The sequence below is a fragment of the Giraffa tippelskirchi genome, chromosome 14, assembly GCF_054371585.1.
Source record: "Giraffa tippelskirchi isolate mGirTip1 chromosome 14, T2T-mGirTip1v1.2.pri, whole genome shotgun sequence".
Classification (NCBI taxonomy): Eukaryota; Metazoa; Chordata; class Mammalia; order Artiodactyla; family Giraffidae; genus Giraffa; species Giraffa tippelskirchi.
The window spans coordinates 8492535-8561938 of NC_137288.1; the positions used below are offsets into that span (position 1 = coordinate 8492535).

The 69404-nt window shown below is 55.0% G+C and overlaps 2 long non-coding RNA genes across 2 annotated transcripts in view; both read left to right on the plus strand.

The window, feature by feature from the left end:
* Positions 1 to 290: 290 nt before the first annotated feature.
* LOC145534172 (uncharacterized) lies at positions 291 to 33021 on the plus strand. Its single transcript, XR_014074306.1, has 5 exons — positions 291 to 402; positions 7922 to 8033; positions 15548 to 15659; positions 23180 to 23291; positions 30815 to 33021. It is a non-coding gene; the product is annotated as an uncharacterized LOC145534172 (long non-coding RNA).
* A 12963-nt stretch (positions 33022 to 45984) lies between these two features.
* Positions 45985 to 69404, plus strand: part of LOC145534162 (uncharacterized) — a 40444-nt gene continuing 17024 nt past the window's right edge. Inside the window, exons 1-4 of the long non-coding RNA XR_014074293.1 lie at positions 45985 to 46195; positions 53717 to 53828; positions 61345 to 61456; positions 68973 to 69084. This is a non-coding gene — a long non-coding RNA (uncharacterized LOC145534162). The remainder of the gene's footprint in view (positions 46196 to 53716; positions 53829 to 61344; positions 61457 to 68972; positions 69085 to 69404) is intronic.

A 69404-nucleotide genomic window follows, 5' to 3' on the forward strand; every position in this document is an offset into this window, starting at 1 on the left:
TGGTTTCTTAGGGAACCTTGGTAATATTTGAGTTTCCTGGGGAGTATGGTCACATGACCTGGCCCTGGCCAATCGGTGCGTTCCACCTCCCTGGCCACTGTGATTAGCTCCGGGCTGGGGCAGTGCCCAATCGGGGCCCAGGGCCGGGCCTGACGTTGGAAGCCAGGGGAAGACGAGCTGTCGTCCTGCTGGGGTAGGGGAAGGGGTGGGGCCGGGGGAGGTCAGGCTCCAGCAGTGGGAGGGGCGTGAGGTCCGCCTGCGGCAGTTGGTGACCTTCCCGCTCCCCTCAGGGCAGAGCCGCGGGCCTGAGAATGAGGGCGCTGCTGAGCCCAGGGGCTGGGATGGCCCGTTGCTGCTGTGGTCCCAGAGCTCCACCCGAGACCTGAGGGAAACCTTCTGCCCGTGAGTCCTCTCCCGCTTGTCTGTCAGCTTGTTTGAAGCATGCTGGGTTTTCTGCCCAGCTGGCTAAGGGGAGTCCCTGGAAATGCAAGGGTGTGGGTTTTGGCAGACTTCAGGGAAGACATGCCAGATGAGCCTGGGAGACTCCAGCTTAATCTGGATTCAGGAGATATCTCTTCGGGCCAGCTAGTAATTGTAGGATAAGCCTAATGAGTCTTCACAGGATGAAGAGAGTAACGTGCCAAGGTAGCATTCGATGTCCTCATTCGAGAGGATGAAGCTGGTGCTCAGAGAAGGGGGGAACTTGGCCACAGCAAGGAGGTGTGCACCCAGACAGAACCCCCAGATCCGGCCATTGGAGCTCAGGGAGGCCACTGGTGTGGCTTGTCCCTGTGGCAGGGGCCGAGGCACGCAGCCCACCCTGATTCCTGTGGGGGCCTGACTTGGGAAGTGCCATCTGGTAGCTTTGAGACTCACCAAACCAAATTGCACTGGAGAGAGGAGGGACACCTTCCTTCATCCACCCCCCACCCCCGCCGGCTTCCCACATACCCTGACCCCTTTCTCTCGATTTCGGAGCCATTTCCAGAGTCCCGCTCATATGACCTCATTCGAAGTGCACTGTGGACGAGCTGCCATCTGCAGCTGCTACCACAGCAGCCAAGGGCTTTAGCTCCCGAGTACCTCCCTTCCTTTGGAACTTGGGGGCCCTCTACTCCCCACTTGCACACCACAGACCTTTGCTGAGGATTGTGGGGACCCTCACTCAGTTTGCAGCACGTTGTAGCCATCCCTGTCCTCCCTTGAAACTCAGCTTGTGAGCTCCTTTGGAGCAGCGTGGCCCACCTGGCTGCAACGGAAGAGACACAGCTGACAGTGAAACAACAGCTTAGATCTGAGAGCCGGAAAGCTCTGTCAAAAGGGACCTCCCTCTTCACGCCGTAGAGGCTGTAGGAGCCGCCAGGGTTTCGGAACCAGTGCTGGGGCCAAAATGACTCCACAGCTGTTTTCCTTCCTGGGGAGGGTTCTGGCTTGAGTGGGAATGGCTCAAGTCTAAGGTTCTGAAAGCCCACTGTGTGCAGATGCACGGTACACAGAGAGGAGAAGGTGGAGTCCTGCCCTGGAGGTGGTCACAGCTCACGGATGAGCCAGGCAGGCAGGCAGGCAGGGCATGAGAACACCTGAGCTGCCTTCATGAGTGAATGGTGTGGGGGCAGAGGAAGAGAAGCCGGTCTGCTCCCTCATGTGGTGCCCAGGGCAGGTTGTCCCCAGAGGAAACCCTTACGACGGTGAGGAGAATCCCTGCTGTTTCCCAAGGGGTTCCGTCGGTGCGTGTCTTCCCCGGAGCGCTCAGGCCGTCTCTAAAGTACACTGGCCATGGGCATTGCCTCTCCTTGGAACTTCCCATGTGTTTCTCTTTTTTATGGAACAGTGATTTTCTAGAGGGGTTCTGGGCCACAAGGATGTTGGGTCATTTTCTAGCCTTCTGTCATGAAGAACGCTTTCCTGGGCGTTGGGGTGGTTTGTTGTTCCAGCTCCCTTTCTTGGCTTCTTTTGGGAGCTGGTGCAACAAGACGAGCTCAGCCTCTGCCTTCTGGCTGAGATGTCACCCTTGAAACAGCAATGCCTGCCTGGAGATAATGATGGCAGTGGCCAAAAGGGCTTCGTTTGGCACATGGTATCTTGAAAGGACGTACACCGTCCTTTCAGATATCAAAGGCTAGTTCAAATGACATAAAAATGAGAACTCTCCAATGGAGTCTTACAGTAGGTGGAGAGTCCGAAAAACACTGCTTCAGTCATTTCACGGAGAGTCATTGATTGGGGACACCAAGAATATAGGAAGGAATGCACAAAGAAAAGATGAAATTGTGTTCAGGATCGGGGGAAGGGATGAACAGGGCGTGCTTGCCTTGAATCCAGGCTTTGTTGGGGGGTGGGGCATAAAGATCAAACGGGTCTGAAACTACCAAGTGGTGATGGTAACACAGTATCACCAGAGTTACACAACAGTGTTCCCAAATTGCAACAATGATGAGAAAGTTTACGAATCCCAACTTAACCAACAAAAATACAGGAAACCATACAAAAAAGAAAACATCACCAGAAAGGTGGAAACAAACCAAATGCAAAGCAGTTCAGGGGAAAGGAACTCCATGTCCCCTGGGGGCAGACCGAGTTGCCGGCGTCCACGGTGAGCAGACAGGGATGGAGGCTGCAGAGCCGACCGCTCCCCTGGACGTGGTGTTTCCGGCAAGGGCTCTGGGTGTCTGTCCAGAGCGGGGGCTCGTTCTCCCTGCAGGGGTGGGTGAGTCATCGTGGGCGTCTGGGTGTTGCGCGGGAGCCAGGGCAGGCTCTCCCTGCCGAGGCGGTGACTCCTCCTCTGCCTCGGGTTCTCCTGCCAGAGCCCGAGCAGGTACAGGTGCACGTGGAGGTGGAGGTTCTGGCTGAGGGGGTGGGACATCAGTGCCTGGGGCTGGGGGTCCTGCAGGCACGGAGATCCGATCTGCCCGGTGTGCTGGCCAGTACCCAGCTGGCCTGGTGTCTCTGCGAGGGCAAGTCTCGGTTCTCCATCTGCCCTCGGTGGATCCCTGGGTCCTGCACCTGGAGCCACCACCTCTGTAGGGACAGGTCTGGGAAGTGGAGCCTGGTTCCAGTTGGAGGTCAGTGCTAGAGCTGGGGGAGAAGCAAAGTTTGCCCACAGGCCAGCCTTGGCATGTGCGTATCCCGGGACAGAAAGCTTCCAAGAGATTCCCAAAGAATACCCAGCGTCGGATGTCTTTTGGGACTGAAGTGTGCAAGACGGGGGGCGGGGGGTGTGAGGCCAGTGCTTGCTGCAGGCCCAGCAGCAGCTTTCGGGGACTCGTCCCTGTGTAGCTCAGCACCCCGTCCCCACACACTCCCGTGCAGCAGCCCCAGCGTCCTCACCTCTGTGCTCTGGCGTGCTGGGCTCCAGGTCCTCCTGCTGCCTCAGAGGCCGGGGTTCTCGGGACTCTGGGTCGGAGCCGGGTGTGCTGAGCTCCGTGGCAGCCTCAGACTGGGCCGGCGGGTGTATCCTAGGCGGTGTCTCTGCAGCAGGCCTTCCCCGCCTCCTCTTCTCCCCCGGTGGGGCTGATGCCTCCGTGGGCACGCTCACCTGGAGCCTGCACTGGGCCTCACGGGCGGGGGGGTGGTGCTCCGACCCCTCCCTCCGGGAGGTGGATGGGGTGTCCCCGTCCTCGGCCTCATCACGTGGGAAGCTCTGCAACGACAGTGACCGTCAGCCAGCCATGCTGGGAGTTTTCCAAGCTGGGCCTGGCCAGTGGAACCGCTGCTTCTGCCTGCTCGAACTTCTCTTCCCAGAAGGGTCAGAGACGTGTGTCTGCTCAGATCCCCACCCGGGAGGAAAGAGACCCACCTGTGGGTGTGAGGTCAGCCTGGGCGGCCGCCGCTGCCCGCACACTCCCCATCGGGCCCAGCCTGCTCTCCCCTGGGGTGTGGACACAACTTGTCCGCAGGCTTCTGACCCCACATCCGCCTGGGCTTCCTTGAGGGAGACACACCCCGAGAAACCCGCATCCACACACACAGGCAAAGGACCCGGTGTTTCCGGGTGGCATGGGCGAGGTGGCCTGGCCCGGCCTGGGGCTCCCCGTGTTACCTTTCTGTTTCTCCGGGCAAACGGCCAGAGGCCTCTCGGGGGTGTCCTGAGCCAACGTCGACAGGGTGCCCACGCACACTGCCTGTGAGCTCTCCTGAGGCCCCGGCCTCTGGGCATGGGCAAACAGCAGAACATCCTGGCAGCAAGTGATCTGGCTGGGGGCTCCTCTCCGCTCTGGAGGCCTGGATACCCGGGTTGCGGGTTCTGTTGGGTTCTGTTGCCGGCAGGTGACATCATCGCCTGGGGTTCGTGCTGAGGTCCCTTCCCCAAAACTTCCCAAGGGAATCTCTGGGTTTCTGACTGCTCGACCACCCCCCTTAGGCCATGTGCAGGCACAGAGACGCCCACACAGCCCAGCCCACAGCCCTGGGGAGGCCTGGGTGCAGCCAGGGCCTGAGCTCCGAGGGCCCTGCTGCTCTCAGACCAGGCTCCTTCTTCTCATAAGTGGTGTGGCCCTGGACAAGCATATGCCCCTCAGGGTTTCCCCAGTCTCTCCATCTGCAGAGTGGGGGTCATTCTCCCATCTGCTTCCTAGGTCTGTCGGCCTACGAGCAGCTCCATGCCTTTCCACCTGGGGCCGATATCACGTGGAGCTCGTGCGCTGAGACTTCAGAAAGAAAGATTCCATCCAGGGCTGACATAGCACAGAATGGGGCAGAACGAGGCCTGGATGTGCCGTGGTACCCAGGAAAAGGCACTCCCCCTCCTGACTGTTTTGAGACCCCGCATCCAAGCTGGAGGACAGAAAGGAAGACTCGAAGGTCTCCCTCTCTTGTAGAAAAGAGTAGCCAACTTTCTGGTCCTGTTTCCATTGAGATTCTGTTCAAGTGTCCCAGCTCGGCTTCTGCGGGTGGCTGAGCTTCTAATGGCTCCCTGCGTTCTTGTCTTTTCCTCTGCAAACCTTCCGTCCTTTTCCCCCTTCTGGGGTGGATGGGCGCTGTCATTGCTTCTACCTTCGAGACAGATTGAGGAAAAGTCTGGACCATCGACTCCTTTCCTCTCTTTGGTTCCGTGTCTCTCTCTGGCTGTGTCCCTCTCTTTTCCTTTCTCAATTCCCTCTGTGTCTTCCTCTTTCTCTCTCGTGTGTGAATGGATGGATGCTAGGAATTCCACATGTATATGATTAGATGAGGGTTATGTTTTAGGGATAGGTTAGAGGGAGAGAAAGGCTTCAGGTCGGAGTTGGTCATAGGGGAAGGGTCAAGGGTGGTGGTGGTGGTGTTTCTTGGAATCTGAGTGCTGTGCATTCTTCGTCTCTTTCCATATGAACCCCTTCTCAGATACACCACTTGGAAGGAGTCTCTCGTGTTCCGTTTCCTATCTTTTGCATTTGTGAATGCTTAGCTTCTCTGTTGTGAAGAGGTTCCATTGGATGGAAACCCATTGGTGTACTTCGTGTACCTCTTTCCCTTAATTGAAGAGACCCATTTCTACCTCCGCCCAGCAAATGGCAAGGAGACTCTGATGTTAAGGAGCCTTTGACCTACGCTTCTTTCTAGCTATCTCATGACATCAGTCTTTAGGGTGAGGTTTTTCCCCAATATTGAGGTGGTCTGAGATCCAAACCAATAGCGTTCTTCAGATGTAGCTGTCTGGGTTTCCCATGGACATTGATTGAAGAGGCTTTCTTGTTCCCATTTGGATAATCTCCCCTTCTGTGTCAGAGATGAGTTGACGATGGATGCTGGGGTTTGTTTCTGGACCCTCAACTTTATTCCATCGATCTGGATCTGTGTGTGTTGTTGTATTCCCAATAGCATACTGTCCTGCCGCTGCTGCTGCTGCTGCTAAGTCACTTCAGTCGTGTCAGACTCTGCGCGACCCCATGGCCTGCAGCCTACCAGGCTCCTCCGTCCAGGGCATTTTCCAGGCAAGAGTACTGGAGTGGGTCGCCATTGCCTTCTCCGATACTCTCCTGAGGATCCTAGTTTGGTCGTCTAATTTCCTTTCACACAACCTTGGATGTCCGTATCGGGGCCTTTTCGTCGGATTGTATTGACAATTTAGGCTCTTTTCTGTTTCCGTAACCCCTTTTGCAATTCTTTGTTCGGTGCGAAAATGCATTGGCATTTTGGGAGGAATAGCATCGAAGCTGTGGATTGCCTTGTGGGGCTGTGACATCATTTTACCAATAGGAATTTTTCAAGCCCTGAGCACAGCTTCTCTCTCCAGTGATTGGTGTGGGCTTGATCTTCCTTCTTCCATCTCTCGCCGTTTTGTGAGAACAGGTGCATCCTTCCCTTCTGGGTTAGATGGACTCGTGGATATCACTTCAGTGCATGGCATTGTCAGTGGGGGTGATAATTCCCTTCTCATTGGAAGACTTTGCTGTGAGTATTAGAAATGCAAGTGACTTCTCTTCCCCTTCCTCCCTGTCCATCTCTCAGAGCCACCGGGAAACAGAGGCCTCATCCACGGTCACACAGGCCTGAGGGGGTGCAACTAGACTGTTGTTTCTTCAGGCCCTCAGTGCTGGACATCATCCGGGATCCTCTGTGTGTGTCTTCCTCAGTCTGGTGTCCCTTCAGACCTTTCCCTAGTTTTCACAGGCTTGTTGTGTTGGTGTTCTTTGTCTGTTTGGAGACGCATCCTTGATAAGCTTTGTGTTTCCACTCATTCGTCTGGCGATGTATGACCTGTCTTTTGCTTTTGTCATGAGGTCTTTCCCACAGTAGATATCTTTGATTTTGCCAAGTCCACTGTATTCTCTGGGTTTTTTTGTGGACTGCCTTTTAGTTTTGTGTGTGAAGACTCAAAGCACGTGTCCGGTTTCTGCTCATTGTTCTTCTAGATTGGTGACAAGTTTTCACGGAAAGTTTGTCTAGGGATAAGTGGAAGTGAACTCGGTGTAAGGTGTCAAGTCTCCATCTCCATTCATGTCATCCCCTGCAGTTTCCAATTACCTGTTCCTGAGTGGTTTTGGAGACCTTGTGGGGAGTTTGGTTGCATTGGAGTTTGCATTACCACCTTGATTCGATTCACACTGTTCTGCCGTCAGGGACACTGTCAAGGGGGAGTGAGGAGCAGCCTGCACTTCCAGCAGTGACCACACGGTGGGGCGAGTGCTGCTCTCCCCTCTGGGAGCCCCAGGCCACAGGCATCCCAGTGAGGAGCCAGCTCTGTGCTCAGCTGAAAGGAGTTAGTCTCTCAGGGGCCTCTGAGCCCTTGCCTTTGGATCACCCAGGGTGGGCATTGACTGGGACAGAAAAAATTGCCCTGAATTCCATGGACGGAAGAGCCTGGCTGTGTAGAGTTCGTGGGTTGCCGTGAATCAGACACAACTGAGGACAGAAAAATTCAATACATTAAAACACTTTTGGGGGGTGGGGGTGAGTGAAAGGGGGTGATGTGGGGTTTTTTGTCTTATATAACAGCCAAGGGAAATCTAGTTTAAACCTAAATTCACATAGACGGGAAAGGTATAGCTCTCCGTCACCCTATTAAAAAAAAAAAAAAAAACTACTAAACTTTTCTGAAAGTTTATTTACTAGCTTCCTTGAGCAGTTCATGGTGAAGCTTTTTTTTTTTTTTTTTCTGTGACATTGGCCTCATTAAAAAGTACGGTTTGCCTTTACTGGATAATTTTGTTCATTGGTTTCTTAGGGAACCTTGGTAATATTTGAGTTTCCTGGGGAGTATGGTCACATGACCTGGCCCTGGCCAATCGGTGCGTTCCACCTCCCTGGCCACTGTGATTAGCTCCGGGCTGGGGCAGTGCCCAATCGGGGCCCAGGGCCGGGCCTGACGTTGGAAGCCAGGGGAAGACGAGCTGTCGTCCTGCTGGGGTAGGGGAAGGGGTGGGGCCGGGGGAGGTCAGGCTCCAGCAGTGGGAGGGGCGTGAGGTCCGCCTGCGGCAGTTGGTGACCTTCCCGCTCCCCTCAGGGCAGAGCCGCCGGCCTGAGAATGAGGGCGCTGCTGAGCCCAGGGGCTGGGATGGCCCGTTGCTGCTGTGGTCCCAGAGCTCCACCCGAGACCTGAGGGAAACCTTCTGCCCGTGAGTCCTCTCCCGCTTGTCTGTCAGCTTGTTTGAAGCATGCTGGGTTTTCTGCCCAGCTGGCTAAGGGGAGTCCCTGGAAATGCAATGGTGTGGGTTTTGGCAGACTTCAGGGAAGACATGCCAGATGAGCCTGGGAGACTCCAGCTTAATCTGGATTCAGGAGATATCTCTTCGGGCCAGCTAGTAATTGTAGGATAAGCCTAATGAGTCTTCACAGGATGAAGAGAGTAACGTGCCAAGGTAGCATTCGATGTCCTCATTCGAGAGGATGAAGCTGGTGCTCAGAGAAGGGGGGAACTTGGCCACAGCAAGGAGGTGTGCACCCAGACAGAACCCCCAGATCCGGCCATTGGAGCTCAGGGAGGCCACTGGTGTGGCTTGTCCCTGTGGCAGGGGCCGAGGCACGCAGCCCACCCTGATTCCTGTGGGGGCCTGACTTGGGAAGTGCCATCTGGTAGCTTTGAGACTCACCAAACCAAATTGCACTGGAGAGAGGAGGGACACCTTCCTTCATCCACCCCCCACCCCCGCCGGCTTCCCACATACCCTGACCCCTTTCTCTCGATTTCGGAGCCATTTCCAGAGTCCCGCTCATATGACCTCATTCGAAGTGCACTGTGGACGAGCTGCCATCTGCAGCTGCTACCACAGCAGCCAAGGGCTTTAGCTCCCGAGTACCTCCCTTCCTTTGGAACTTGGGGGCCCTCTACTCCCCACTTGCACACCACAGACCTTTGCTGAGGATTGTGGGGACCCTCACTCAGTTTGCAGCACGTTGTAGCCATCCCTGTCCTCCCTTGAAACTCAGCTTGTGAGCTCCTTTGGAGCAGCGTGGCCCACCTGGCTGCAACGGAAGAGACACAGCTGACAGTGAAACAACAGCTTAGATCTGAGAGCCGGAAAGCTCTGTCAAAAGGGACCTCCCTCTTCACGCCGTAGAGGCTGTAGGAGCCGCCAGGGTTTCGGAACCAGTGCTGGGGCCAAAATGACTCCACAGCTGTTTTCCTTCCTGGGGAGGGTTCTGGCTTGAGTGGGAATGGCTCAAGTCTAAGGTTCTGAAAGCCCACTGTGTGCAGATGCACGGTACACAGAGAGGAGAAGGTGGAGTCCTGCCCTGGAGGTGGTCACAGCTCACGGATGAGCCAGGCAGGCAGGCAGGCAGGGCATGAGAACACCTGAGCTGCCTTCATGAGTGAATGGTGTGGGGGCAGAGGAAGAGAAGCCGGTCTGCTCCCTCATGTGGTGCCCAGGGCAGGTTGTCCCCAGAGGAAACCCTTACGACGGTGAGGAGAATCCCTGCTGTTTCCCAAGGGGTTCCGTCGGTGCGTGTCTTCCCCGGAGCGCTCAGGCCGTCTCTAAAGTACACTGGCCATGGGCATTGCCTCTCCTTGGAACTTCCCATGTGTTTCTCTTTTTTATGGAACAGTGATTTTCTAGAGGGGTTCTGGGCCACAAGGATGTTGGGTCATTTTCTAGCCTTCTGTCATGAAGAACGCTTTCCTGGGCGTTGGGGTGGTTTGTTGTTCCAGCTCCCTTTCTTGGCTTCTTTTGGGAGCTGGTGCAACAAGACGAGCTCAGCCTCTGCCTTCTGGCTGAGATGTCACCCTTGAAACAGCAATGCCTGCCTGGAGATAATGATGGCAGTGGCCAAAAGGGCTTCGTTTGGCACATGGTATCTTGAAAGGACGTACACCGTCCTTTCAGATATCAAAGGCTAGTTCAAATGACATAAAAATGAGAACTCTCCAATGGAGTCTTACAGTAGGTGGAGAGTCCGAAAAACACTGCTTCAGTCATTTCACGGAGAGTCATTGATTGGGGACACCAAGAATATAGGAAGGAATGCACAAAGAAAAGATGAAATTGTGTTCAGGATCGGGGGAAGGGATGAACAGGGCGTGCTTGCCTTGAATCCAGGCTTTGTTGGGGGGTGGGGCATAAAGATCAAACGGGTCTGAAACTACCAAGTGGTGATGGTAACACAGTATCACCAGAGTTACACAACAGTGTTCCCAAATTGCAACAATGATGAGAAAGTTTACGAATCCCAACTTAACCAACAAAAATACAGGAAACCATACAAAAAAGAAAACATCACCAGAAAGGTGGAAACAAACCAAATGCAAAGCAGTTCAGGGGAAAGGAACTCCATGTCCCCTGGGGGCAGACCGAGTTGCCGGCGTCCACGGTGAGCAGACAGGGATGGAGGCTGCAGAGCCGACCGCTCCCCTGGACGTGGTGTTTCCGGCAAGGGCTCTGGGTGTCTGTCCAGAACGGGGGCTCGTTCTCCCTGCAGGGGTGGGTGAGTCATCGTGGGCGTCTGGGTGTTGCGCGGGAGCCAGGGCAGGCTCTCCCTGCCGAGGCGGTGACTCCTCCTCTGCCTCGGGTTGTCCTGCCAGAGCCCGAGCAGGTACAGGTGCACGTGGAGGTGGAGGTTCTGGCTGAGGGGGTGGGACATCAGTGCCTGGGGCTGGGGGTCCTGCAGGCACGGAGATCCGATCTGCCCGGTGTGCTGGCCAGTACCCAGCTGGCCTGGTGTCTCTGCGAGGGCAAGTCTCGGTTCTCCATCTGCCCTCGGTGGATCCCTGGGTCCTGCACCTGGAGCCACCACCTCTGTAGGGACAGGTCTGGGAAGTGGAGCCTGGTTCCAGTTGGAGGTCAGTGCTAGAGCTGGGGGAGAAGCAAAGTTTGCCCACAGGCCAGCCTTGGCATGTGCGTATCCCGGGACAGAAAGCTTCCAAGAGATTCCCAAAGAATACCCAGCGTCGGATGTCTTTTGGGACTGAAGTGTGCAAGACGGGGGGCGGGGGGTGTGAGGCCAGTGCTTGCTGTAGGCCCAGCAGCAGCTTTCGGGGACTCGTCCCTGTGTAGCTCAGCACCCCGTCCCCACACACTCCCGTGCAGCAGCCCCAGCGTCCTCACCTCTGTGCTCTGGCGTGCTGGGCTCCAGGTCCTCCTGCTGCCTCAGAGGCCGGGGTTCTCGGGACTCTGGGTCGGAGCCGGGTGTGCTGAGCTCCGTGGCAGCCTCAGACTGGGCCGGCGGGTGTATCCTAGGCGGTGTCTCTGCAGCAGGCCTTCCCCGCCTCCTCTTCTCCCCCGGTGGGGCTGATGCCTCCGTGGGCACGCTCACCTGGAGCCTGCACTGGGCCTCACGGGCGGGGGGGTGGTGCTCCGACCCCTCCCTCCGGGAGGTGGATGGGGTGTCCCCGTCCTCGGCCTCATCACGTGGGAAGCTCTGCAACGACAGTGACCGTCAGCCAGCCATGCTGGGAGTTTTCCAAGCTGGGCCTGGCCAGTGGAACCGCTGCTTCTGCCTGCTCGAACTTCTCTTCCCAGAAGGGTCAGAGACGTGTGTCTGCTCAGATCCCCACCCGGGAGGAAAGAGACCCACCTGTGGGTGTGAGGTCAGCCTGGGCGGCCGCCGCTGCCCGCACACTCCCCATCGGGCCCAGCCTGCTCTCCCCTGGGGTGTGGACACAACTTGTCCGCAGGCTTCTGACCCCACATCCGCCTGGGCTTCCTTGAGGGAGACACACCCCGAGAAACCCGCATCCACACACACAGGCAAAGGACCCGGTGTTTCCGGGTGGCATGGGCGAGGTGGCCTGGCCCGGCCTGGGGCTCCCCGTGTTACCTTTCTGTTTCTCCGGGCAAACGGCCAGAGGCCTCTCAGGGGTGTCCTGAGCCAACGTCGACAGGGTGCCCACGCACACTGCCTGTGAGCTCTCCTGAGGCCCCGGCCTCTGGGCATGGGCAAACAGCAGAACATCCTGGCAGCAAGTGATCTGGCTGGGGGCTCCTCTCCGCTCTGGAGGCCTGGATACCCGGGTTGCGGGTTCTGTTGGGTTCTGTTGCCGGCAGGTGACATCATCGCCTGGGGTTCGTGCTGAGGTCCCTTCCCCAAAACTTCCCAAGGGAATCTCTGGGTTTCTGACTGCTCGACCACCCCCCTTAGGCCATGTGCAGGCACAGAGACGCCCACACAGCCCAGCCCACAGCCCTGGGGAGGCCTGGGTGCAGCCAGGGCCTGAGCTCCGAGGGCCCTGCTGCTCTCAGACCAGGCTCCTTCTTCTCATAAGTGGTGTGGCCCTGGACAAGCATATGCCCCTCAGGGTTTCCCCAGTCTCTCCATCTGCAGAGTGGGGGTCATTCTCCCATCTGCTTCCTAGGTCTGTCGGCCTACGAGCAGCTCCATGCCTTTCCACCTGGGGCCGATATCACGTGGAGCTCGTGCGCTGAGACTTCAGAAAGAAAGATTCCATCCAGGGCTGACATAGCACAGAATGGGGCAGAACGAGGCCTGGATGTGCCGTGGTACCCAGGAAAAGGCACTCCCCCTCCTGACTGTTTTGAGACCCCGCATCCAAGCTGGAGGACAGAAAGGAAGACTCGAAGGTCTCCCTCTCTTGTAGAAAAGAGTAGCCAACTTTCTGGTCCTGTTTCCATTGAGATTCTGTTCAAGTGTCCCAGCTCGGCTTCTGCGGGTGGCTGAGCTTCTAATGGCTCCCTGCGTTCTTGTCTTTTCCTCTGCAAACCTTCCGTCCTTTTCCCCCTTCTGGGGTGGATGGGCGCTGTCATTGCTTCTACCTTCGAGACAGATTGAGGAAAAGTCTGGACCATCGACTCCTTTCCTCTCTTTGGTTCTGTGTCTCTCTCTGGCTGTGTCCCTCTCTTTTCCTTTCTCAATTCCCTCTGTGTCTTCCTCTTTCTCTCTCGTGTGTGAATGGATGGATGCTAGGAATTCCACATGTATATGATTAGATGAGGGTTATGTTTTAGGGATAGGTTAGAGGGAGAGAAAGGCTTCAGGTCGGAGTTGGTCATAGGGGAAGGGTCAAGGGTGGTGGTGGTGTTTCTTGGAATCTGAGTGCTGTGCATTCTTCGTCTCTTTCCATATGAACCCCTTCTCAGATACACCACTTGGAAGGAGTCTCTCGTGTTCCGTTTCCTATCTTTTGCATTTGTGAATGCTTAGCTTCTCTGTTGTGAAGAGGTTCCATTGGATGGAAACCCATTGGTGTACTTCGTGTACCTCTTTCCCTTAATTGAAGAGACCCATTTCTACCTCCGCCCAGCAAATGGCAAGGAGACTCTGATGTTAAGGAGCCTTTGACCTACGCTTCTTTCTAGCTATCTCATGACATCAGTCTTTAGGGTGAGGTTTTTCCCCAATATTGAGGTGGTCTGAGATCCAAACCAATAGCGTTCTTCAGATGTAGCTGTCTGGGTTTCCCATGGACATTGATTGAAGAGGCTTTCTTGTTCCCATTTGGATAATCTCCCCTTCTGTGTCAGAGATGAGTTGACGATGGATGCTGGGGTTTGTTTCTGGACCCTCAACTTTATTCCATCGATCTGGATCTGTGTGTGTTGTTGTATTCCCAATAGCATACTGTCCTGCCGCTGCCACTGCTGCTGCTAAGTCACTTCAGTCGTGTCAGACTCTGCGCGACCCCATGGCCTGCAGCCTACCAGGCTCCTCCGTCCAGGGCATTTTCCAGGCAAGAGTACTGGAGTGGGTCGCCATTGCCTTCTCCGATACTCTCCTGAGGATCCTAGTTTGGTCGTCTAATTTCCTTTCACACAACCTTGGATGTCCGTATCGGGGCCTTTTCGTCGGATTGTATTGACAATTTAGGCTCTTTTCTGTTTCCGTAACCCCTTTTGCAATTCTTTGTTCGGTGCGAAAATGCATTGGCATTTTGGGAGGAATAGCATCGAAGCTGTGGATTGCCTTGTGGGGCTGTGACATCATTTTACCAATAGGAATTTTTCAAGCCCTGAGCACAGCTTCTCTCTCCAGTGATTGGTGTGGGCTTGATCTTCCTTCTTCCATCTCTCGCCGTTTTGTGAGAACAGGTGCATCCTTCCCTTCTGGGTTAGATGGACTCGTGGATATCACTTCAGTGCATGGCATTGTCAGTGGGGGTGATAATTCCCTTCTCATTGGAAGACTTTGCTGTGAGTATTAGAAATGCAAGTGACTTCTCTTCCCCTTCCTCCCTGTCCATCTCTCAGAGCCACCGGGAAACAGAGGCCTCATCCACGGTCACACAGGCCTGAGGGGGTGCAACTAGACTGTTGTTTCTTCAGGCCCTCAGTGCTGGACATCATCCGGGATCCTCTGTGTGTGTCTTCCTCAGTCTGGTGTCCCTTCAGACCTTTCCCTAGTTTTCACAGGCTTGTTGTGTTGGTGTTCTTTGTCTGTTTGGAGACGCATCCTTGATAAGCTTTGTGTTTCCACTCATTCGTCTGGCGATGTATGACCTGTCTTTTGCTTTTGTCATGAGGTCTTTCCCACAGTAGATATCTTTGATTTTGCCAAGTCCACTGTATTCTCTGGGTTTTTTTGTGGACTGCCTTTTAGTTTTGTGTGTGAAGACTCAAAGCACGTGTCCGGTTTCTGCTCATTGTTCTTCTAGATTGGTGACAAGTTTTCACGGAAAGTTTGTCTAGGGATAAGTGGAAGTGAACTCGGTGTAAGGTGTCAAGTCTCCATCTCCATTCATGTCATCCCCTGCAGTTTCCAATTCCCTGTTCCTGAGTGGTTTTGGAGACCTTGTGGGGAGTTTGGTTGCATTGGAGTTTGCATTACCACCTTGATTCGATTCACACTGTTCTGCCGTCAGGGACACTGTCAAGGGGGAGTGAGGAGCAGCCTGCACTTCCAGCAGTGACCACACGGTGGGGCGAGTGCTGCTCTCCCCTCTGGGAGCCCCAGGCCACAGGCATCCCAGTGAGGAGCCAGCTCTGTGCTCAGCTGAAAGGAGTTAGTCTCTCAGGGGCCTCTGAGCCCTTGCCTTTGGATCACCCAGGGTGGGCATTGACTGGGACAGAAAAAATTGCCCTGAATTCCATGGACGGAAGAGCCTGGCTGTGTAGAGTTCGTGGGTTGCCGTGAATCAGACACAACTGAGGACAGAAAAATTCAATACATTAAAACACTTTTGGGGGGTGGGGGTGAGTGAAAGGGGGTGATGTGGGTTTTTTTGTCTTATATAACAGCCAAGGGAAATCTAGTTTAAACCTAAATTCACATAGACGGGAAAGGTATAGCTCTCCGTCACCCTATTAAAAAAAAAAAAAAAAACTACTAAACTTTTCTGAAAGTTTATTTACTAGCTTCCTTGAGCAGTTCATGGTGAAGCTTTTTTTTTTTTTTTCTGTGACATTGGCCTCATTAAAAAGTACGGTTTGCCTTTACTGGATAATTTTGTTCATTGGTTTCTTAGGGAACCTTGGTAATATTTGAGTTTCCTGGGGAGTATGGTCACATGACCTGGCCCTGGCCAATCGGTGCGTTCCACCTCCCTGGCCACTGTGATTGGCTCCGGGCTGGGGCAGTGCCCAATCGGGGCCCAGGGCCGGGCCTGACGTTGGAAGCCAGGGGAAGACGAGCTGTCGTCCTGCTGGGGTAGGGGAAGGGGTGGGGCCGGGGGAGGTCAGGCTCCAGCAGTGGGAGGGGCGTGAGGTCCGCCTGCGGCAGTTGGTGACCTTCCCGCTCCCCTCAGGGCAGAGCCGCCGGCCTGAGAATGAGGGCGCTGCTGAGCCCAGGGGCTGGGATGGCCCGTTGCTGCTGTGGTCCCAGAGCTCCACCCGAGACCTGAGGGAAACCTTCTGCCCGTGAGTCCTCTCCCGCTTGTCTGTCAGCTTGTTTGAAGCATGCTGGGTTTTCTGCCCAGCTGGCTAAGGGGAGTCCCTGGAAATGCAATGGTGTGGGTTTTGGCAGACTTCAGGGAAGACATGCCAGATGAGCCTGGGAGACTCCAGCTTAATCTGGATTCAGGAGATATCTCTTCGGGCCAGCTAGTAATTGTAGGATAAGCCTAATGAGTCTTCACAGGATGAAGAGAGTAACGTGCCAAGGTAGCATTCGATGTCCTCATTCGAGAGGATGAAGCTGGTGCTCAGAGAAGGGGGGAACTTGGCCACAGCAAGGAGGTGTGCACCCAGACAGAACCCCCAGATCCGGCCATTGGAGCTCAGGGAGGCCACTGGTGTGGCTTGTCCCTGTGGCAGGGGCCGAGGCACGCAGCCCACCCTGATTCCTGTGGGGGCCTGACTTGGGAAGTGCCATCTGGTAGCTTTGAGACTCACCAAACCAAATTGCACTGGAGAGAGGAGGGACACCTTCCTTCATCCACCCCCCACCCCCGCCGGCTTCCCACATACCCTGACCCCTTTCTCTCGATTTCGGAGCCATTTCCAGAGTCCCGCTCATATGACCTCATTCGAAGTGCACTGTGGACGAGCTGCCATCTGCAGCTGCTACCACAGCAGCCAAGGGCTTTAGCTCCCGAGTACCTCCCTTCCTTTGGAACTTGGGGGCCCTCTACTCCCCACTTGCACACCACAGACCTTTGCTGAGGATTGTGGGGACCCTCACTCAGTTTGCAGCACGTTGTAGCCATCCCTGTCCTCCCTTGAAACTCAGCTTGTGAGCTCCTTTGGAGCAGCGTGGCCCACCTGGCTGCAACGGAAGAGACACAGCTGACAGTGAAACAACAGCTTAGATCTGAGAGCCGGAAAGCTCTGTCAAAAGGGACCTCCCTCTTCACGCCGTAGAGGCTGTAGGAGCCGCCAGGGTTTCGGAACCAGTGCTGGGGCCAAAATGACTCCACAGCTGTTTTCCTTCCTGGGGAGGGTTCTGGCTTGAGTGGGAATGGCTCAAGTCTAAGGTTCTGAAAGCCCACTGTGTGCAGATGCACGGTACACAGAGAGGAGAAGGTGGAGTCCTGCCCTGGAGGTGGTCACAGCTCACGGATGAGCCAGGCAGGCAGGCAGGCAGGGCATGAGAACACCTGAGCTGCCTTCATGAGTGAATGGTGTGGGGGCAGAGGAAGAGAAGCCGGTCTGCTCCCTCATGTGGTGCCCAGGGCAGGTTGTCCCCAGAGGAAACCCTTACGACGGTGAGGAGAATCCCTGCTGTTTCCCAAGGGGTTCCGTCGGTGCGTGTCTTCCCCGGAGCGCTCAGGCCGTCTCTAAAGTACACTGGCCATGGGCATTGCCTCTCCTTGGAACTTCCCATGTGTTTCTCTTTTTTATGGAACAGTGATTTTCTAGAGGGGTTCTGGGCCACAAGGATGTTGGGTCATTTTCTAGCCTTCTGTCATGAAGAACGCTTTCCTGGGCGTTGGGGTGGTTTGTTGTTCCAGCTCCCTTTCTTGGCTTCTTTTGGGAGCTGGTGCAACAAGACGAGCTCAGCCTCTGCCTTCTGGCGGAGATGTCACCCTTGAAACAGCAATGCCTGCCTGGAGATAATGATGGCAGTGGCCAAAAGGGCTTCGTTTGGCACATGGTATCTTGAAAGGACGTACACCGTCCTTTCAGATATCAAAGGCTAGTTCAAATGACATAAAAATGAGAACTCTCCAATGGAGTCTTACAGTAGGTGGAGAGTCCGAAAAACACTGCTTCAGTCATTTCACGGAGAGTCATTGATTGGGGACACCAAGAATATAGGAAGGAATGCACAAAGAAAAGATGAAATTGTGTTCAGGATCGGGGGAAGGGATGAACAGGGCGTGCTTGCCTTGAATCCAGGCTTTGTTGGGGGGTGGGGCATAAAGATCAAACGGGTCTGAAACTACCAAGTGGTGATGGTAACACAGGATCACCAGAGTTACACAACAGTGTTCCCAAATTGCAACAATGATGAGAAAGTTTACGAATCCCAACTTAACCAACAAAAATACAGGAAACCATACAAAAAAGAAAACATCACCAGAAAGGTGGAAACAAACCAAATGCAAAGCAGTTCAGGGGAAAGGAACTCCATGTCCCCTGGGGGCAGACCGAGTTGCCGGCGTCCATGGTGAGCAGACAGGGATGGAGGCTGCAGAGCCGACCGCTCCCCTGGACGTGGTGTTTCCGGCAAGGGCTCTGGGTGTCTGTCCAGAGCGGGGGCTCGTTCTCCCTGCAGGGGTGGGTGAGTCATCGTGGGCGTCTGGGTGTTGCGCGGGAGCCAGGGCAGGCTCTCCCTGCCGAGGCGGTGACTCCTCCTCTGCCTCGGGTTCTCCTGCCAGAGCCCGAGCAGGTACAGGTGCACGTGGAGGTGGAGGTTCTGGCTGAGGGGGTGGGACATCAGTGCCTGGGGCTGGGGGTCCTGCAGGCACGGAGATCCGATCTGCCCAGTGTGCTGGCCAGTACCCAGCTGGCCTGGTGTCTCTGCGAGGGCAAGTCTCGGTTCTCCATCTGCCCTCGGTGGATCCCTGGGTCCTGCACCTGGAGCCACCACCTCTGTAGGGACAGGTCTGGGAAGTGGAGCCTGGTTCCAGTTGGAGGTCAGTGCTAGAGCTGGGGGAGAAGCAAAGTTTGCCCACAGGCCAGCCTTGGCATGTGCGTATCCCGGGACAGAAAGCTTCCAAGAGATTCCCAAAGAATACCCAGCGTCGGATGTCTTTTGGGACTGAAGTGTGCAAGATGGGGGGCGGGGGGTGTGAGGCCAGTGCTTGCTGCAGGCCCAGCAGCAGCTTTCGGGGACTCGTCCCTGTGTAGCTCAGCACCCCGTCCCCACACACTCCCGTGCAGCAGCCCCAGCGTCCTCACCTCTGTGCTCTGGCGTGCTGGGCTCCAGGTCCTCCTGCTGCCTCAGAGGCCGGGGTTCTCGGGACTCTGGGTCGGAGCCGGGTGTGCTGAGCTCCGTGGCAGCCTCAGACTGGGCCGGCGGGTGTATCCTAGGCGGTGTCTCTGCAGCAGGCCTTCCCCGCCTCCTCTTCTCCCCCGGTGGGGCTGATGCCTCCGTGGGCACGCTCACCTGGAGCCTGCACTGGGCCTCAGGGGCGGGGGGGTGGTGCTCCGACCCCTCCCTCCGGGAGGTGGATGGGGTGTCCCCGTCCTCGGCCTCATCACGTGGGAAGCTCTGCAACGACAGTGACCGTCAGCCAGCCATGCTGGGAGTTTTCCAAGCTGGGCCTGGCCAGTGGAACCGCTGCTTCTGCCTGCTCGAACTTCTCTTCCCAGAAGGGTCAGAGACGTGTGTCTGCTCAGATCCCCACCCGGGAGGAAAGAGACCCACCTGTGGGTGTGAGGTCAGCCTGGGCGGCCGCCGCTGCCCGCACACTCCCCATCGGGCCCAGCCTGCTCTCCCCTGGGGTGTGGACACAACTTGTCCGCAGGCTTCTGACCCCACATCCGCCTGGGCTTCCTTGAGGGAGACACACCCCGAGAAACCCGCATCCACACACACAGGCAAAGGACCCGGTGTTTCCGGGTGGCATGGGCGAGGTGGCCTGGCCCGGCCTGGGGCTCCCCGTGTTACCTTTCTGTTTCTCCGGGCAAACGGCCAGAGGCCTCTCGGGGGTGTCCTGAGCCAACGTCGACAGGGTGCCCACGCACACTGCCTGTGAGCTCTCCTGAGGCCCCGGCCTCTGGGCATGGGCAAACAGCAGAACATCCTGGCAGCAAGTGATCTGGCTGGGGGCTCCTCTCCGCTCTGGAGGCCTGGATACCCGGGTTGCGGGTTCTGTTGGGTTCTGTTGCCGGCAGGTGACATCATCGCCTGGGGTTCGTGCTGAGGTCCCTTCCCCAAAACTTCCCAAGGGAATCTCTGGGTTTCTGACTGCTCGACCACCCCCCTTAGGCCATGTGCAGGCACAGAGACGCCCACACAGCCCAGCCCACAGCCCTGGGGAGGCCTGGGTGCAGCCAGGGCCTGAGCTCCGAGGGCCCTGCTGCTCTCAGACCAGGCTCCTTCTTCTCATAAGTGGTGTGGCCCTGGACAAGCATATGCCCCTCAGGGTTTCCCCAGTCTCTCCATCTGCAGAGTGGGGGTCATTCTCCCATCTGCTTCCTAGGTCTGTCGGCCTACGAGCAGCTCCATGCCTTTCCACCTGGGGCCGATATCACGTGGAGCTCGTGCGCTGAGACTTCAGAAAGAAAGATTCCATCCAGGGCTGACATAGCACAGAATGGGGCAGAACGAGGCCTGGATGTGCCGTGGTACCCAGGAAAAGGCACTCCCCCTCCTGACTGTTTTGAGACCCCGCATCCAAGTTGGAGGACCGAAAGGAAGACTCGAAGGTCTCCCTCTCTTGTAGAAAAGAGTAGCCAACTTTCTGGTCCTGTTTCCATTGAGATTCTGTTCAAGTGTCCCAGCTCGGCTTCTGCGGGTGGCTGAGCTTCTAATGGCTCCCTGCGTTCTTGTCTTTTCCTCTGCAAACCTTCCGTCCTTTTCCCCCTTCTGGGGTGGATGGGCGCTGTCATTGCTTCTACCTTCGAGACAGATTGAGGAAAAGTCTGGACCATCGACTCCTTTCCTCTCTTTGGTTCTGTGTCTCTCTCTGGCTGTGTCCCTCTCTTTTCCTTTCTCAATTCCCTCTGTGTCTTCCTCTTTCTCTCTCGTGTGTGAATGGATGGATGCTAGGAATTCCACATGTATATGATTAGATGAGGGTTATGTTTTAGGGATAGGTTAGAGGGAGAGAAAGGCTTCAGGTCGGAGTTGGTCATAGGGGAAGGGTCAAGGGTGGTGGTGGTGTTTCTTGGAATCTGAGTGCTGTGCATTCTTCGTCTCTTTCCATATGAACCCCTTCTCAGATACACCACTTGGAAGGAGTCTCTCGTGTTCCGTTTCCTATCTTTTGCATTTGTGAATGCTTAGCTTCTCTGTTGTGAAGAGGTTCCATTGGATGGAAACCCATTGGTGTACTTCGTGTACCTCTTTCCCTTAATTGAAGAGACCCATTTCTACCTCCGCCCAGCAAATGGCAAGGAGACTCTGATGTTAAGGAGCCTTTGACCTACGCTTCTTTCTAGCTATCTCATGACATCAGTCTTTAGGGTGAGGTTTTTCCCCAATATTGAGGTGGTCTGAGATCCAAACCAATAGCGTTCTTCAGATGTAGCTGTCTGGGTTTCCCATGGACATTGATTGAAGAGGCTTTCTTGTTCCCATTTGGATAATCTCCCCTTCTGTGTCAGAGATGAGTTGACGATGGATGCTGGGGTTTGTTTCTGGACCCTCAACTTTATTCCATCGATCTGGATCTGTGTGTGTTGTTGTATTCCCAATAGCATACTGTCCTGCCGCTGCTGCTGCTGCTGCTAAGTCACTTCAGTCGTGTCAGACTCTGCGCGACCCCATGGCCTGCAGCCTACCAGGCTCCTCCGTCCAGGGCATTTTCCAGGCAAGAGTACTGGAGTGGGTCGCCATTGCCTTCTCCGATACTCTCCTGAGGATCCTAGTTTGGTCGTCTAATTTCCTTTCACACAACCTTGGATGTCCGTATCGGGGCCTTTTCGTCGGATTGTATTGACAATTTAGGCTCTTTTCTGTTTCCGTAACCCCTTTTGCAATTCTTTGTTCGGTGCGAAAATGCATTGGCATTTTGGGAGGAATAGCATCGAAGCTGTGGATTGCCTTGTGGGGCTGTGACATCATTTTACCAATAGGAATTTTTCAAGCCCTGAGCACAGCTTCTCTCTCCAGTGATTGGTGTGGGCTTGATCTTCCTTCTTCCATCTCTCGCCGTTTTGTGAGAACAGGTGCATCCTTCCCTTCTGGGTTAGATGGACTCGTGGATATCACTTCAGTGCATGGCATTGTCAGTGGGGGTGATAATTCCCTTCTCATTGGAAGACTTTGCTGTGAGTATTAGAAATGCAAGTGACTTCTCTTCCCCTTCCTCCCTGTCCATCTCTCAGAGCCACCGGGAAACAGAGGCCTCATCCACGGTCACACAGGCCTGAGGGGGTGCAACTAGACTGTTGTTTCTTCAGGCCCTCAGTGCTGGACATCATCCGGGATCCTCTGTGTGTGTCTTCCTCAGTCTGGTGTCCCTTCAGACCTTTCCCTAGTTTTCACAGGCTTGTTGTGTTGGTGTTCTTTGTCTGTTTGGAGACGCATCCTTGATAAGCTTTGTGTTTCCACTCATTCGTCTGGCGATGTATGACCTGTCTTTTGCTTTTGTCATGAGGTCTTTCCCACAGTAGATATCTTTGATTTTGCCAAGTCCACTGTATTCTCTGGGTTTTTTTGTGGACTGCCTTTTAGTTTTGTGTGTGAAGACTCAAAGCACGTGTCCGGTTTCTGCTCATTGTTCTTCTAGATTGGTGACAAGTTTTCACGGAAAGTTTGTCTAGGGATAAGTGGAAGTGAACTCGGTGTAAGGTGTCAAGTCTCCATCTCCATTCATGTCATCCCCTGCAGTTTCCAATTCCCTGTTCCTGAGTGGTTTTGGAGACCTTGTGGGGAGTTTGGTTGCATTGGAGTTTGCATTACCACCTTGATTCGATTCACACTGTTCTGCCGTCAGGGACACTGTCAAGGGGGAGTGAGGAGCAGCCTGCACTTCCAGCAGTGACCACACGGTGGGGCGAGTGCTGCTCTCCCCTCTGGGAGCCCCAGGCCACAGGCATCCCAGTGAGGAGCCAGCTCTGTGCTCAGCTGAAAGGAGTTAGTCTCTCAGGGGCCTCTGAGCCCTTGCCTTTGGATCACCCAGGGTGGGCATTGACTGGGACAGAAAAAATTGCCCTGAATTCCATGGACGGAAGAGCCTGGCTGTGTAGAGTTCGTGGGTTGCCGTGAATCAGACACAACTGAGGACAGAAAAATTCAATACATTAAAACACTTTTGGGGGGTGGGGGTGAGTGAAAGGGGGTGATGTGGGTTTTTTTGTCTTATATAACAGCCAAGGGAAATCTAGTTTAAACCTAAATTCACATAGACGGGAAAGGTATAGCTCTCCGTCACCCTATTAAAAAAAAAAAAAAACTACTAAACTTTTCTGAAAGTTTATTTACTAGCTTCCTTGAGCAGTTCATGGTGAAGCTTTTTTTTTTTTTTTTTTTTTTTCTGTGACATTGGCCTCATTAAAAAGTACGGTTTGCCTTTACTGGATAATTTTGTTCATTGGTTTCTTAGGGAACCTTGGTAATATTTGAGTTTCCTGGGGAGTATGGTCACATGACCTGGCCCTGGCCAATCGGTGCGTTCTACCTCCCTGGCCACTGTGATTGGCTCCGGGCTGGGGCAGTGCCCAATCGGGGCCCAGGGCCGGGCCTGACGTTGGAAGCCAGGGGAAGACGAGCTGTCGTCCTGCTGGGGTAGGGGAAGGGGTGGGGCCGGGGGAGGTCAGGCTCCAGCAGTGGGAGGGGCGTGAGGTCCGCCTGCGGCAGTTGGTGACCTTCCCGCTCCCCTCAGGGCAGAGCCGCCGGCCTGAGAATGAGGGCGCTGCTGAGCCCAGGGGCTGGGATGGCCCGTTGCTGCTGTGGTCCCAGAGCTCCACCCGAGACCTGAGGGAAACCTTCTGCCCGTGAGTCCTCTCCCGCTTGTCTGTCAGCTTGTTTGAAGCATGCTGGGTTTTCTGCCCAGCTGGCTAAGGGGAGTCCCTGGAAATGCAATGGTGTGGGTTTTGGCAGACTTCAGGGAAGACATGCCAGATGAGCCTGGGAGACTCCAGCTTAATCTGGATTCAGGAGATATCTCTTCGGGCCAGCTAGTAATTGTAGGATAAGCCTAATGAGTCTTCACAGGATGAAGAGAGTAACGTGCCAAGGTAGCATTCGATGTCCTCATTCGAGAGGATGAAGCTGGTGCTCAGAGAAGGGGGGAACTTGGCCACAGCAAGGAGGTGTGCACCCAGACAGAACCCCCAGATCCGGCCATTGGAGCTCAGGGAGGCCACTGGTGTGGCTTGTCCCTGTGGCAGGGGCCGAGGCACGCAGCCCACCCTGATTCCTGTGGGGGCCTGACTTGGGAAGTGCCATCTGGTAGCTTTGAGACTCACCAAACCAAATTGCACTGGAGAGAGGAGGGACACCTTCCTTCATCCACCCCCCACCCCCGCCGGCTTCCCACATACCCTGACCCCTTTCTCTCGATTTCGGAGCCATTTCCAGAGTCCCGCTCATATGACCTCATTCGAAGTGCACTGTGGACGAGCTGCCATCTGCAGCTGCTACCACAGCAGCCAAGGGCTTTAGCTCCCGAGTACCTCCCTTCCTTTGGAACTTGGGGGCCCTCTACTCCCCACTTGCACACCACAGACCTTTGCTGAGGATTGTGGGGACCCTCACTCAGTTTGCAGCACGTTGTAGCCATCCCTGTCCTCCCTTGAAACTCAGCTTGTGAGCTCCTTTGGAGCAGCGTGGCCCACCTGGCTGCAACGGAAGAGACACAGCTGACAGTGAAACAACAGCTTAGATCTGAGAGCCGGAAAGCTCTGTCAAAAGGGACCTCCCTCTTCACGCCGTAGAGGCTGTAGGAGCCGCCAGGGTTTCGGAACCAGTGCTGGGGCCAAAATGACTCCACAGCTGTTTTCCTTCCTGGGGAGGGTTCTGGCTTGAGTGGGAATGGCTCAAGTCTAAGGTTCTGAAAGCCCACTGTGTGCAGATGCACGGTACACAGAGAGGAGAAGGTGGAGTCCTGCCCTGGAGGTGGTCACAGCTCACGGATGAGCCAGGCAGGCAGGCAGGCAGGGCATGAGAACACCTGAGCTGCCTTCATGAGTGAATGGTGTGGGGGCAGAGGAAGAGAAGCCAGTCTGCTCCCTCATGTGGTGCCCAGGGCAGGTTGTCCCCAGAGGAAACCCTTACGACGGTGAGGAGAATCCCTGCTGTTTCCCAAGGGGTTCCGTCGGTGCGTGTCTTCCCCGGAGCGCTCAGGCCGTCTCTAAAGTACACTGGCCATGGGCATTGCCTCTCCTTGGAACTTCCCATGTGTTTCTCTTTTTTATGGAACAGTGATTTTCTAGAGGGGTTCTGGGCCACAAGGATGTTGGGTCATTTTCTAGCCTTCTGTCATGAAGAACGCTTTCCTGGGCGTTGGGGTGGTTTGTTGTTCCAGCTCCCTTTCTTGGCTTCTTTTGGGAGCTGGTGCAACAAGACGAGCTCAGCCTCTGCCTTCTGGCGGAGATGTCACCCTTGAAACAGCAATGCCTGCCTGGAGATAATGATGGCAGTGGCCAAAAGGGCTTCGTTTGGCACATGGTATCTTGAAAGGACGTACACCGTCCTTTCAGATATCAAAGGCTAGTTCAAATGACATAAAAATGAGAACTCTCCAATGGAGTCTTACAGTAGGTGGAGAGTCCGAAAAACACTGCTTCAGTCATTTCACGGAGAGTCATTGATTGGGGACACCAAGAATATAGGAAGGAATGCACAAAGAAAAGATGAAATTGTGTTCAGGATCGGGGGAAGGGATGAACAGGGCGTGCTTGCCTTGAATCCAGGCTTTGTTGGGGGGTGGGGCATAAAGATCAAACGGGTCTGAAACTACCAAGTGGTGATGGTAACACAGTATCACCAGATTTACACAACAGTGTTCCCAAATTGCAACAATGATGAGAAAGTTTACGAATCCCAACTTAACCAACAAAAATACAGGAAACCATACAAAAAAGAAAACATCACCAGAAAGGTGGAAACAAACCAAATGCAAAGCAGTTCAGGGGAAAGGAACTCCATGTCCCCTGGGGGCAGACCGAGTTGCCGGCGTCCACGGTGAGCAGACAGGGATGGAGGCTGCAGAGCCGACCGCTCCCCTGGACGTGGTGTTTCCGGCAAGGGCTCTGGGTGTCTGTCCAGAGCGGGGGCTCGTTCTCCCTGCAGGGGTGGGTGAGTCATCGTGGGCGTCTGGGTGTTGCGCGGGAGCCAGGGCAGGCTCTCCCTGCCGAGGCGGTGACTCCTCCTCTGCCTCGGGTTCTCCTGCCAGAGCCCGAGCAGGTACAGGTGCACGTGGAGGTGGAGGTTCTGGCTGAGGGGGTGGGACATCAGTGCCTGGGGCTGGGGGTCCTGCAGGCACGGAGATCCGATCTGCCCAGTGTGCTGGCCAGTACCCAGCTGGCCTGGTGTCTCTGCGAGGGCAAGTCTCGGTTCTCCATCTGCCCTCGGTGGATCCCTGGGTCCTGCACCTGGAGCCACCACCTCTGTAGGGACAGGTCTGGGAAGTGGAGCCTGGTTCCAGTTGGAGGTCAGTGCTAGAGCTGGGGGAGAAGCAAAGTTTGCCCACAGGCCAGCCTTGGCATGTGCGTATCCCGGGACAGAAAGCTTCCAAGAGATTCCCAAAGAATACCCAGCGTCGGATGTCTTTTGGGACTGAAGTGTGCAAGACGGGGGGCGGGGGGTGTGAGGCCAGTGCTTGCTGCAGGCCCAGCAGCAGCTTTCGGGGACTCGTCCCTGTGTAGCTCAGCACCCCGTCCCCACACACTCCCGTGCAGCAGCCCCAGCGTCCTCACCTCTGTGCTCTGGCGTGCTGGGCTCCAGGTCCTCCTGCTGCCTCAGAGGCCGGGGTTCTCGGGACTCTGGGTCGGAGCCGGGTGTGCTGAGCTCCGTGGCAGCCTCAGACTGGGCCGGCGGGTGTATCCTAGGCGGTGTCTCTGCAGCAGGCCTTCCCCGCCTCCTCTTCTCCCCCGGTGGGGCTGATGCCTCCGTGGGCACGCTCACCTGGAGCCTGCACTGGGCCTCAGGGGCGGGGGGGTGGTGCTCCGACCCCTCCCTCCGGGAGGTGGATGGGGTGTCCCCGTCCTCGGCCTCATCACGTGGGAAGCTCTGCAACGACAGTGACCGTCAGCCAGCCATGCTGGGAGTTTTCCAAGCTGGGCCTGGCCAGTGGAACCGCTGCTTCTGCCTGCTCGAACTTCTCTTCCCAGAAGGGTCAGAGACGTGTGTCTGCTCAGATCCCCACCCGGGAGGAAAGAGACCCACCTGTGGGTGTGAGGTCAGCCTGGGCGGCCGCCGCTGCCCGCACACTCCCCATCGGGCCCAGCCTGCTCTCCCCTGGGGTGTGGACACAACTTGTCCGCAGGCTTCTGACCCCACATCCGCCTGGGCTTCCTTGAGGGAGACACACCCCGAGAAACCCGCATCCACACACACAGGCAAAGGACCCGGTGTTTCCGGGTGGCATGGGCGAGGTGGCCTGGCCCGGCCTGGGGCTCCCCGTGTTACCTTTCTGTTTCTCCGGGCAAACGGCCAGAGGCCTCTCGGGGGTGTCCTGAGCCAACGTCGACAGGGTGCCCACGCACACTGCCTGTGAGCTCTCCTGAGGCCCCGGCCTCTGGGCATGGGCAAACAGCAGAACATCCTGGCAGCAAGTGATCTGGCTGGGGGCTCCTCTCCGCTCTGGAGGCCTGGATACCCGGGTTGCGGGTTCTGTTGGGTTCTGTTGCCGGCAGGTGACATCATCGCCTGGGGTTCGTGCTGAGGTCCCTTCCCCAAAACTTCCCAAGGGAATCTCTGGGTTTCTGACTGCTCGACCACCCCCCTTAGGCCATGTGCAGGCACAGAGACGCCCACACAGCCCAGCCCACAGCCCTGGGGAGGCCTGGGTGCAGCCAGGGCCTGAGCTCCGAGGGCCCTGCTGCTCTCAGACCAGGCTCCTTCTTCTCATAAGTGGTGTGGCCCTGGACAAGCATATGCCCCTCAGGGTTTCCCCAGTCTCTCCATCTGCAGAGTGGGGGTCATTCTCCCATCTGCTTCCTAGGTCTGTCGGCCTACGAGCAGCTCCATGCCTTTCCACCTGGGGCCGATATCACGTGGAGCTCGTGCGCTGAGACTTCAGAAAGAAAGATTCCATCCAGGGCTGACATAGCACAGAATGGGGCAGAACGAGGCCTGGATGTGCCGTGGTACCCAGGAAAAGGCACTCCCCCTCCTGACTGTTTTGAGACCCCGCATCCAAGTTGGAGGACCGAAAGGAAGACTCGAAGGTCTCCCTCTCTTGTAGAAAAGAGTAGCCAACTTTCTGGTCCTGTTTCCATTGAGATTCTGTTCAAGTGTCCCAGCTCGGCTTCTGCGGGTGGCTGAGCTTCTAATGGCTCCCTGCGTTCTTGTCTTTTCCTCTGCAAACCTTCCGTCCTTTTCCCCCTTCTGGGGTGGATGGGCGCTGTCATTGCTTCTACCTTCGAGACAGATTGAGGAAAAGTCTGGACCATCGACTCCTTTCCTCTCTTTGGTTCCGTGTCTCTCTCTGGCTGTGTCCCTCTCTTTTCCTTTCTCAATTCCCTCTGTGTCTTCCTCTTTCTCTCTCGTGTGTGAATGGATGGATGCTAGGAATTCCACATGTATATGATTAGATGAGGGTTATGTTTTAGGGATAGGTTAGAGGGAGAGAAAGGCTTCAGGTCGGAGTTGGTCATAGGGGAAGGGTCAAGGGTGGTGGTGGTGTTTCTTGGAATCTGAGTGCTGTGCATTCTTCGTCTCTTTCCATATGAACCCCTTCTCAGATACACCACTTGGAAGGAGTCTCTCGTGTTCCGTTTCCTATCTTTTGCATTTGTGAATGCTTAGCTTCTCTGTTGTGAAGAGGTTCCATTGGATGGAAACCCATTGGTGTACTTCGTGTACCTCTTTCCCTTAATTGAAGAGACCCATTTCTACCTCCGCCCAGCAAATGGCAAGGAGACTCTGATGTTAAGGAGCCTTTGACCTACGCTTCTTTCTAGCTATCTCATGACATCAGTCTTTAGGGTGAGGTTTTTCCCCAATATTGAGGTGGTCTGAGATCCAAACCAATAGCGTTCTTCAGATGTAGCTGTCTGGGTTTCCCATGGACATTGATTGAAGAGGCTTTCTTGTTCCCATTTGGATAATCTCCCCTTCTGTGTCAGAGATGAGTTGACGATGGATGCTGGGGTTTGTTTCTGGACCCTCAACTTTATTCCATCGATCTGGATCTGTGTGTGTTGTTGTATTCCCAATAGCATACTGTCCTGCCGCTGCTGCTGCTGCTGCTAAGTCACTTCAGTCGTGTCAGACTCTGCGCGACCCCATGGCCTGCAGCCTACCAGGCTCCTCCGTCCAGGGCATTTTCCAGGCAAGAGTACTGGAGTGGGTCGCCATTGCCTTCTCCGATACTCTCCTGAGGATCCTAGTTTGGTCGTCTAATTTCCTTTCACACAACCTTGGATGTCCGTATCGGGGCCTTTTCGTCGGATTGTATTGACAATTTAGGCTCTTTTCTGTTTCCGTAACCCCTTTTGCAATTCTTTGTTCGGTGCGAAAATGCATTGGCATTTTGGGAGGAATAGCATCGAAGCTGTGGATTGCCTTGTGGGGCTGTGACATCATTTTCCCAATAGGAATTTTTCAAGCCCTGAGCACAGCTTCTCTCTCCAGTGATTGGTGTGGGCTTGATCTTCCTTCTTCCATCTCTCGCCGTTTTGTGAGAACAGGTGCATCCTTCCCTTCTGGGTTAGATGGACTCGTGGATATCACTTCAGTGCATGGCATTGTCAGTGGGGGTGATAATTCCCTTCTCATTGGAAGACTTTGCTGTGAGTATTAGAAATGCAAGTGACTTCTCTTCCCCTTCCTCCCTGTCCATCTCTCAGAGCCACCGGGAAACAGAGGCCTCATCCACGGTCACACAGGCCTGAGGGGGTGCAACTAGACTGTTGTTTCTTCAGGCCCTCAGTGCTGGACATCATCCGGGATCCTCTGTGTGTGTCTTCCTCAGTCTGGTGTCCCTTCAGACCTTTCCCTAGTTTTCACAGGCTTGTTGTGTTGGTGTTCTTTGTCTGTTTGGAGACGCATCCTTGATAAGCTTTGTGTTTCCACTCATTCGTCTGGCGATGTATGACCTGTCTTTTGCTTTTGTCATGAGGTCTTTCCCACAGTAGATATCTTTGATTTTGCCAAGTCCACTGTATTCTCTGGGTTTTTTTGTGGACTGCCTTTTAGTTTTGTGTGTGAAGACTCAAAGCACGTGTCCGGTTTCTGCTCATTGTTCTTCTAGATTGGTGACAAGTTTTCACGGAAAGTTTGTCTAGGGATAAGTGGAAGTGAACTCGGTGTAAGGTGTCAAGTCTCCATCTCCATTCATGTCATCCCCTGCAGTTTCCAATTCCCTGTTCCTGAGTGGTTTTGGAGACCTTGTGGGGAGTTTGGTTGCATTGGAGTTTGCATTACCACCTTGATTCGATTCACACTGTTCTGCCGTCAGGGACACTGTCAAGGGGGAGTGAGGAGCAGCCTGCACTTCCAGCAGTGACCACACGGTGGGGCGAGTGCTGCTCTCCCCTCTGGGAGCCCCAGGCCACAGGCATCCCAGTGAGGAGCCAGCTCTGTGCTCAGCTGAAAGGAGTTAGTCTCTCAGGGGCCTCTGAGCCCTTGCCTTTGGATCACCCAGGGTGGGCATTGACTGGGACAGAAAAAATTGCCCTGAATTCCATGGACGGAAGAGCCTGGCTGTGTAGAGTTCGTGGGTTGCCGTGAATCAGACACAACTGAGGACAGAAAAATTCAATACATTAAAACACTTTTGGGGGGTGGGGGTGAGTGAAAGGGGGTGATGTGGGGTTTTTTGTCTTATATAACAGCCAAGGGAAATCTAGTTTAAACCTAAATTCACATAGACGGGAAAGGTATAGCTCTCCGTCACCCTATTAAAAAAAAAAAAAAAAAACTACTAAACTTTTCTGAAAGTTTATTTACTAGCTTCCTTGAGCAGTTCATGGTGAAGCTTTTTTTTTTTTTTTTTTTTTTTCTGTGACATTGGCCTCATTAAAAAGTACGGTTTGCCTTTACTGGATAATTTTGTTCATTGGTTTCTTAGGGAACCTTGGTAATATTTGAGTTTCCTGGGGAGTATGGTCACATGACCTGGCCCTGGCCAATCGGTGCGTTCCACCTCCCTGGCCACTGTGATTGGCTCCGGGCTGGGGCAGTGCCCAATCGGGGCCCAGGGCCGGGCCTGACGTTGGAAGCCAGGGGAAGACGAGCTGTCGTCCTGCTGGGGTAGGGGAAGGGGTGGGGCCGGGGGAGGTCAGGCTCCAGCAGTGGGAGGGGCGTGAGGTCCGCCTGCGGCAGTTGGTGACCTTCCCGCTCCCCTCAGGGCAGAGCCGCCGGCCTGAGAATGAGGGCGCTGCTGAGCCCAGGGGCTGGGATGGCCCGTTGCTGCTGTGGTCCCAGAGCTCCACCCGAGACCTGAGGGAAACCTTCTGCCCGTGAGTCCTCTCCCGCTTGTCTGTCAGCTTGTTTGAAGCATGCTGGGTTTTCTGCCCAGCTGGCTAAGGGGAGTCCCTGGAAATGCAATGGTGTGGGTTTTGGCAGACTTCAGGGAAGACATGCCAGATGAGCCTGGGAGACTCCAGCTTAATCTGGATTCAGGAGATATCTCTTCGGGCCAGCTAGTAATTGTAGGATAAGCCTAATGAGTCTTCACAGGATGAAGAGAGTAACGTGCCAAGGTAGCATTCGATGTCCTCATTCGAGAGGATGAAGCTGGTGCTCAGAGAAGGGGGGAACTTGGCCACAGCAAGGAGGTGTGCACCCAGACAGAACCCCCAGATCCGGCCATTGGAGCTCAGGGAGGCCACTGGTGTGGCTTGTCCCTGTGGCAGGGGCCGAGGCACGCAGCCCACCCTGATTCCTGTGGGGGCCTGACTTGGGAAGTGCCATCTGGTAGCTTTGAGACTCACCAAACCAAATTGCACTGGAGAGAGGAGGGACACCTTCCTTCATCCACCCCCCACCCCCGCCGGCTTCCCACATACCCTGACCCCTTTCTCTCGATTTCGGAGCCATTTCCAGAGTCCCGCTCATATGACCTCATTCGAAGTGCACTGTGGACGAGCTGCCATCTGCAGCTGCTACCACAGCAGCCAAGGGCTTTAGCTCCCGAGTACCTCCCTTCCTTTGGAACTTGGGGGCCCTCTACTCCCCACTTGCACACCACAGACCTTTGCTGAGGATTGTGGGGACCCTCACTCAGTTTGCAGCACGTTGTAGCCATCCCTGTCCTCCCTTGAAACTCAGCTTGTGAGCTCCTTTGGAGCAGCGTGGCCCACCTGGCTGCAACGGAAGAGACACAGCTGACAGTGAAACAACAGCTTAGATCTGAGAGCCGGAAAGCTCTGTCAAAAGGGACCTCCCTCTTCACGCCGTAGAGGCTGTAGGAGCCGCCAGGGTTTCGGAACCAGTGCTGGGGCCAAAATGACTCCACAGCTGTTTTCCTTCCTGGGGAGGGTTCTGGCTTGAGTGGGAATGGCTCAAGTCTAAGGTTCTGAAAGCCCACTGTGTGCAGATGCACGGTACACAGAGAGGAGAAGGTGGAGTCCTGCCCTGGAGGTGGTCACAGCTCACGGATGAGCCAGGCAGGCAGGCAGGCAGGGCATGAGAACACCTGAGCTGCCTTCATGAGTGAATGGTGTGGGGGCAGAGGAAGAGAAGCCGGTCTGCTCCCTCATGTGGTGCCCAGGGCAGGTTGTCCCCAGAGGAAACCCTTACGACGGTGAGGAGAATCCCTGCTGTTTCCCAAGGGGTTCCGTCGGTGCGTGTCTTCCCCGGAGCGCTCAGGCCGTCTCTAAAGTACACTGGCCATGGGCATTGCCTCTCCTTGGAACTTCCCATGTGTTTCTCTTTTTTATGGAACAGTGATTTTCTAGAGGGGTTCTGGGCCACAAGGATGTTGGGTCATTTTCTAGCCTTCTGTCATGAAGAACGCTTTCCTGGGCGTTGGGGTGGTTTGTTGTTCCAGCTCCCTTTCTTGGCTTCTTTTGGGAGCTGGTGCAACAAGACGAGCTCAGCCTCTGCCTTCTGGCGGAGATGTCACCCTTGAAACAGCAATGCCTGCCTGGAGATAATGATGGCAGTGGCCAAAAGGGCTTCGTTTGGCACATGGTATCTTGAAAGGACGTACACCGTCCTTTCAGATATCAAAGGCTAGTTCAAATGACATAAAAATGAGAACTCTCCAATGGAGTCTTACAGTAGGTGGAGAGTCCGAAAAACACTGCTTCAGTCATTTCACGGAGAGTCATTGATTGGGGACACCAAGAATATAGGAAGGAATGCACAAAGAAAAGATGAAATTGTGTTCAGGATCGGGGGAAGGGATGAACAGGGCGTGCTTGCCTTGAATCCAGGCTTTGTTGGGGGGTGGGGCATAAAGATCAAACGGGTCTGAAACTACCAAGTGGTGATGGTAACACAGGATCACCAGAGTTACACAACAGTGTTCCCAAATTGCAACAATGATGAGAAAGTTTACGAATCCCAACTTAACCAACAAAAATACAGGAAACCATACAAAAAAGAAAACATCACCAGAAAGGTGGAAACAAAGCAAATGCAAAGCAGTTCAGGGGAAAGGAACTCCATGTCCCCTGGGGGCAGACCGAGTTGCCGGCGTCCACGGTGAGCAGACAGGGATGGAGGCTGCAGAGCCGACCGCTCCCCTGGACGTGGTGTTTCCGGCAAGGGCTCTGGGTGTCTGTCCAGAGCGGGGGCTCGTTCTCCCTGCAGGGGTGGGTGAGTCATCGTGGGCGTCTGGGTGTTGCGCGGGAGCCAGGGCAGGCTCTCCCTGCCGAGGCGGTGACTCCTCCTCTGCCTCGGGTTGTCCTGCCAGAGCCCGAGCAGGTACAGGTGCACGTGGAGGTGGAGGTTCTGGCTGAGGGGGTGGGACATCAGTGCCTGGGGCTGGGGGTCCTGCAGGCACGGAGATCCGATCTGCCCAGTGTGCTGGCCAGTACCCAGCTGGCCTGGTGTCTCTGCGAGGGCAAGTCTCGGTTCTCCATCTGCCCTCGGTGGATCCCTGGGTCCTGCACCTGGAGCCACCACCTCTGTAGGGACAGGTCTGGGAAGTGGAGCCTGGTTCCAGTTGGAGGTCAGTGCTAGAGCTGGGGGAGAAGCAAAGTTTGCCCACAGGCCAGCCTTGGCATGTGCGTATCCCGGGACAGAAAGCTTCCAAGAGATTCCCAAAGAATACCCAGCGTCGGATGTCTTTTGGGACTGAAGTGTGCAAGACGGGGGGCGGGGGGTGTGAGGCCAGTGCTTGCTGCAGGCCCAGCAGCAGCTTTCGGGGACTCGTCCCTGTGTAGCTCAGCACCCCGTCCCCACACACTCCCGTGCAGCAGCCCCAGCGTCCTCACCTCTGTGCTCTGGCGTGCTGGGCTCCAGGTCCTCCTGCTGCCTCAGAGGCCGGGGTTCTCGGGACTCTGGGTCGGAGCCGGGTGTGCTGAGCTCCGTGGCAGCCTCAGACTGGGCCGGCGGGTGTATCCTAGGCGGTGTCTCTGCAGCAGGCCTTCCCCGCCTCCTCTTCTCCCCCGGTGGGGCTGATGCCTCCGTGGGCACGCTCACCTGGAGCCTGCACTGGGCCTCACGGGCGGGGGGGTGGTGCTCCGACCCCTCCCTCCGGGAGGTGGATGGGGTGTCCCCGTCCTCGGCCTCATCACGTGGGAAGCTCTGCAACGACAGTGACCGTCAGCCAGCCATGCTGGGAGTTTTCCAAGCTGGGCCTGGCCAGTGGAACCGCTGCTTCTGCCTGCTCGAACTTCTCTTCCCAGAAGGGTCAGAGACGTGTGTCTGCTCAGATCCCCACCCGGGAGGAAAGAGACCCACCTGTGGGTGTGAGGTCAGCCTGGGCGGCCGCCGCTGCCCGCACACTCCCCATCGGGCCCAGCCTGCTCTCCCCTGGGGTGTGGACACAACTTGTCCGCAGGCTTCTGACCCCACATCCGCCTGGGCTTCCTTGAGGGAGACACACCCCGAGAAACCCGCATCCACACACACAGGCAAAGGACCCGGTGTTTCCGGGTGGCATGGGCGAGGTGGCCTGGCCCGGCCTGGGGCTCCCCGTGTTACCTTTCTGTTTCTCCGGGCAAACGGCCAGAGGCCTCTCGGGGGTGTCCTGAGCCAACGTCGACAGGGTGCCCACGCACACTGCCTGTGAGCTCTCCTGAGGCCCCGGCCTCTGGGCATGGGCAAACAGCAGAACATCCTGGCAGCAAGTGATCTGGCTGGGGGCTCCTCTCCGCTCTGGAGGCCTGGATACCCGGGTTGCGGGTTCTGTTGGGTTCTGTTGCCGGCAGGTGACATCATCGCCTGGGGTTCGTGCTGAGGTCCCTTCCCCAAAACTTCCCAAGGGAATCTCTGGGTTTCTGACTGCTCGACCACCCCCCTTAGGCCATGTGCAGGCACAGAGACGCCCACACAGCCCAGCCCACAGCCCTGGGGAGGCCTGGGTGCAGCCAGGGCCTGAGCTCCGAGGGCCCTGCTGCTCTCAGACCAGGCTCCTTCTTCTCATAAGTGGTGTGGCCCTGGACAAGCATATGCCCCTCAGGGTTTCCCCAGTCTCTCCATCTGCAGAGTGGGGGTCATTCTCCCATCTGCTTCCTAGGTCTGTCGGCCTACGAGCAGCTCCATGCCTTTCCACCTGGGGCCGATATCACGTGGAGCTCGTGCGCTGAGACTTCAGAAAGAAAGATTCCATCCAGGGCTGACATAGCACAGAATGGGGCAGAACGAGGCCTGGATGTGCCGTGGTACCCAGGAAAAGGCACTCCCCCTCCTGACTGTTTTGAGACCCCGCATCCAAGTTGGAGGACCGAAAGGAAGACTCGAAGGTCTCCCTCTCTTGTAGAAAAGAGTAGCCAACTTTCTGGTCCTGTTTCCATTGAGATTCTGTTCAAGTGTCCCAGCTCGGCTTCTGCGGGTGGCTGAGCTTCTAATGGCTCCCTGCGTTCTTGTCTTTTCCTCTGCAAACCTTCCGTCCTTTTCCCCCTTCTGGGGTGGATGGGCGCTGTCATTGCTTCTACCTTCGAGACAGATTGAGGAAAAGTCTGGACCATCGACTCCTTTCCTCTCTTTGGTTCCGTGTCTCTCTCTGGCTGTGTCCCTCTCTTTTCCTTTCTCAATTCCCTCTGTGTCTTCCTCTTTCTCTCTCGTGTGTAGATGGATGGATGCTAGGAATTCCACATGTATATGATTAGATGAGGGTTATGTTTTAGGGATAGGTTAGAGGGAGAGAAAGGCTTCAGGTCGGAGTTGGTCATAGGGGAAGGGTCAAGGGTGGTGGTGGTGTTTCTTGGAATCTGAGTGCTGTGCATTCTTCGTCTCTTTCCATATGAACCCCTTCTCAGATACACCACTTGGAAGGAGTCTCTCGTGTTCCGTTTCCTATCTTTTGCATTTGTGAATGCTTAGCTTCTCTGTTGTGAAGAGGTTCCATTGGATGGAAACCCATTGGTGTACTTCGTGTACCTCTTTCCCTTAATTGAAGAGACCCATTTCTACCTCCGCCCAGCAAATGGCAAGGAGACTCTGATGTTAAGGAGCCTTTGACCTACGCTTCTTTCTAGCTATCTCATGACATCAGTCTTTAGGGTGAGGTTTTTCCCCAATATTGAGGTGGTCTGAGATCCAAACCAATAGCGTTCTTCAGATGTAGCTGTCTGGGTTTCCCATGGACATTGATTGAAGAGGCTTTCTTGTTCCCATTTGGATAATCTCCCCTTCTGTGTCAGAGATGAGTTGACGATGGATGCTGGGGTTTGTTTCTGGACCCTCAACTTTATTCCATCGATCTGGATCTGTGTGTGTTGTTGTATTCCCAATAGCATACTGTCCTGCCGCTGCCGCTGCTGCTGCTAAGTCACTTCAGTCGTGTCAGACTCTGCGCGACCCCATGGCCTGCAGCCTACCAGGCTCCTCCGTCCAGGGCATTTTCCAGGCAAGAGTACTGGAGTGGGTCGCCATTGCCTTCTCCGATACTCTCCTGAGGATCCTAGTTTGGTCGTCTAATTTCCTTTCACACAACCTTGGATGTCCGTATCGGGGCCTTTTCGTCGGATTGTATTGACAATTTAGGCTCTTTTCTGTTTCCGTAACCCCTTTTGCAATTCTTTGTTCGGTGCGAAAATGCATTGGCATTTTGGGAGGAATAGCATCGAAGCTGTGGATTGCCTTGTGGGGCTGTGACATCATTTTACCAATAGGAATTTTTCAAGCCCTGAGCACAGCTTCTCTCTCCAGTGATTGGTGTGGGCTTGATCTTCCTTCTTCCATCTCTCGCCGTTTTGTGAGAACAGGTGCATCCTTCCCTTCTGGGTTAGATGGACTCGTGGATATCACTTCAGTGCATGGCATTGTCAGTGGGGGTGATAATTCCCTTCTCATTGGAAGACTTTGCTGTGAGTATTAGAAATGCAAGTGACTTCTCTTCCCCTTCCTCCCTGTCCATCTCTCAGAGCCACCGGGAAACAGAGGCCTCATCCACGGTCACACAGGCCTGAGGGGGTGCAACTAGACTGTTGTTTCTTCAGGCCCTCAGTGCTGGACATCATCCGGGATCCTCTGTGTGTGTCTTCCTCAGTCTGGTGTCCCTTCAGACCTTTCCCTAGTTTTCACAGGCTTGTTGTGTTGGTGTTCTTTGTCTGTTTGGAGACACATCCTTGATAAGCTTTGTGTTTCCACTCATTCGTCTGGCGATGTATGACCTGTCTTTTGCTTTTGTCATGAGGTCTTTCCCACAGTAGATATCTTTGATTTTGCCAAGTCCACTGTATTCTCTGGGTTTTTTTGTGGACTGCCTTTTAGTTTTGTGTGTGAAGACTCAAAGCACGTGTCCGGTTTCTGCTCATTGTTCTTCTAGATTGGTGACAAGTTTTCACAGAAAGTTTGTCTAGGGATAAGTGGAAGTGAACTCGGTGTAAGGTGTCAAGTCTCCATCTCCATTCATGTCATCCCCTGCAGTTTCCAATTCCCTGTTCCTGAGTGGTTTTGGAGACCTTGTGGGGAGTTTGGTTGCATTGGAGTTTGCATTACCACCTTGATTCGATTCACACTGTTCTGCCGTCAGGGACACTGTCAAGGGGGAGTGAGGAGCAGCCTGCACTTCCAGCAGTGACCACACGGTGGGGCGAGTGCTGCTCTCCCCTCTGGGAGCCCCAGGCCACAGGCATCCCAGTGAGGAGCCAGCTCTGTGCTCAGCTGAAAGGAGTTAGTCTCTCAGGGGCCTCTGAGCCCTTGCCTTTGGATCACCCAGGGTGGGCATTGACTGGGACAGAAAAAATTGCCCTGAATTCCATGGACGGAAGAGCCTGGCTGTGTAGAGTTCGTGGGTTGCCGTGAATCAGACACAACTGAGGACAGAAAAATTCAATACATTAAAACACTTTTGGGGGGTGGGGGTGAGTGAAAGGGGGTGATGTGGGGTTTTTTGTCTTATATAACAGCCAAGGGAAATCTAGTTTAAACCTAAATTCACATAGACGGGAAAGGTATAGCTCTCCGTCACCCTATTAAAAAAAAAAAAAAAAAACTACTAAACTTTTCTGAAAGTTTATTTACTAGCTTCCTTGAGCAGTTCATGGTGAAGCTTTTTTTTTTTTTTTTTTTTTTTTCTGTGACATTGGCCTCATTAAAAAGTACGGTTTGCCTTTACTGGATAATTTTGTTCATTGGTTTCTTAGGGAACCTTGGTAATATTTGAGTTTCCTGGGGAGTATGGTCACATGACCTGGCCCTGGCCAATCGGTGCGTTCCACCTCCCTGGCCACTGTGATTGGCTCCGGGCTGGGGCAGTGCCCAATCGGGGCCCAGGGCCGGGCCTGACGTTGGAAGCCAGGGGAAGACGAGCTGTCGTCCTGCTGGGGTAGGGGAAGGGGTGGGGCCGGGGGAGGTCAGGCTCCAGCAGTGGGAGGGGCGTGAGGTCCGCCTGCGGCAGTTGGTGACCTTCCCGCTCCCCTCAGGGCAGAGCCGCCGGCCTGAGAATGAGGGCGCTGCTGAGCCCAGGGGCTGGGATGGCCCGTTGCTGCTGTGGTCCCAGAGCTCCACCCGAGACCTGAGGGAAACCTTCTGCCCGTGAGTCCTCTCCCGCTTGTCTGTCAGCTTGTTTGAAGCATGCTGGGTTTTCTGCCCAGCTGGCTAAGGGGAGTCCCTGGAAATGCAATGGTGTGGGTTTTGGCAGACTTCAGGGAAGACATGCCAGATGAGCCTGGGAGACTCCAGCTTAATCTGGATTCAGGAGATATCTCTTCGGGCCAGCTAGTAATTGTAGGATAAGCCTAATGAGTCTTCACAGGATGAAGAGAGTAACGTGCCAAGGTAGCATTCGATGTCCTCATTCGAGAGGATGAAGCTGGTGCTCAGAGAAGGGGGGAACTTGGCCACAGCAAGGAGGTGTGCACCCAGACAGAACCCCCAGATCCGGCCATTGGAGCTCAGGGAGGCCACTGGTGTGGCTTGTCCCTGTGGCAGGGGCCGAGGCACGCAGCCCACCCTGATTCCTGTGGGGGCCTGACTTGGGAAGTGCCATCTGGTAGCTTTGAGACTCACCAAACCAAATTGCACTGGAGAGAGGAGGGACACCTTCCTTCATCCACCCCCCACCCCCGCCGGCTTCCCACATACCCTGACCCCTTTCTCTCGATTTCGGAGCCATTTCCAGAGTCCCGCTCATATGACCTCATTCGAAGTGCACTGTGGACGAGCTGCCATCTGCAGCTGCTACCACAGCAGCCAAGGGCTTTAGCTCCCGAGTACCTCCCTTCCTTTGGAACTTGGGGGCCCTCTACTCCCCACTTGCACACCACAGACCTTTGCTGAGGATTGTGGGGACCCTCACTCAGTTTGCAGCACGTTGTAGCCATCCCTGTCCTCCCTTGAAACTCAGCTTGTGAGCTCCTTTGGAGCAGCGTGGCCCACCTGGCTGCAACGGAAGAGACACAGCTGACAGTGAAACAACAGCTTAGATCTGAGAGCCGGAAAGCTCTGTCAAAAGGGACCTCCCTCTTCACGCCGTAGAGGCTGTAGGAGCCGCCAGGGTTTCGGAACCAGTGCTGGGGCCAAAATGACTCCACAGCTGTTTTCCTTCCTGGGGAGGGTTCTGGCTTGAGTGGGAATGGCTCAAGTCTAAGGTTCTGAAAGCCCACTGTGTGCAGATGCACGGTACACAGAGAGGAGAAGGTGGAGTCCCGCCCTGGAGGTGGTCACAGCTCACGGATGAGCCAGGCAGGCAGGCAGGCAGGGCATGAGAACACCTGAGCTGCCTTCATGAGTGAATGGTGTGGGGGCAGAGGAAGAGAAGCCGGTCTGCTCCCTCATGTGGTGCCCAGGGCAGGTTGTCCCCAGAGGAAACCCTTACGACGGTGAGGAGAATCCCTGCTGTTTCCCAAGGGGTTCCGTCGGTGCGTGTCTTCCCCGGAGCGCTCAGGCCGTCTCTAAAGTACACTGGCCATGGGCATTGCCTCTCCTTGGAACTTCCCATGTGTTTCTCTTTTTTATGGAACAGTGATTTTCTAGAGGGGTTCTGGGCCACAAGGATGTTGGGTCATTTTCTAGCCTTCTGTCATGAAGAACGCTTTCCTGGGCGTTGGGGTGGTTTGTTGTTCCAGCTCCCTTTCTTGGCTTCTTTTGGGAGCTGGTGCAACAAGACGAGCTCAGCCTCTGCCTTCTGGCGGAGATGTCACCCTTGAAACAGCAATGCCTGCCTGGAGATAATGATGGCAGTGGCCAAAAGGGCTTCGTTTGGCACATGGTATCTTGAAAGGACGTACACCGTCCTTTCAGATATCAAAGGCTAGTTCAAATGACATAAAAATGAGAACTCTCCAATGGAGTCTTACAGTAGGTGGAGAGTCCGAAAAACACTGCTTCAGTCATTTCACGGAGAGTCATTGATTGGGGACACCAAGAATATAGGAAGGAATGCACAAAGAAAAGATGAAATTGTGTTCAGGATCGGGGGAAGGGATGAACAGGGCGTGCTTGCCTTGAATCCAGGCTTTGTTGGGGGGTGGGGCATAAAGATCAAACGGGTCTGAAACTACCAAGTGGTGATGGTAACACAGTATCACCAGAGTTACACAACAGTGTTCCCAAATTGCAACAATGATGAGAAAGTTTACGAATCCCAACTTAACCAACAAAAATACAGGAAACCATACAAAAAAGAAAACATCACCAGAAAGGTGGAAACAAACCAAATGCAAAGCAGTTCAGGGGAAAGGAACTCCATGTCCCCTGGGGGCAGACCGAGTTGCCGGCGTCCACGGTGAGCAGACAGGGATGGAGGCTGCAGAGCCGACCGCTCCCCTGGACGTGGTGTTTCCGGCAAGGGCTCTGGGTGTCTGTCCAGAGCGGGGGCTCGTTCTCCCTGCAGGGGTGGGTGAGTCATCGTGGGCGTCTGGGTGTTGCGCGGGAGCCAGGGCAGGCTCTCCCTGCCGAGGCGGTGACTCCTCCTCTGCCTCGGGTTCTCCTGCCAGAGCCCGAGCAGGTACAGGTGCACGTGGAGGTGGAGGTTCTGGCTGAGGGGGTGGGACATCAGTGCCTGGGGCTGGGGGTCCTGCAGGCACGGAGATCCGATCTGCCCGGTGTGCTGGCCAGTACCCAGCTGGCCTGGTGTCTCTGCGAGGGCAAGTCTCGGTTCTCCATCTGCCCTCGGTGGATCCCTGGGTCCTGCACCTGGAGCCACCACCTCTGTAGGGACAGGTCTGGGAAGTGGAGCCTGGTTCCAGTTGGAGGTCAGTGCTAGAGCTGGGGGAGAAGCAAAGTTTGCCCACAGGCCAGCCTTGGCATGTGCGTATCCCGGGACAGAAAGCTTCCAAGAGATTCCCAAAGAATACCCAGCGTCGGATGTCTTTTGGGACTGAAGTGTGCAAGACGGGGGGCGGGGGGTGTGAGGCCAGTGCTTGCTGCAGGCCCAGCAGCAGCTTTCGGGGACTCGTCCCTGTGTAGCTCAGCACCCCGTCCCCACACACTCCCGTGCAGCAGCCCCAGCGTCCTCACCTCTGTGCTCTGGCGTGCTGGGCTCCAGGTCCTCCTGCTGCCTCAGAGGCCGGGGTTCTCGGGACTCTGGGTCGGAGCCGGGTGTGCTGAGCTCCGTGGCAGCCTCAGACTGGGCCGGCGGGTGTATCCTAGGCGGTGTCTCTGCAGCAGGCCTTCCCCGCCTCCTCTTCTCCCCCGGTGGGGCTGATGCCTCCGTGGGCACGCTCACCTGGAGCCTGCACTGGGCCTCAGGGGCGGGGGGGTGGTGCTCCGACCCCTCCCTCCGGGAGGTGGATGGGGTGTCCCCGTCCTCGGCCTCATCACGTGGGAAGCTCTGCAACGACAGTGACCGTCAGCCAGCCATGCTGGGAGTTTTCCAAGCTGGGCCTGGCCAGTGGAACCGCTGCTTCTGCCTGCTCGAACTTCTCTTCCCAGAAGGGTCAGAGACGTGTGTCTGCTCAGATCCCCACCCGGGAGGAAAGAGACCCACCTGTGGGTGTGAGGTCAGCCTGGGCGGCCGCCGCTGCCCGCACACTCCCCATCGGGCCCAGCCTGCTCTCCCCTGGGGTGTGGACACAACTTGTCTACAGGCTTCTGACCCCACATCCGCCTGGGCTTCCTTGAGGGAGACACACCCCGAGAAACCCGCATCCACACACACAGGCAAAGGACCCGGTGTTTCCGGGTGGCATGGGCGAGGTGGCCTGGCCCGGCCTGGGGCTCCCCGTGTTACCTTTCTGTTTCTCCAGGCAAACGGCCAGAGGCCTCTCGGGGGTGTCCTGAGCCAACGTCGACAGGGTGCCCACGCACACTGCCTGTGAGCTCTCCTGAGGCCCCGGCCTCTGGGCATGGGCAAACAGCAGAACATCCTGGCAGCAAGTGATCTGGCTGGGGGCTCCTCTCCGCTCTGGAGGCCTGGATACCCGGGTTGCGGGTTCTGTTGGGTTCTGTTGCCGGCAGGTGACATCATCGCCTGGGGTTCGTGCTGAGGTCCCTTCCCCAAAACTTCCCAAGGGAATCTCTGGGTTTCTGACTGCTCGACCACCCCCCTTAGGCCATGTGCAGGCACAGAGACGCCCACACAGCCCAGCCCACAGCCCTGGGGAGGCCTGGGTGCAGCCATGGCCTGAGCTCCGAGGGCCCTGCTGCTCTCAGACCAGGCTCCTTCTTCTCATAAGTGGTGTGGCCCTGGACAAGCATATGCCCCTCAGGGTTTCCCCAGTCTCTCCATCTGCAGAGTGGGGGTCATTCTCCCATCTGCTTCCTAGGTCTGTCGGCCTACGAGCAGCTCCATGCCTTTCCACCTGGGGCCGATATCACGTGGAGCTCGTGCGCTGAGACTTCAGAAAGAAAGATTCCATCCAGGGCTGACATAGCACAGAATGGGGCAGAACGAGGCCTGGATGTGCCGTGGTACCCAGGAAAAGGCACTCCCCCTCCTGACTGTTTTGAGACCCCGCATCCAAGTTGGAGGACCGAAAGGAAGACTCGAAGGTCTCCCTCTCTTGTAGAAAAGAGTAGCCAACTTTCTGGTCCTCTGTTTCCATTGAGATTCTGTTCAAGTGTCCCAGCTCGGCTTCTGCGGGTGGCTGAGCTTCTAATGGCTCCCTGCGTTCTTGTCTTTTCCTCTGCAAACCTTCCGTCCTTTTCCCCCTTCTGGGGTGGATGGGCGCTGTCATTGCTTCTACCTTCGAGACAGATTGAGGAAAAGTCTGGACCATCGACTCCTTTCCTCTCTTTGGTTCCGTGTCTCTCTCTGGCTGTGTCCCTCTCTTTTCCTTTCTCAATTCCCTCTGTGTCTTCCTCTTTCTCTCTCGTGTGTGGATGGATGGATGCTAGGAATTCCACATGTATATGATTAGATGAGGGTTATGTTTTAGGGATAGGTTAGAGGGAGAGAAAGGCTTCAGGTCGGAGTTGGTCATAGGGGAAGGGTCAAGGGTGGTGGTGGTGTTTCTTGGAATCTGAGTGCTGTGCATTCTTCGTCTCTTTCCATATGAACCCCTTCTCAGATACACCACTTGGAAGGAGTCTCTCGTGTTCCGTTTCCTATCTTTTGCATTTGTGAATGCTTAGCTTCTCTGTTGTGAAGAGGTTCCATTGGATGGAAACCCATTGGTGTACTTCGTGTACCTCTTTCCCTTAATTGAAGAGACCCATTTCTACCTCCGCCCAGCAAATGGCAAGGAGACTCTGATGTTAAGGAGCCTTTGACCTACGCTTCTTTCTAGCTATCTCATGACATCAGTCTTTAGGGTGAGGTTTTTCCCCAATATTGAGGTGGTCTGAGATCCAAACCAATAGCATTCTTCAGATGTAGCTGTCTGGGTTTCCCATGGACATTGATTGAAGAGGCTTTCTTGTTCCCATTTGGATAATCTCCCCTTCTGTGTCAGAGATGAGTTGACGATGGATGCTGGGGTTTGTTTCTGGACCCTCAACTTTATTCCATCGATCTGGATCTGTGTGTGTTGTTGTATTCCCAATAGCATACTGTCCTGCCGCTGCTGCTGCTGCTGCTAAGTCACTTCAGTCGTGTCAGACTCTGCGCGACCCCATGGCCTGCAGCCTACCAGGCTCCTCCGTCCAGGGCATTTTCCAGGCAAGAGTACTGGAGTGGGTCGCCATTGCCTTCTCCGATACTCTCCTGAGGATCCTAGTTTGGTCGTCTAATTTCCTTTCACACAACCTTGGATGTCCGTATCGGGGCCTTTTCGTCGGATTGTATTGACAATTTAGGCTCTTTTCTGTTTCCGTAACCCCTTTTGCAATTCTTTGTTCGGTGCGAAAATGCATTGGCATTTTGGGAGGAATAGCATCGAAGCTGTGGATTGCCTTGTGGGGCTGTGACATCATTTTACCAATAGGAATTTTTCAAGCCCTGAGCACAGCTTCTCTCTCCAGTGATTGGTGTGGGCTTGATCTTCCTTCTTCCATCTCTCGCCGTTTTGTGAGAACAGGTGCATCCTTCCCTTCTGGGTTAGATGGACTCGTGGATATCACTTCAGTGCATGGCATTGTCAGTGGGGGTGATAATTCCCTTCTCATTGGAAGACTTTGCTGTGAGTATTAGAAATGCAAGTGACTTCTCTTCCCCTTCCTCCCTGTCCATCTCTCAGAGCCACCGGGAAACAGAGGCCTCATCCACGGTCACACAGGCCTGAGGGGGTGCAACTAGACTGTTGTTTCTTCAGGCACTCAGTGCTGGACATCATCCGGGATCCTCTGTGTGTGTCTTCCTCAGTCTGGTGTCCCTTCAGACCTTTCCCTAGTTTTCACAGGCTTGTTGTGTTGGTGTTCTTTGTCTGTTTGGAGACACATCCTTGATAAGCTTTGTGTTTCCACTCATTCGTCTGGCGATGTATGACCTGTCTTTTGCTTTTGTCATGAGGTCTTTCCCACAGTAGATATCTTTGATTTTGCCAAGTCCACTGTATTCTCTGGGTTTTTTTGTGGACTGCCTTTTAGTTTTGTGTGTGAAGACTCAAAGCACGTGTCCGGTTTCTGCTCATTGTTCTTCTAGATTGGTGACAAGTTTTCACGGAAAGTTTGTCTAGGGATAAGTGGAAGTGAACTCGGTGTAAGGTGTCAAGTCTCCATCTCCATTCATGTCATCCCCTGCAGTTTCCAATTCCCTGTTCCTGAGTGGTTTTGGAGACCTTGTGGGGAGTTTGTTTGCATTGGAGTTTGCATTACCACCTTGATTCGATTCACACTGTTCTGCCGTCAGGGACACTGTCAAGGGGGAGTGAGGAGCAGCCTGCACTTCCAGCAGTGACCACACGGTGGGGCGAGTGCTGCTCTCCCCTCTGGGAGCCCCAGGCCACAGGCATCCCAGTGAGGAGCCAGCTCTGTGCTCAGCTGAAAGGAGTTAGTCTCTCAGGGGCCTCTGAGCCCTTGCCTTTGGATCACCCAGGGTGGGCATTGACTGGGACAGAAAAAATTGCCCTGAATTCCATGGACGGAAGAGCCTGGCTGTGTAGAGTTCGTGGGTTGCCGTGAATCAGACACAACTGAGGACAGAAAAATTCAATACATTAAAACACTTTTGGGGGGTGGGGGTGAGTGAAAGGGGGTGATGTGGGGTTTTTTGTCTTATATAACAGCCAAGGGAAATCTAGTTTAAACCTAAATTCACATAGACGGGAAAGGTATAGCTCTCCGTCACCCTATTAAAAAAAAAAAAAAAACTACTAAACTTTTCTGAAAGTTTATTTACTAGCTTCCTTGAGCAGTTCATGGTGAAGCTTTTTTTTTTTTTTTTTTTTTCTGTGACATTGGCCTCATTAAAAAGTACGGTTTGCCTTTACTGGATAATTTTGTTCATTGGTTTCTTAGGGAACCTTGGTAATATTTGAGTTTCCTGGGGAGTATGGTCACATGACCTGGCCCTGGCCAATCGGTGCGTTCCACCTCCCTGGCCACTGTGATTGGCTCCGGGCTGGGGCAGTGCCCAATCGGGGCCCAGGGCCGGGCCTGACGTTGGAAGCCAGGGGAAGACGAGCTGTCGTCCTGCTGGGGTAGGGGAAGGGGTGGGGCCGGGGGAGGTCAGGCTCCAGCAGTGGGAGGGGCGTGAGGTCCGCCTGCGGCAGTTGGTGACCTTCCCGCTCCCCTCAGGGCAGAGCCGCCGGCCTGAGAATGAGGGCGCTGCTGAGCCCAGGGGCTGGGATGGCCCGTTGCTGCTGTGGTCCCAGAGCTCCACCCGAGACCTGAGGGAAACCTTCTGCCCGTGAGTCCTCTCCCGCTTGTCTGTCAGCTTGTTTGAAGCATGCTGGGTTTTCTGCCCAGCTGGCTAAGGGGAGTCCCTGGAAATGCAATGGTGTGGGTTTTGGCAGACTTCAGGGAAGACATGCCAGATGAGCCTGGGAGACTCCAGCTTAATCTGGATTCAGGAGATATCTCTTCGGGCCAGCTAGTAATTGTAGGATAAGCCTAATGAGTCTTCACAGGATGAAGAGAGTAACGTGCCAAGGTAGCATTCGATGTCCTCATTCGAGAGGATGAAGCTGGTGCTCAGAGAAGGGGGGAACTTGGCCACAGCAAGGAGGTGTGCACCCAGACAGAACCCCCAGATCCGGCCATTGGAGCTCAGGGAGGCCACTGGTGTGGCTTGTCCCTGTGGCAGGGGCCGAGGCACGCAGCCCACCCTGATTCCTGTGGGGGCCTGACTTGGGAAGTGCCATCTGGTAGCTTTGAGACTCACCAAACCAAATTGCACTGGAGAGAGGAGGGACACCTTCCTTCATCCACCCCCCACCCCCGCCGGCTTCCCACATACCCTGACCCCTTTCTCTCGATTTCGGAGCCATTTCCAGAGTCCCGCTCATATGACCTCATTCGAAGTGCACTGTGGACGAGCTGCCATCTGCAGCTGCTACCACAGCAGCCAAGGGCTTTAGCTCCCGAGTACCTCCCTTCCTTTGGAACTTGGGGGCCCTCTACTCCCCACTTGCACACCACAGACCTTTGCTGAGGATTGTGGGGACCCTCACTCAGTTTGCAGCACGTTGTAGCCATCCCTGTCCTCCCTTGAAACTCAGCTTGTGAGCTCCTTTGGAGCAGCGTGGCCCACCTGGCTGCAACGGAAGAGACACAGCTGACAGTGAAACAACAGCTTAGATCTGAGAGCCGGAAAGCTCTGTCAAAAGGGACCTCCCTCTTCACGCCGTAGAGGCTGTAGGAGCCGCCAGGGTTTCGGAACCAGTGCTGGGGCCAAAATGACTCCACAGCTGTTTTCCTTCCTGGGGAGGGTTCTGGCTTGAGTGGGAATGGCTCAAGTCTAAGGTTCTGAAAGCCCACTGTGTGCAGATGCACGGTACACAGAGAGGAGAAGGTGGAGTCCTGCCCTGGAGGTGGTCACAGCTCACGGATGAGCCAGGCAGGCAGGCAGGCAGGGCATGAGAACACCTGAGCTGCCTTCATGAGTGAATGGTGTGGGGGCAGAGGAAGAGAAGCCGGTCTGCTCCCTCATGTGGTGCCCAGGGCAGGTTGTCCCCAGAGGAAACCCTTACGACGGTGAGGAGAATCCCTGCTGTTTCCCAAGGGGTTCCGTCGGTGCGTGTCTTCCCCGGAGCGCTCAGGCCGTCTCTAAAGTACACTGGCCATGGGCATTGCCTCTCCTTGGAACTTCCCATGTGTTTCTCTTTTTTATGGAACAGTGATTTTCTAGAGGGGTTCTGGGCCACAAGGATGTTGGGTCATTTTCTAGCCTTCTGTCATGAAGAACGCTTTCCTGGGCGTTGGGGTGGTTTGTTGTTCCAGCTCCCTTTCTTGGCTTCTTTTGGGAGCTGGTGCAACAAGACGAGCTCAGCCTCTGCCTTCTGGCGGAGATGTCACCCTTGAAACAGCAATGCCTGCCTGGAGATAATGATGGCAGTGGCCAAAAGGGCTTCGTTTGGCACATGGTATCTTGAAAGGACGTACACCGTCCTTTCAGATATCAAAGGCTAGTTCAAATGACATAAAAATGAGAACTCTCCAATGGAGTCTTACAGTAGGTGGAGAGTCCGAAAAACACTGCTTCAGTCATTTCACGGAGAGTCATTGATTGGGGACACCAAGAATATAGGAAGGAATGCACAAAGAAAAGATGAAATTGTGTTCAGGATCGGGGGAAGGGATGAACAGGGCGTGCTTGCCTTGAATCCAGGCTTTGTTGGGGGGTGGGGCATAAAGATCAAACGGGTCTGAAACTACCAAGTGGTGATGGTAACACAGTATCACCAGAGTTACACAACAGTGTTCCCAAATTGCAACAATGATGAGAAAGTTTACGAATCCCAACTTAACCAACAAAAATACAGGAAACCATACAAAAAAGAAAACATCACCAGAAAGGTGGAAACAAACCAAATGCAAAGCAGTTCAGGGGAAAGGAACTCCATGTCCCCTGGGGGCAGACCGAGTTGCCGGCGTCCACGGTGAGCAGACAGGGATGGAGGCTGCAGAGCCGACCGCTCCCCTGGACGTGGTGTTTCCGGCAAGGGCTCTGGGTGTCTGTCCAGAGCGGGGGCTCGTTCTCCCTGCAGGGGTGGGTGAGTCATCGTGGGCGTCTGGGTGTTGCGCGGGAGCCAGGGCAGGCTCTCCCTGCCGAGGCGGTGACTCCTCCTCTGCCTCGGGTTCTCCTGCCAGAGCCCGAGCAGGTACAGGTGCACGTGGAGGTGGAGGTTCTGGCTGAGGGGGTGGGACATCAGTGCCTGGGGCTGGGGGTCCTGCAGGCACGGAGATCCGATCTGCCCGGTGTGCTGGCCAGTACCCAGCTGGCCTGGTGTCTCTGCGAGGGCAAGTCTCGGTTCTCCATCTGCCCTCGGTGGATCCCTGGGTCCTGCACCTGGAGCCACCACCTCTGTAGGGACAGGTCTGGGAAGTGGAGCCTGGTTCCAGTTGGAGGTCAGTGCTAGAGCTGGGGGAGAAGCAAAGTTTGCCCACAGGCCAGCCTTGGCATGTGCGTATCCCGGGACAGAAAGCTTCCAAGAGATTCCCAAAGAATACCCAGCGTCGGATGTCTTTTGGGACTGAAGTGTGCAAGACGGGGGGCGGGGGGTGTGAGGCCAGTGCTTGCTGCAGGCCCAGCAGCAGCTTTCGGGGACTCGTCCCTGTGTAGCTCAGCACCCCGTCCCCACACACTCCCGTGCAGCAGCCCCAGCGTCCTCACCTCTGTGCTCTGGCGTGCTGGGCTCCAGGTCCTCCTGCTGCCTCAGAGGCCGGGGTTCTCGGGACTCTGGGTCGGAGCCGGGTGTGCTGAGCTCCGTGGCAGCCTCAGACTGGGCCGGCGGGTGTATCCTAGGCGGTGTCTCTGCAGCAGGCCTTCCCCGCCTCCTCTTCTCCCCCGGTGGGGCTGATGCCTCCGTGGGCACGCTCACCTGGAGCCTGCACTGGGCCTCACGGGCGGGGGGGTGGTGCTCCGACCCCTCCCTCCGGGAGGTGGATGGGGTGTCCCCGTCCTCGGCCTCATCACGTGGGAAGCTCTGCAACGACAGTGACCGTCAGCCAGCCATGCTGGGAGTTTTCCAAGCTGGGCCTGGCCAGTGGAACCGCTGCTTCTGCCTGCTCGAACTTCTCTTCCCAGAAGGGTCAGAGACGTGTGTCTGCTCAGATCCCCACCCGGGAGGAAAGAGACCCACCTGTGGGTGTGAGGTCAGCCTGGGCGGCCGCCACTGCCCGCACACTCCCCATCGGGCCCAGCCTGCTCTCCCCTGGGGTGTGGACACAACTTGTCCGCAGGCTTCTGACCCCACATCCGCCTGGGCTTCCTTGAGGGAGACACACCCCGAGAAACCCGCATCCACACACACAGGCAAAGGACCCGGTGTTTCCGGGTGGCATGGGCGAGGTGGCCTGGCCCGGCCTGGGGCTCCCCGTGTTACCTTTCTGTTTCTCCGGGCAAACGGCCAGAGGCCTCTCGGGGGTGTCCTGAGCCAACGTCGACAGGGTGCCCACGCACACTGCCTGTGAGCTCTCCTGAGGCCCCGGCCTCTGGGCATGGGCAAACAGCAGAACATCCTGGCAGCAAGTGATCTGGCTGGGGGCTCCTCTCCGCTCTGGAGGCCTGGATACCCGGGTTGCGGGTTCTGTTGGGTTCTGTTGCCGGCAGGTGACATCATCGCCTGGGGTTCGTGCTGAGGTCCCTTCCCCAAAACTTCCCAAGGGAATCTCTGGGTTTCTGACTGCTCGACCACCCCCCTTAGGCCATGTGCAGGCACAGAGACGCCCACACAGCCCAGCCCACAGCCCTGGGGAGGCCTGGGTGCAGCCAGGGCCTGAGCTCCGAGGGCCCTGCTGCTCTCAGACCAGGCTCCTTCTTCTCATAAGTGGTGTGGCCCTGGACAAGCATATGCCCCTCAGGGTTTCCCCAGTCTCTCCATCTGCAGAGTGGGGGTCATTCTCCCATCTGCTTCCTAGGTCTGTCGGCCTACGAGCAGCTCCATGCCTTTCCACCTGGGGCCGATATCACGTGGAGCTCGTGCGCTGAGACTTCAGAAAGAAAGATTCCATCCAGGGCTGACATAGCACAGAATGGGGCAGAACGAGGCCTGGATGTGCCGTGGTACCCAGGAAAAGGCACTCCCCCTCCTGACTGTTTTGAGACCCCGCATCCAAGTTGGAGGACCGAAAGGAAGACTCGAAGGTCTCCCTCTCTTGTAGAAAAGAGTAGCCAACTTTCTGGTCCTCTGTTTCCATTGAGATTCTGTTCAAGTGTCCCAGCTCGGCTTCTGCGGGTGGCTGAGCTTCTAATGGCTCCCTGCGTTCTTGTCTTTTCCTCTGCAAACCTTCCGTCCTTTTCCCCCTTCTGGGGTGGATGGGCGCTGTCATTGCTTCTACCTTCGAGACAGATTGAGGAAAAGTCTGGACCATCGACTCCTTTCCTCTCTTTGGTTCCGTGTCTCTCTCTGGCTGTGTCCCTCTCTTTTCCTTTCTCAATTCCCTCTGTGTCTTCCTCTTTCTCTCTCGTGTGTGGATGGATGGATGCTAGGAATTCCACATGTATATGATTAGATGAGGGTTATGTTTTAGGGATAGGTTAGAGGGAGAGAAAGGCTTCAGGTCGGAGTTGGTCATAGGGGAAGGGTCAAGGGTGGTGGTGGTGTTTCTTGGAATCTGAGTGCTGTGCATTCTTCGTCTCTTTCCATATGAACCCCTTCTCAGATACACCACTTGGAAGGAGTCTCTCGTGTTCCGTTTCCTATCTTTTGCATTTGTGAATGCTTAGCTTCTCTGTTGTGAAGAGGTTCCATTGGATGGAAACCCATTGGTGTACTTCGTGTACCTCTTTCCCTTAATTGAAGAGACCCATTTCTACCTCCGCCCAGCAAATGGCAAGGAGACTCTGATGTTAAGGAGCCTTTGACCTACGCTTCTTTCTAGCTATCTCATGACATCAGTCTTTAGGGTGAGGTTTTTCCCCAATATTGAGGTGGTCTGAGATCCAAACCAATAGCGTTCTTCAGATGTAGCTGTCTGGGTTTCCCATGGACATTGATTGAAGAGGCTTTCTTGTTCCCATTTGGATAATCTCCCCTTCTGTGTCAGAGATGAGTTGACGATGGATGCTGGGGTTTGTTTCTGGACCCTCAACTTTATTCCATCGATCTGGATCTGTGTGTGTTGTTGTATTCCCAATAGCATACTGTCCTGCCGCTGCTGCTGCTGCTGCTAAGTCACTTCAGTCGTGTCAGACTCTGCGCGACCCCATGGCCTGCAGCCTACCAGGCTCCTCCGTCCAGGGCATTTTCCAGGCAAGAGTACTGGAGTGGGTCGCCATTGCCTTCTCCGATACTCTCCTGAGGATCCTAGTTTGGTCGTCTAATTTCCTTTCACACAACCTTGGATGTCCGTATCGGGGCCTTTTCGTCGGATTGTATTGACAATTTAGGCTCTTTTCTGTTTCCGTAACCCCTTTTGCAATTCTTTGTTCGGTGCGAAAATGCATTGGCATTTTGGGAGGAATAGCATCGAAGCTGTGGATTGCCTTGTGGGGCTGTGACATCATTTTACCAATAGGAATTTTTCAAGCCCTGAGCACAGCTTCTCTCTCCAGTGATTGGTGTGGGCTTGATCTTCCTTCTTCCATCTCTCGCCGTTTTGTGAGAACAGGTGCATCCTTCCCTTCTGGGTTAGATGGACTCGTGGATATCACTTCAGTGCATGGCATTGTCAGTGGGGGTGATAATTCCCTTCTCATTGGAAGACTTTGCTGTGAGTATTAGAAATGCAAGTGACTTCTCTTCCCCTTCCTCCCTGTCCATCTCTCAGAGCCACCGGGAAACAGAGGCCTCATCCACGGTCACACAGGCCTGAGGGGGTGCAACTAGACTGTTGTTTCTTCAGGCCCTCAGTGCTGGACATCATCCGGGATCCTCTGTGTGTGTCTTCCTCAGTCTGGTGTCCCTTCAGACCTTTCCCTAGTTTTCACAGGCTTGTTGTGTTGGTGTTCTTTGTCTGTTTGGAGACACATCCTTGATAAGCTTTGTGTTTCCACTCATTCGTCTGGCGATGTATGACCTGTCTTTTGCTTTTGTCATGAGGTCTTTCCCACAGTAGATATCTTTGATTTTGCCAAGTCCACTGTATTCTCTGGGTTTTTTTGTGGACTGCCTTTTAGTTTTGTGTGTGAAGACTCAAAGCACGTGTCCGGTTTCTGCTCATTGTTCTTCTAGATTGGTGACAAGTTTTCACGGAAAGTTTGTCTAGGGATAAGTGGAAGTGAACTCGGTGTAAGGTGTCAAGTCTCCATCTCCATTCATGTCATCCCCTGCAGTTTCCAATTCCCTGTTCCTGAGTGGTTTTGGAGACCTTGTGGGGAGTTTGTTTGCATTGGAGTTTGCATTACCACCTTGATTCGATTCACACTGTTCTGCCGTCAGGGACACTGTCAAGGGGGAGTGAGGAGCAGCCTGCACTTCCAGCAGTGACCACACGGTGGGGCGAGTGCTGCTCTCCCCTCTGGGAGCCCCAGGCCACAGGCATCCCAGTGAGGAGCCAGCTCTGTGCTCAGCTGAAAGGAGTTAGTCTCTCAGGGGCCTCTGAGCCCTTGCCTTTGGATCACCCAGGGTGGGCATTGACTGGGACAGAAAAAATTGCCCTGAATTCCATGGACGGAAGAGCCTGGCTGTGTAGAGTTCGTGGGTTGCCGTGAATCAGACACAACTGAGGACAGAAAAATTCAATACATTAAAACACTTTTGGGGGGTGGGGGTGAGTGAAAGGGGGTGATGTGGGGTTTTTTGTCTTATATAACAGCCAAGGGAAATCTAGTTTAAACCTAAATTCACATAGACGGGAAAGGTATAGCTCTCCGTCACCCTATTAAAAAAAAAAAAAAAACTACTAAACTTTTCTGAAAGTTTATTTACTAGCTTCCTTGAGCAGTTCATGGTGAAGCTTTTTTTTTTTTTTTCTTTTTCTGTGACATTGGCCTCATTAAAAAGTACGGTTTGCCTTTACTGGATAATTTTGTTCATTGGTTTCTTAGGGAACCTTGGTAATATTTGAGTTTCCTGGGGAGTATGGTCACATGACCTGGCCCTGGCCAATCGGTGCGTTCTACCTCCCTGGCCACTGTGATTGGCTCCGGGCTGGGGCAGTGCCCAATCGGGGCCCAGGGCCGGGCCTGACGTTGGAAGCCAGGGGAAGACGAGCTGTCGTCCTGCTGGGGTAGGGGAAGGGGTGGGGCCGGGGGAGGTCAGGCTCCAGCAGTGGGAGGGGCGTGAGGTCCGCCTGCGGCAGTTGGTGACCTTCCCGCTCCCCTCAGGGCAGAGCCGCCGGCCTGAGAATGAGGGCGCTGCTGAGCCCAGGGGCTGGGATGGCCCGTTGCTGCTGTGGTCCCAGAGCTCCACCCGAGACCTGAGGGAAACCTTCTGCCCGTGAGTCCTCTCCCGCTTGTCTGTCAGCTTGTTTGAAGCATGCTGGGTTTTCTGCCCAGCTGGCTAAGGGGAGTCCCTGGAAATGCAATGGTGTGGGTTTTGGCAGACTTCAGGGAAGACATGCCAGATGAGCCTGGGAGACTCCAGCTTAATCTGGATTCAGGAGATATCTCTTCGGGCCAGCTAGTAATTGTAGGATAAGCCTAATGAGTCTTCACAGGATGAAGAGAGTAACGTGCCAAGGTAGCATTCGATGTCCTCATTCGAGAGGATGAAGCTGGTGCTCAGAGAAGGGGGGAACTTGGCCACAGCAAGGAGGTGTGCACCCAGACAGAACCCCCAGATCCGGCCATTGGAGCTCAGGGAGGCCACTGGTGTGGCTTGTCCCTGTGGCAGGGGCCGAGGCACGCAGCCCACCCTGATTCCTGTGGGGGCCTGACTTGGGAAGTGCCATCTGGTAGCTTTGAGACTCACCAAACCAAATTGCACTGGAGAGAGGAGGGACACCTTCCTTCATCCACCCCCCACCCCCGCCGGCTTCCCACATACCCTGACCCCTTTCTCTCGATTTCGGAGCCATTTCCAGAGTCCCGCTCATATGACCTCATTCGAAGTGCACTGTGGACGAGCTGCCATCTGCAGCTGCTACCACAGCAGCCAAGGGCTTTAGCTCCCGAGTACCTCCCTTCCTTTGGAACTTGGGGGCCCTCTACTCCCCACTTGCACACCACAGACCTTTGCTGAGGATTGTGGGGACCCTCACTCAGTTTGCAGCACGTTGTAGCCATCCCTGTCCTCCCTTGAAACTCAGCTTGTGAGCTCCTTTGGAGCAGCGTGGCCCACCTGGCTGCAACGGAAGAGACACAGCTGACAGTGAAACAACAGCTTAGATCTGAGAGCCGGAAAGCTCTGTCAAAAGGGACCTCCCTCTTCACGCCGTAGAGGCTGTAGGAGCCGCCAGGGTTTCGGAACCAGTGCTGGGGCCAAAATGACTCCACAGCTGTTTTCCTTCCTGGGGAGGGTTCTGGCTTGAGTGGGAATGGCTCAAGTCTAAGGTTCTGAAAGCCCACTGTGTGCAGATGCACGGTACACAGAGAGGAGAAGGTGGAGTCCTGCCCTGGAGGTGGTCACAGCTCACGGATGAGCCAGGCAGGCAGGCAGGCAGGGCATGAGAACACCTGAGCTGCCTTCATGAGTGAATGGTGTGGGGGCAGAGGAAGAGAAGCCGGTCTGCTCCCTCATGTGGTGCCCAGGGCAGGTTGTCCCCAGAGGAAACCCTTACGACGGTGAGGAGAATCCCTGCTGTTTCCCAAGGGGTTCCGTCGGTGCGTGTCTTCCCCGGAGCGCTCAGGCCGTCTCTAAAGTACACTGGCCATGGGCATTGCCTCTCCTTGGAACTTCCCATGTGTTTCTCTTTTTTATGGAACAGTGATTTTCTAGAGGGGTTCTGGGCCACAAGGATGTTGGGTCATTTTCTAGCCTTCTGTCATGAAGAACGCTTTCCTGGGCGTTGGGGTGGTTTGTTGTTCCAGCTCCCTTTCTTGGCTTCTTTTGGGAGCTGGTGCAACAAGACGAGCTCAGCCTCTGCCTTCTGGCGGAGATGTCACCCTTGAAACAGCAATGCCTGCCTGGAGATAATGATGGCAGTGGCCAAAAGGGCTTCGTTTGGCACATGGTATCTTGAAAGGACGTACACCGTCCTTTCAGATATCAAAGGCTAGTTCAAATGACATAAAAATGAGAACTCTCCAATGGAGTCTTACAGTAGGTGGAGAGTCCGAAAAACACTGCTTCAGTCATTTCACGGAGAGTCATTGATTGGGGACACCAAGAATATAGGAAGGAATGCACAAAGAAAAGATGAAATTGTGTTCAGGATCGGGGGAAGGGATGAACAGGGCGTGCTTGCCTTGAATCCAGGCTTTGTTGGGGGGTGGGGCATAAAGATCAAACGGGTCTGAAACTATCAAGTGGTGATGGTAACACAGTATCACCAGAGTTACACAACAGTGTTCCCAAATTGCAACAATGATGAAAAAGTTTACGAATCCCAACTTAACCAACAAAAATACAGGAAACCATACAAAAAAGAAAACATCACCAGAAAGGTGGAAACAAACCAAATGCAAAGCAGTTCAGGGGAAAGGAACTCCATGTCCCCTGGGGGCAGACCGAGTTGCCGGCGTCCACGGTGAGCAGACAGGGATGGAGGCTGCAGAGCCGACCGCTCCCTTGAACGTGGTGTTTCCGGCAAGGGCTCTGGGTGTCTGTCCAGAGCGGGGGCTCGTTCTCCCTGCAGGGGTGGGTGAGTCATCGTGGGCGTCTGGGTGTTGCACGGGAGCCAGGGCAGGCTCTCCCTGCCGAGGCGGTGACTCCTCCTCTGCCTCGGGTTCTCCTGCCAGAGCCCGAGCAGGTACAGGTGCACGTGGAGGTGGAGGTTCTGGCTGAGGGGGTGGGACATCAGTGCCTGGGGCTGGGGGTCCTGCAGGCACGGAGATCCGATCTGCCCGGTGTGCTGGCCAGTACCCAGCTGGCCTGGTGTCTCTGCGAGGGCAAGTCTCGGTTCTCCATCTGCCCTCGGTGGATCCCTGGGTCCTGCACCTGGAGCCAGCACCTCTGTAGGGACAGGTCTGGGAAGCGGAGCCTGGTTCCAGTTGGAGGCCAGTGCTAGAGCTGGGGGAGAAGCAAAGTTTGCCCACAGGCCAGCCTTGGCATGTGCGTATCCCGGGACAGAAAGCTTCCAAGAGATTCCCAAAGAATACCCAGCGTCGGATGTCTTTTGGGACTGAAGTGTGCAAGACGGGGGGCGGGGGGTGTGACGCCAGTGCTTGCTGCAGGCCCAGCAGCAGCTTTCGGGGACTCGTCCCTGTGTAGCTCAGCACCCCGTCCCCACACACTCCCGTGCAGCAGCCCCAGCGTCCTCACCTCTGTGCTCTGGCGTGCTGGGCTCCAGGTCCTCCTGCTGCCTCAGAGGCCGGGGTTCTCGGGACTCTGGGTCGGAGCCGGGTGTGCTGAGCTCCGTGGCAGCCTCAGACTGGGCCGGCGGGTGTATCCTAGGCGGTGTCTCTGCAGCAGGCCTTCCCCGCCTCCTCTTCTCCCCCGGTGGGGCTGATGCCTCCGTGGGCACGCTCACCTGGAGCCTGCACTGGGCCTCAGGGGCGGGGGGGTGGTGCTCCGACCCCTCCCTCCGGGAGGTGGATGGGGTGTCCCCGTCCTCGGCCTCATCACGTGGGAAGCTCTGCAACGACAGTGACCGTCAGCCAGGCATGCTGGGAGTTTTCCAAGCTGGGCCTGGCCAGTGGAACCGCTGCTTCTGCCTGCTCGAACTTCTCTTCCCAGAAGGGTCAGAGACGTGTGTCTGCTCAGATCCCCACCCGGGAGGAAAGAGACCCACCTGTGGGTGTGAGGTCAGCCTGGGCGGCCGCCACTGCCCGCACACTCCCCATCGGGCCCAGCCTGCTCTCCCCTGGGGTGTGGACACAACTTGTCCGCAGGCTTCTGACCCCACATCCGCCTGGGCTTCCTTGAGGGAGACACACCCCGAGAAACCCGCATCCACACACACAGGCAAAGGACCCGGTGTTTCCGGGTGGCATGGGCGAGGTGGCCTGGCCCGGCCTGGGGCTCCCCGTGTTACCTTTCTGTTTCTCCGGGCAAACGGCCAGAGGCCTCTCGGGGGTGTCCTGAGCCAACGTCGACAGGGTGCCCACGCACACTGCCTGTGAGCTCTCCTGAGGCCCCGGCCTCTGGGCATGGGCAAACAGCAGAACATCCTGGCAGCAAGTGATCTGGCTGGGGGCTCCTCTCCGCTCTGGAGGCCTGGATACCCGGGTTGCGGGTTCTGTTGGGTTCTGTTGCCGGCAGGTGACATCATCGCCTGGGGTTCGTGCTGAGGTCCCTTCCCCAAAACTTCCCAAGGGAATCTCTGGGTTTCTGACTGCTCGACCACCCCCCTTAGGCCATGTGCAGGCACAGAGACGCCCACACAGCCCAGCCCACAGCCCTGGGGAGGCCTGGGTGCAGCCAGGGCCTGAGCTCCGAGGGCCCTGCTGCTCTCAGACCAGGCTCCTTCTTCTCATAAGTGGTGTGGCCCTGGACAAGCATATGCCCCTCAGGGTTTCCCCAGTCTCTCCATCTGCAGAGTGGGGGTCATTCTCCCATCTGCTTCCTAGGTCTGTCGGCCTACGAGCAGCTCCATGCCTTTCCACCTGGGGCCGATATCACGTGGAGCTCGTGCGCTGAGACTTCAGAAAGAAAGATTCCATCCAGGGCTGACATAGCACAGAATGGGGCAGAACGAGGCCTGGATGTGCCGTGGTACCCAGGAAAAGGCACTCCCCCTCCTGACTGTTTTGAGACCCCGCATCCAAGTTGGAGGACCGAAAGGAAGACTCGAAGGTCTCCCTCTCTTGTAGAAAAGAGTAGCCAACTTTCTGGTCCTCTGTTTCCATTGAGATTCTGTTCAAGTGTCCCAGCTCGGCTTCTGCGGGTGGCTGAGCTTCTAATGGCTCCCTGCGTTCTTGTCTTTTCCTCTGCAAACCTTCCGTCCTTTTCCCCCTTCTGGGGTGGATGGGCGCTGTCATTGCTTCTACCTTCGAGACAGATTGAGGAAAAGTCTGGACCATCGACTCCTTTCCTCTCTTTGGTTCCGTGTCTCTCTCTGGCTGTGTCCCTCTCTTTTCCTTTCTCAATTCCCTCTGTGTCTTCCTCTTTCTCTCTCGTGTGTGAATGGATGGATGCTAGGAATTCCACATATATATGATTAGATGAGGGTTATGTTTTAGGGATAGGTTAGAGGGAGAGAAAGGCTTCAGGTCGGAGTTGGTCATAGGGGAAGGGTCAAGGGTGGTGGTGGTGTTTCTTGGAATCTGAGTGCTGTGCATTCTTCGTCTCTTTCCATATGAACCCCTTCTCAGATACACCACTTGGAAGGAGTCTCTCGTGTTCCGTTTCCTATCTTTTGCATTTGTGAATGCTTAGCTTCTCTGTTGTGAAGAGGTTCCATTGGATGGAAACCCATTGGTGTACTTCGTGTACCTCTTTCCCTTAATTGAAGAGACCCATTTCTACCTCCGCCCAGCAAATGGCAAGGAGACTCTGATGTTAAGGAGCCTTTGACCTACGCTTCTTTCTAGCTATCTCATGACATCAGTCTTTAGGGTGAGGTTTTTCCCCAATATTGAGGTGGTCTGAGATCCAAACCAATAGCGTTCTTCAGATGTAGCTGTCTGGGTTTCCCATGGACATTGATTGAAGAGGCTTTCTTGTTCCCATTTGGATAATCTCCCCTTCTGTGTCAGAGATGAGTTGACGATGGATGCTGGGGTTTGTTTCTGGACCCTCAACTTTATTCCATCGATCTGGATCTGTGTGTGTTGTTGTATTCCCAATAGCATACTGTCCTGCCGCTGCTGCTGCTGCTGCTAAGTCACTTCAGTCGTGTCAGACTCTGCGCGACCCCATGGCCTGCAGCCTACCAGGCTCCTCCGTCCAGGGCATTTTCCAGGCAAGAGTACTGGAGTGGGTCGCCATTGCCTTCTCCGATACTCTCCTGAGGATCCTAGTTTGGTCGTCTAATTTCCTTTCACACAACCTTGGATGTCCGTATCGGGGCCTTTTCGTCGGATTGTATTGACAATTTAGGCTCTTTTCTGTTTCCGTAACCCCTTTTGCAATTCTTTGTTCGGTGCGAAAATGCATTGGCATTTTGGGAGGAATAGCATCGAAGCTGTGGATTGCCTTGTGGGGCTGTGACATCATTTTACCAATAGGAATTCTTTCAAGCCCTGAGCACAGCTTCTCTCTCCAGTGATTGGTGTGGGCTTGATCTTCCTTCTTCCATCTCTCGCCGTTTTGTGAGAACAGGTGCATCCTTCCCTTCTGGGTTAGATGGACTCGTGGATATCACTTCAGTGCATGGCATTGTCAGTGGGGGTGATAATTCCCTTCTCATTGGAAGACTTTGCTGTGAGTATTAGAAATGCAAGTGACTTCTCTTCCCCTTCCTCCCTGTCCATCTCTCAGAGCCACCGGGAAACAGAGGCCTCATCCACGGTCACACAGGCCTGAGGGGGTGCAACTAGACTGTTGTTTCTTCAGGCCCTCAGTGCTGGACATCATCCGGGATCCTCTGTGTGTGTCTTCCTCAGTCTGGTGTCCCTTCAGACCTTTCCCTAGTTTTCACAGGCTTGTTGTGTTGGTGTTCTTTGTCTGTTTGGAGACACATCCTTGATAAGCTTTGTGTTTCCACTCATTCGTCTGGCGATGTATGACCTGTCTTTTGCTTTTGTCATGAGGTCTTTCCCACAGTAGATATCTTTGATTTTGCCAAGTCCACTGTATTCTCTGGGTTTTTTTGTGGACTGCCTTTTAGTTTTGTGTGTGAAGACTCAAAGCACGTGTCCGGTTTCTGCTCATTGTTCTTCTAGATTGGTGACAAGTTTTCACGGAAAGTTTGTCTAGGGATAAGTGGAAGTGAACTCGGTGTAAGGTGTCAAGTCTCCATCTCCATTCATGTCATCCCCTGCAGTTTCCAATTCCCTGTTCCTGAGTGGTTTTGGAGACCTTGTGGGAAGTTTGGTTGCATTGGAGTTTGCATTACCACCTTGATTCGATTCACACTGTTCTGCCGTCAGGGACACTGTCAAGGGGGAGTGAGGAGCAGCCTGCACTTCCAGCAGTGACCACACGGTGGGGCGAGTGCTGCTCTCCCCTCTGGGAGCCCCAGGCCACAGGCATCCCAGTGAGGAGCCAGCTCTGTGCTCAGCTGAAAGGAGTTAGTCTCTCAGGGGCCTCTGAGCCCTTGCCTTTGGATCACCCAGGGTGGGCATTGACTGGGACAGAAAAAATTGCCCTGAATTCCATGGACGGAAGAGCCTGGCTGTGTAGAGTTCGTGGGTTGCCGTGAATCAGACACAACTGAGGACAGAAAAATTCAATACATTAAAACACTTTTGGGGGGTGGGGGTGAGTGAAAGGGGGTGATGTGGGTTTTTTTGTCTTATATAATAGCCAAGGGAAATCTAGTTTAAACCTAAATTCACATAGACGGGAAAGGTATAGCTCTCCGTCACCCTATTAAAAAAAAAAAAAAAACTACTAAACTTTTCTGAAAGTTTATTTACTAGCTTCCTTGAGCAGTTCATGGTGAAGCATTTTTTTTTTTTTTCTGTGACATTGGCCTCATTAAAAAGTACGGTTTGCCTTTACTGGATAATTTTGTTCATTGGTTTCTTAGGGAACCTTGGTAATATTTGAGTTTCCTGGGGAGTATGGTCACATGACCTGGCCCTGGCCAATCGGTGCGTTCCACCTCCCTGGCCACTGTGATTGGCTCCGGGCTGGGGCAGTGCCCAATCGGGGCCCAGGGCCGGGCCTGACGTTGGAAGCCAGGGGAAGACGAGCTGTCGTCCTGCTGGGGTAGGGGAAGGGGTGGGGCCGGGGGAGGTCAGGCTCCAGCAGTGGGAGGGGCGTGAGGTCCGCCTGCGGCAGTTGGTGACCTTCCCGCTCCCCTCAGGGCAGAGCCGCCGGCCTGAGAATGAGGGCACTGCTGAGCCCAGGGGCTGGGATGGCCCGTTGCTGCTGTGGTCCCAGAGCTCCCCCCGAGACCTGAGGGAAACCTTCTGCCCGTGAGTCCTCTCCCGCTTGTCTGTCAGCTTGTTTGAAGCATGCTGGGTTTTCTGCCCAGCTGGCTAAGGGGAGTCCCTGGAAATGCAAGGGTGTGGGTTTTGGCAGACTTCAGGGAAGACATGCCAGATGAGCCTGGGAGACTCCAGCTTAATCTGGATTCAGGAGATATCTCTTCGGGCCAGCTAGTAATTGTAGGATAAGCCTAATGAGTCTTCACAGGATGAAGAGAGTAACGTGCCAAGGTAGCATTCGATGTCCTCATTCGAGAGGATGAAGCTGGTGCTCAGAGAAGGGGGGAACTTGGCCACAGCAAGGAGGTGTGCACCCAGACAGAACCCCCAGATCCGGCCATTGGAGCTCAGGGAGGCCACTGGTGTGGCTTGTCCCTGTGGCAGGGGCCGAGGCACGCAGCCCACCCTGATTCCTGTGGGGGCCTGACTTGGGAAGTGCCATCTGGTAGCTTTGAGACTCACCAAACCAAATTGCACTGGAGAGAGGAGGGACACCTTCCTTCATCCACCCCCCACCCCCGCCGGCTTCCCACATACCCTGACCCCTTTCTCTCGATTTCGGAGCCATTTCCAGAGTCCCGCTCATATGACCTCATTCGAAGTGCACTGTGGACGAGCTGCCATCTGCAGCTGCTACCACAGCAGCCAAGGGCTTTAGCTCCCGAGTACCTCCCTTCCTTTGGAACTTGGGGGCCCTCTACTCCCCACTTGCACACCACAGACCTTTGCTGAGGATTGTGGGGACCCTCACTCAGTTTGCAGCACGTTGTAGCCATCCCTGTCCTCCCTTGAAACTCAGCTTGTGAGCTCCTTTGGAGCAGCGTGGCCCACCTGGCTGCAACGGAAGAGACACAGCTGACAGTGAAACAACAGCTTAGATCTGAGAGCCGGAAAGCTCTGTCAAAAGGGACCTCCCTCTTCACGCCGTAGAGGCTGTAGGAGCCGCCAGGGTTTCGGAACCAGTGCTGGGGCCAAAATGACTCCACAGCTGTTTTCCTTCCTGGGGAGGGTTCTGGCTTGAGTGGGAATGGCTCAAGTCTAAGGTTCTGAAAGCCCACTGTGTGCAGATGCACGGTACACAGAGAGGAGAAGGTGGAGTCCTGCCCTGGAGGTGGTCACAGCTCACGGATGAGCCAGGCAGGCAGGCAGGCAGGGCATGAGAACACCTGAGCTGCCTTCATGAGTGAATGGTGTGGGGGCAGAGGAAGAGAAGCCGGTCTGCTCCCTCATGTGGTGCCCAGGGCAGGTTGTCCCCAGAGGAAACCCTTACGACGGTGAGGAGAATCCCTGCTGTTTCCCAAGGGGTTCCGTCGGTGCGTGTCTTCCCCGGAGCGCTCAGGCCGTCTCTAAAGTACACTGGCCATGGGCATTGCCTCTCCTTGGAACTTCCCATGTGTTTCTCTTTTTTATGGAACAGTGATTTTCTAGAGGGGTTCTGGGCCACAAGGATGTTGGGTCATTTTCTAGCCTTCTGTCATGAAGAACGCTTTCCTGGGCGTTGGGGTGGTTTGTTGTTCCAGCTCCCTTTCTTGGCTTCTTTTGGGAGCTGGTGCAACAAGACGAGCTCAGCCTCTGCCTTCTGGCTGAGATGTCACCCTTGAAACAGCAATGCCTGCCTGGAGATAATGATGGCAGTGGCCAAAAGGGCTTCGTTTGGCACATGGTATCTTGAAAGGACGTACACCGTCCTTTCAGATATCAAAGGCTAGTTCAAATGACATAAAAATGAGAACTCTCCAATGGAGTCTTACAGTAGGTGGAGAGTCCGAAAAACACTGCTTCAGTCATTTCACGGAGAGTCATTGATTGGGGACACCAAGAATATAGGAAGGAATGCACAAAGAAAAGATGAAATTGTGTTCAGGATCGGGGGAAGGGATGAACAGGGCGTGCTTGCCTTGAATCCAGGCTTTGTTGGGGGGTGGGGCATAAAGATCAAACGGGTCTGAAACTACAAAGTGGTGATGGTAACACAGTATCACCAGAGTTACACAACAGTGTTCCCAAATTGCAACAATGATGAAAAAGTTTACGAATCCCAACTTAACCAACAAAAATACAGGAAACCATACAAAAAAGAAAACATCACCAGAAAGGTGGAAACAAACCAAATGCAAAGCAGTTCAGGGGAAAGGAACTCCATGTCCCCTGGGGGCAGACCGAGTTGCCGGCGTCCACGGTGAGCAGACAGGGATGGAGGCTGCAGAGCCGACCGCTCCCCTGGACGTGGTGTTTCCGGCAAGGGCTCTGGGTGTCTGTCCAGAACGGGGGCTCGTTCTCCCTGCAGGGGTGGGTGAGTCATCGTGGGCATCTGGGTGTTGCGCGGGAGCCAGGGCAGGCTCTCCCTGCCGAGGCGGTGACTCCTCCTCTGCCTCGGGTTCTCCTGCCAGAGCCCGAGAAGGTACAGGTGCACGTGGAGGTGGAGGTTCTGGCTGAGGGGGTGGGACATCAGTGCCTGGGGCTGGGGGTCCTGCAGGCACGGAGATCCGATCTGCCCGGTGTGCTGGCCAGTACCCAGCTGGCCTGGTGTCTCTGCGAGGGCAAGTCTCGGTTCTCCATCTGCCCTCGGTGGATCCCTGGGTCCTGCACCTGGAGCCACCACCTCTGTAGGGACAGGTCTGGGAAGTGGAGCCTGGTTCCAGTTGGAGGTCAGTGCTAGAGCTGGGGGAGAAGCAAAGTTTGCCCACAGGCCAGCCTTGGCATGTGCGTATCCCGGGACAGAAAGCTTCCAAGAGATTCCCAAAGAATACCCAGCGTCGGATGTGTTTTGGGACTGACGTGTGCGAGATGGGGGGCGGGGGGTGTGAGGCCAGCGCTTGCTGCAGGCCCAGCAGCAGCTTTCGGGGACTCGTCCCTGTGTAGCTCAGCACCCCGTCCCCACACACTCCCGTGCAGCAGCCCCAGCGTCCTCACCACTGTGCTCTGGCGTGCTGGGCTCCAGGTCCTCCTGCTGCCTCAGAGGCCGGGGTTCTCGGGACTCTGGGTCGGAGCCGGGTGTGCTGAGCTCCGTGGCAGCCTCAGACTGGGCCGGCGGGTGTATCCTGGGCGGTGTCTCTGCAGCAGGCCTTCCCCGCCTCCTCTTCTCCCCCGGTGGGCCTGATGCCTCCGTGGGCACGCTCACCTGGAGCCTGCACTGGGCCTCACGGGCGGGGGGGTGGTGCTCCGACCCCTCCCTCCGGGAGGTGGATGGGGTGTCCCCGTCCTCGGCCTCATCACGTGGGAAGCTCTGCAACGACAGTGACCGTCAGCCAGCCATGCTGGGAGTTTTCCAAGCTGGGCCTGGCCAGTGGAACCGCTGCTTCTGCCTGCTCGAACTTCTCTTCCCAGAAGGGTCAGAGACGTGTGTCTGCTCAGATCCCCACCCGGGAGGAAAGAGACCCACCTGTGGGTGTGAGGTCAGCCTGGGCGGCCGCCGCTGCCCGCACACTCCCCATCGGGCCCAGCCTGCTCTCCCCTGGGGTGTGGACACAACTTGTCTGCAGGCTTCTGACCCCACATCCGCCTGGGCTTCCTTGAGGGAGACACACCCCGAGAAACCCGCATCCACACACACAGGCAAAGGACCCGGTGTTTCCGGGTGGCATGGGCGAGGTGGCCTGGCCCGGCCTGGGGCTCCCCGTGTTACCTTTCTGTTTCTCCGGGCAAACGGCCAGAGGCCTCTCGGGGGTGTCCTGAGCCAACGTCGACAGGGTGCCCACGCACACTGCCTGTGAGCTCTCCTGAGGCCCCGGCCTCTGGGCATGGGCAAACAGCAGAACATCCTGGCAGCAAGTGATCTGGCTGGGGGCTCCTCTCCGCTCTGGAGGCCTGGATACCCGGGTTGCGGGTTCTGTTGGGTTCTGTTGCCGGCAGGTGACATCATCGCCTGGGGTTCGTGCTGAGGTCCCTTCCCCAAAACTTCCCAAGGGAATCTCTGGGTTTCTGACTGCTCGACCACCCCCCTTAGGCCATGTGCAGGCACAGAGACGCCCACACAGCCCAGCCCACAGCCCTGGGGAGGCCTGGGTGCAGCCAGGGCCTGAGCTCCGAGGGCCCTGCTGCTCTCAGACCAGGCTCCTTCTTCTCATAAGTGGTGTGGCCCTGGACAAGCATATGCCCCTCAGGGTTTCCCCAGTCTCTCCATCTGCAGAGTGGGGGTCATTCTCCCATCTGCTTCCTAGGTCTGTCGGCCTACGAGCAGCTCCATGCCTTTCCACCTGGGGCCGATATCACGTGGAGCTCGTGCGCTGAGACTTCAGAAAGAAAGATTCCATCCAGGGCTGACATAGCACAGAATGGGGCAGAACGAGGCCTGGATGTGCCGTGGTACCCAGGAAAAGGCACTCCCCCTCCTGACTGTTTTGAGACCCCGCATCCAAGTTGGAGGACCGAAAGGAAGACTCGAAGGTCTCCCTCTCTTGTAGAAAAGAGTAGCCAACTTTCTGGTCCTCTGTTTCCATTGAGATTCTGTTCAAGTGTCCCAGCTCGGCTTCTGCGGGTGGCTGAGCTTCTAATGGCTCCCTGCGTTCTTGTCTTTTCCTCTGCAAACCTTCCGTCCTTTTCCCCCTTCTGGGGTGGATGGGCGCTGTCATTGCTTCTACCTTCGAGACAGATTGAGGAAAAGTCTGGACCATCGACTCCTTTCCTCTCTTTGGTTCCGTGTCTCTCTCTGGCTGTGTCCCTCTCTTTTCCTTTCTCAATTCCCTCTGTGTCTTCCTCTTTCTCTCTCGTGTGTGGATGGATGGATGCTAGGAATTCCACATGTATATGATTAGATGAGGGTTATGTTTTAGGGATAGGTTAGAGGGAGAGAAAGGCTTCAGGTCGGAGTTGGTCATAGGGGAAGGGTCAAGGGTGGTGGTGGTGTTTCTTGGAATCTGAGTGCTGTGCATTCTTCGTCTCTTTCCATATGAACCCCTTCTCAGATACACCACTTGGAAGGAGTCTCTCGTGTTCCGTTTCCTATCTTTTGCATTTGTGAATGCTTAGCTTCTCTGTTGTGAAGAGGTTCCATTGGATGGAAACCCATTGGTGTACTTCGTGTACCTCTTTCCCTTAATTGAAGAGACCCATTTCTACCTCCGCCCAGCAAATGGCAAGGAGACTCTGATGTTAAGGAGCCTTTGACCTACGCTTCTTTCTAGCTATCTCATGACATCAGTCTTTAGGGTGAGGTTTTTCCCCAATATTGAGGTGGTCTGAGATCCAAACCAATAGCGTTCTTCAGATGTAGCTGTCTGGGTTTCCCATGGACATTGATTGAAGAGGCTTTCTTGTTCCCATTTGGATAATCTCCCCTTCTGTGTCAGAGATGAGTTGACGATGGATGCTGGGGTTTGTTTCTGGACCCTCAACTTTATTCCATCGATCTGGATCTGTGTGTGTTGTTGTATTCCCAATAGCATACTGTCCTGCCGCTGCTGCTGCTGCTGCTAAGTCACTTCAGTCGTGTCAGACTCTGCGCGACCCCATGGCCTGCAGCCTACCAGGCTCCTCCGTCCAGGGCATTTTCCAGGCAAGAGTACTGGAGTGGGTCGCCATTGCCTTCTCCGATACTCTCCTGAGGATCCTAGTTTGGTCGTCTAATTTCCTTTCACACAACCTTGGATGTCCGTATCGGGGCCTTTTCGTCGGATTGTATTGACAATTTAGGCTCTTTTCTGTTTCCGTAACCCCTTTTGCAATTCTTTGTTCGGTGCGAAAATGCATTGGCATTTTGGGAGGAATAGCATCGAAGCTGTGGATTGCCTTGTGGGGCTGTGACATCATTTTACCAATAGGAATTCTTTCAAGCCCTGAGCACAGCTTCTCTCTCCAGTGATTGGTGTGGGCTTGATCTTCCTTCTTCCATCTCTCGCCGTTTTGTGAGAACAGGTGCATCCTTCCCTTCTGGGTTAGATGGACTCGTGGATATCACTTCAGTGCATGGCATTGTCAGTGGGGGTGATAATTCCCTTCTCATTGGAAGACTTTGCTGTGAGTATTAGAAATGCAAGTGACTTCTCTTCCCCTTCCTCCCTGTCCATCTCTCAGAGCCACCGGGAAACAGAGGCCTCATCCACGGTCACACAGGCCTGAGGGGGTGCAACTAGACTGTTGTTTCTTCAGGCCCTCAGTGCTGGACATCATCCGGGATCCTCTGTGTGTGTCTTCCTCAGTCTGGTGTCCCTTCAGACCTTTCCCTAGTTTTCACAGGCTTGTTGTGTTGGTGTTCTTTGTCTGTTTGGAGACACATCCTTGATAAGCTTTGTGTTTCCACTCATTCGTCTGGCGATGTATGACCTGTCTTTTGCTTTTGTCATGAGGTCTTTCCCACAGTAGATATCTTTGATTTTGCCAAGTCCACTGTATTCTCTGGGTTTTTTTGTGGACTGCCTTTTAGTTTTGTGTGTGAAGACTCAAAGCACGTGTCCGGTTTCTGCTCATTGTTCTTCTAGATTGGTGACAAGTTTTCACGGAAAGTTTGTCTAGGGATAAGTGGAAGTGAACTCGGTGTAAGGTGTCAAGTCTCCATCTCCATTCATGTCATCCCCTGCAGTTTCCAATTCCCTGTTCCTGAGTGGTTTTGGAGACCTTGTGGGAAGTTTGGTTGCATTGGAGTTTGCATTACCACCTTGATTCGATTCACACTGTTCTGCCGTCAGGGACACTGTCAAGGGGGAGTGAGGAGCAGCCTGCACTTCCAGCAGTGACCACACGGTGGGGCGAGTGCTGCTCTCCCCTCTGGGAGCCCCAGGCCACAGGCATCCCAGTGAGGAGCCAGCTCTGTGCTCAGCTGAAAGGAGTTAGTCTCTCAGGGGCCTCTGAGCCCTTGCCTTTGGATCACCCAGGGTGGGCATTGACTGGGACAGAAAAAATTGCCCTGAATTCCATGGACGGAAGAGCCTGGCTGTGTAGAGTTCGTGGGTTGCCGTGAATCAGACACAACTGAGGACAGAAAAATTCAATACATTAAAACACTTTTGGGGGGTGGGGGTGAGTGAAAGGGGGTGATGTGGGTTTTTTTGTCTTATATAATAGCCAAGGGAAATCTAGTTTAAACCTAAATTCACATAGACGGGAAAGGTATAGCTCTCCGTCACCCTATTAAAAAAAAAAAAAAAACTACTAAACTTTTCTGAAAGTTTATTTACTAGCTTCCTTGAGCAGTTCATGGTGAAGCATTTTTTTTTTTTTTCTGTGACATTGGCCTCATTAAAAAGTACGGTTTGCCTTTACTGGATAATTTTGTTCATTGGTTTCTTAGGGAACCTTGGTAATATTTGAGTTTCCTGGGGAGTATGGTCACATGACCTGGCCCTGGCCAATCGGTGCGTTCCACCTCCCTGGCCACTGTGATTGGCTCCGGGCTGGGGCAGTGCCCAATCGGGGCCCAGGGCCGGGCCTGACGTTGGAAGCCAGGGGAAGACGAGCTGTCGTCCTGCTGGGGTAGGGGAAGGGGTGGGGCCGGGGGAGGTCAGGCTCCAGCAGTGGGAGGGGCGTGAGGTCCGCCTGCGGCAGTTGGTGACCTTCCCGCTCCCCTCAGGGCAGAGCCGCCGGCCTGAGAATGAGGGCACTGCTGAGCCCAGGGGCTGGGATGGCCCGTTGCTGCTGTGGTCCCAGAGCTCCCCCCGAGACCTGAGGGAAACCTTCTGCCCGTGAGTCCTCTCCCGCTTGTCTGTCAGCTTGTTTGAAGCATGCTGGGTTTTCTGCCCAGCTGGCTAAGGGGAGTCCCTGGAAATGCAAGGGTGTGGGTTTTGGCAGACTTCAGGGAAGACATGCCAGATGAGCCTGGGAGACTCCAGCTTAATCTGGATTCAGGAGATATCTCTTCGGGCCAGCTAGTAATTGTAGGATAAGCCTAATGAGTCTTCACAGGATGAAGAGAGTAACGTGCCAAGGTAGCATTCGATGTCCTCATTCGAGAGGATGAAGCTGGTGCTCAGAGAAGGGGGGAACTTGGCCACAGCAAGGAGGT